The sequence below is a fragment of the Canis lupus genome, chromosome 25 (genome assembly GCF_011100685.1).
Source record: "Canis lupus familiaris isolate Mischka breed German Shepherd chromosome 25, alternate assembly UU_Cfam_GSD_1.0, whole genome shotgun sequence".
In the NCBI taxonomy this organism is placed as follows: Eukaryota; Metazoa; Chordata; class Mammalia; order Carnivora; family Canidae; genus Canis; species Canis lupus.
The window spans coordinates 30,707,073-30,768,848 of record NC_049246.1 but is presented as its reverse complement, the minus strand read 5'-3'; the positions used below and the strand labels follow the sequence as shown (position 1 = coordinate 30,768,848).

The 61,776-nt window shown below is 37.8% G+C and overlaps 1 long non-coding RNA gene and 1 pseudogene across 1 annotated transcript; one reads left to right on the top strand and one right to left on the bottom strand.

Moving 5' to 3' along the window:
* Window positions 1-4,102: 4,102 nt before the first annotated feature.
* Window positions 4,103-29,252, bottom strand: LOC119865849. Its single transcript, XR_005378231.1, has 3 exons — window positions 29,094-29,252; window positions 5,619-5,906; window positions 4,103-5,052 (listed from the first exon to the last, which is right to left on the bottom strand). It is a non-coding gene; the product is annotated as an uncharacterized LOC119865849 (long non-coding RNA).
* A 24,074-nt stretch (window positions 29,253-53,326) lies between these two features.
* On the top strand, window positions 53,327-54,118 carry LOC102154902 (annotated as a pseudogene).
* The last annotated feature ends 7,658 nt before the right edge of the window (window positions 54,119-61,776 follow it).

Here is a 61,776-nt window from a genome sequence, read left to right as displayed (position 1 = left end):
TGTTTTAGAAAGAAAGAGTAATTTGGATCTTTTCTATTTTCAGCTCATCTACCGTGCTTTGTGACTTATTAAGTGTAATTTGAAGCAGACCAGGAATGTTTTCTTCTCTACCTTTTATCGACCCTCCCATCCCACTTTATAACTCTGCTTATTGATTAAGCCATGGCCCTTCTGAGGATCTGGCTAGAAAAGAGAGGGTTAGAGACTCCAAATGTTGGTTTCAGTAGAAAATAACTGCAGGATAAATCTCCCTGCACTAGGATTGCTCTCTGCGTACCTCCAAGTTGAAGAGCCCATATTAGTTAATCCCCATGCTAGTGAGTCTTTTGCATTTGGCAGGAAGTTCCTGCCTAAATGAATACGATGCTCAGGAAAGAAAATCAAGAATGAGTAGAAGGCTTCCAGAGAAGGAGCCAGGGGCTCAGAGGGCAGGTTCTGAAGTCAGTCTCTGGACTGGCCTCCTCCCTCAATTCTTGCCCACTATCAACTGCATTTTGAGTTATTACAGGCACCAGAGGAAATTTCCAGCAAAATTTTGGAAGAAGCACTTTTTATTTCTCCTCTAAAAGATATACTCTTACCCGTTAAGTAGTTCTCCTTGCTGGCATCTGGTTCTCTTTCAGCAACATGAGGTTTTCCCATTACCCAAGCCTCCCTAGCCCTACACCCTCAAAATTTAAGGGTTGGAAGAGAAAAGCTAACCTTTCAAAACCACAGTGGTAATGTTGGCTAAGGACCTCTTAAGTTCTCCAAGCACCTTTGAGCACCTCCTATCATCTGGTGTGTTCCACATCCTGGGAAAGCACCTAGCTCTGTGCCAGACACTGTGGGAAACATGATACCTGCATTATTTTATTCAACCCCCACAACAATTGAAGAACTTTTATTATTGGCCCCATGTCACATGGGGGCTATAGCACAGAGAGGTTAAGTTACTTGCCCAGAGTCACACAGTACTGACCCCCAGAGTCATGTTTTTTTTTTTTTTTTAATTTTTCCCATCCACATACTTTTTTAAATGGGAAAGGGTGGGGTATTTTTTTAATAATAAATTTATTTTTTATTGGTGTTCAATTTGCCAACATACAGACTAACACCCAGTGCTCATCCCGTCAAGTGAAGGGTGGGGTATTTTAAACCAATCCAAGTGAAGTCATGATATCATTTCACCTATTTCTGAATGTATCTCTAACAGATAAGAACTTAAAAAAAAAACCCACAATCCATATCATTTTTAATAATGTTAAGAACAGTTCTTTACTGTCAATTAATGCCTAGTCTATGATTGTTTTTAACAACTGTATAAATCATGTGGATAAACCATAATTTATTTAATGAATTCAAAATTGATAGATATTTAGTTTGTTTCTAATTTAGGGTGACCATAAACAACATTGTTATTATCATCTCTGTGACTAAATCTTGACATATTTCCTTAGCATTTTTCTTACAATAAATTCTGAGAGGCAAAACTACTATTTTAACAGTTACTTCCATTTTAAAGATTTATAGAAAATATATAATTGTGGGAGGCACCTAGGTGGCTCAGCTGGTTGAGCTGCCGGCTCTTGATTTCTCAGGTCATGATCTTAGAGTTGTGGGATCAAGCCCCACATCAGGCTGTGGTCTAGTGGGGAGTCTGCTTGAGGATTCTCTCCCTCTGCCCCTCCATTCACTCACACATGCTATCTCTCTCTCTCTCTCTCTCTGAGACTCTTTCTCAGAAAGGCTCAACTTGCCAAGCCATTACCAGTATGCGGTATCTTCACCAAGACTTTTAGCCTTTATTAGCTATCCTTTGGGCCATTATAACAGGTGAAAATGAGGTTACATGGAGCTTGCATTTCGATGCTAACTGGAGGCAGGGCATTTTCATATGTTTATTGACCATATACATTTTTTCTGTCTTGGTGAATTGCTTGCCTATTACCTTGTGCCTATGTTGAAATTGTGTACTTTTTAAAAATTAAAATATAATTGACATACAATATTTTACTTTCAGGGGTACATCATAGTGATTCAGTATTTTTAAACTTTACAAAATGATCCCCACGTTAAGTCTTGTGACCATAATTCATCTTTTGCTTGAATTTTAAAGGCTCTTTTATATGAAGATGCAAATACTTTGTTTATAGTGTATGTTATAAATATTTCCCTGATTAATTTGTTTCTCTCTCTCTCTCTCTCTCTTTTTTTTTTTTTTTTTGAGAGAGAGAGAGAGAGAGAGGGAGAGAGTGTGTACACATAAGGGGGAAGGGGCATAAAGGGGGAGAGAGAGAGAATCTCAAGTAGACTCCCTGCTGAGCTCAGAGCCCCATGCAGGGCTCAATCTCATAACCCAGATCATGATCTGAGCAAAAATCAGTCGCATAACTGACTGAGTCACCCAGGTACCCCTCTAATTCATTTGTTTCTAAACATTGGTTTTTTTGTTGTTGTTGTTGTTTGAAGACTTTCACAACTACCAATCTTTTCCATTACACTTGCTCTTGGATCATATCACTAACATGATATAAAGTATAACTTACTGATGTAAAGTGTAACTAACATTTACAAACATTTATTAATTTATATATTAACTAATTTTTCCAAGATTTTATATATATAAATTCTCTCTATATATATTCCATATGTATACATGGATATATCAAGATTACACATGTATTTTTTTCTCATGTTTTCTATTGAGATATGGTGTTTCCATTTACTTCTTTAGTATCCATCTAGCGAACAATAATTATTGAGCTCCTACAATATTCCATGCACTGTAATTAATAGGTGCTGAGGGTATCTTTGGGAGCAAAACAGAAAAAGGCCTTTCCAATGTGGAGATGTACTGCAGAAGAGGAGAGGGCAATGAAAAGGAAATGAGTAGATATGCAATGGAATCTGAGTGCTCTGAAAAAACTAAGAGAAAACGAAGGAGTAATATAATGATAAAGACAAGTGTAATTACTTTAAGGAGGTCAAAGAAGGCTTTTCTGAAGAGGCATCATTTGATCAGGATTGTGATTATTTATGGTATTTGCATTCTATTGGTCTTTTAAAAGAATGAGCTCTGGGATTTATTCATCATCTCTGCTGGCTTTCTATTTTCTCTGCATTGACTGTTGTATGTATATTTATTTTGTTCTTATTTTATAGAGTCTAGAGAGGCTTTGAGACATCTTGGACAGCACATAAGAATAAGAGAGAGCTCAGAGCCATCCCTTGGCTGTGCAGGCAGGGATTGTTAATCCCTTGCCTTAGAGAGGACATGCTTTCCTGCAGAGCTCCAGAAGAGAGAAAACAACAGTGGCCATAGACGGCCTTCCCTCCTTTAAAGGACTCTGCCCTTCAACTTGAGTAAGATTTACAGATCATTATTTAAACGGTTACTCTATAGAATTTCTCTTTCCCTGGAAAGAAGAGAAAAGATTTCTTTTTCAGGACAGTTTTGGGGATCCAGCAGTCTGAAGATTGCAGGGAAGAAAAGGAACATTCTTCCCCCCCACCCCTGAAAGGCAGTACTTTTATGTGGTTGGCACTCCTGGAACAGAGGCTGTTGCAGCTTTAAAGCAGGCTGAAGTACGAATCTATCTACAAGAGAGTGCTTTTTCATGCTAATTTGAAATTCAGGATTCATACTACTAAAATGGGATGAAGAAGACTAAGTCGCTGTGAAATAGCATTAGTTGTATTCGAGGCTGGAAAATTCATTGATGTTCTGGCTCCCAGACTAGGCATGTCCATTTATCAATTTGTCTTTCATGTTCACAGAAAACTCATTGGTCCATTTTACTATTCAGGCTGATTTTTAAATTGCATAGCACCTGTTCAAAGGTGAGGGGAAGCATAGACTTTGCATTAGAGATGGGAAGTATCATAAATTACACACAAATGACAGACGGGCCTAAAAATCACCCATCGAAAAGCCACCATGAGCCCAGATAGAGCCAAGTCTGAGGACCAGGTGCCCATGATCACTGTAGAATTGAGTCTTGGGTTATTTTCATCAGTAGGCAGAGAGATTATTCCTTTGCACATGGATAAATAGTTTATTCATTTATGTCAGGATGTGTATTCCTATGTTAATTTGAGATGCAAATGAAAGGTGGGTTTTTTTTCCGGTTCTTGCATTATACTTCTTTATTGATTCATGTACTTTTTTAAAAAATTTATTCATGAGAGACACAGAGAGAGAGAGGCAGAGACACAGGCAGAAGGAGAAGCAGGCTCCATGTAGGGAGCCCGACGTGGGACTCTATTCCAGGACTCCAGGACCACGCCTTGGGCAGAAGGCAGGCACTAAACCACGGAGCCATCCAGGGATCCCCTCATGTACTGTTTTATCTCAAAATTTCTTTCGGGAAGAGAGCTCGCTGGTGAAGGGGGTGGGTAAGGTACCCGCAAAGAGCATTGTCCTGCCCAACCGCCATTTGGCATCAGAAGCCAGCCTCTCTGCTCCTTGAACAAGGTCCAGGCACAAGCTGGGACAGCCCACCACAAACCCCATCCTTCTAAGGGCAACATGGGCTAGGAGACATGGCAAGCCAAGGAGCCCATCCCCCGGGGTCTATGTGCGGCAGTGGTTCAAGTCTGGGTTTTAGTGGGGAGGGCTGGGGTAGGAAGGAGTGGCTGAGTCTCTGGGATTCTCCATCATCCTCATCTCCTCTGCAAGTGGCTGCTGAGGGGGAGGCAGAGGCGGGATGAAGTCTTACGTGCTGGCAAAGGCTCCTCCTGGTCCCTCAGTGGCCCCTGACCCAAGTCCTTTCCCAGAGATGCCTTTGTGTTTCAGACTTGTTGAAGAGCATCAACTGGCTTGAGGTTCTCACTGCCTCCTGCTCCTTGTTTCTTCTTCTGCTTGAGTCCTTTGGAACTGCAGAGCTTGGTCTTGTGGATGTCCCCAGCTCAGGAAAGTCCACGACTCAGTAGCATGGAAAATGACCTAAGGCATTGAGTAGAACCAATGATGGTAGAAGCAGTTTGGAGAAAGATAGAATTGACGGGTTCTCATTTTCTCCAATCCTCTTTGCTGGGATTTCTAACAGTATGCTTTTTGGAAGTCCAAATCTCCAGAGAAAGAAAGATAAAAGAGGGAAGAAAAGAGAAATTTTGAAAACAAAGTTTACTGTCATCTCCTTCTTAGAAAGTCACCACATACATCTTCATAATAAAGACTGGAAACAATCCAATAGTAAAGAGACCTGTCTCATTTTATGTCACCTAGCATTTCCTGTAAAATTTTAAGAGACAAGTATTTCATGAAATACACATTGTAAAACACTGTTCTCTGTCAGCTTCACCTTGCTGAGTGGAAAACATTAATAATCTGTGATATATTCTGTGGCAATTGCACCATTAGCCCCTGTGTCATGAGCTTACCTGGATTCTTAAACTTTTTTTTGGGGGGTGGGGGGATTCTTAAACTTTTAAACCAGCATAGAAAGTAATGCTGTTTTGATCCATTCATCTATTTTCCACTCATCCCCTAATAGCATTCCTGTCACAAATTCTTAAAAACCTTTCCATGCATCTGACACTTCTTCATCTATTTAATAGGTTGTCTAACACTGATTTTCTTATTCTGAGATGGGAATATTTTGGAATTCACAAAAAATGGATTTGGGGTACAGTACCTAAGTCAATTCATGATATAAAATCTAGTTTGAGGAGATTATAAAAATACTTCAAATCTAGTTTAATGAGATGGTGCTTTGAATTGCTCTCTTCTGGGTGTGGTCTTATTAATCACTGGTTCACCAATGTCTGGAGCCAGAGAACTGCAGGCCAACCCATCCAGATGCTGGTGGAGGTGCTAAAGGACCTTTCTGGCTCCCACATCACTCTGAAGTCAGATGTTTCCCACCTGTGGGGTCAGCTTTGCTCCAGGCGGATCCCCTGCCCAGGCTGCACAGACAAATTGCCTGAGAAAAAAAACAAACAAAAAACCCAAATCACTTGAGAAAGTAAAACTATTAGCCATTGGCCCAATCTCCAGCCTCCACCGTCGAGTGACCTCATTAGCATAAAGCCCTGAAAGGGGCTTACGAATAACAAAAGATACTCCTCTCACCCCTATCTCTCAGGAAATTGCAGTGGTTTTAGGAGCTCTGTGTTGGGATTCAGTGAGGAAGACCAAAAATATATATACCAATTTTTTATGTGTTTCTTCGGCATCTGTCAAAGTTTGTTACCATTTTTATTCATTTTCTAGCTTTTTTTTTTAACGTCACTGATTTTTTTTTTTTTTGAGTGGTACTGATGTGGGAAACAAAGGTAGAAGAAACATCATTGCATTTCCTTACTACACCCCATCCACAAGCCCTTGAAACTAGCAGAATGACATTCCTCTAGGGACTCAACTGCCTAGATGTTAATACTTTGCTAAGGGCAAAAGGCAATCTTAGCCCAACCCCTAGGATCCTGTAAATCTACTTTAATATATAAAAATCCCTTTAGGAATTTCCTTTATCTCTAACCACCCCTCTCCCAAGACATGGTTGGCAATCATCCCCCAAACATTTGGCCCACCGATATACCTCTGAAGAGTCTCATGACCAAGGTTTTATTAGAGAGTAATAAATGACCTTTTCCCAACAATAACTAGCCCTCTCAAGGTCCTGGAAACCTTGCTTCCAAAATTCCTTAGAGACCTACACTCTCCCTAACCCCCTCCCAACTTGACAGTACATCATGGGCCATCCCTCAGGAGCTCAGTGCAGCTCTTTCTGGCCACAGATCCTGTCCCAGTGCTTTAAGAAAAATCACCTTTTTTGCACCAAAGAAGTCTCAAGAATTCTTTCTTGGCTGTCAGGTTCGAATCCTAACATCTTTTCCTACATCAGTACCGCACCCCCTCCCCACTCTGTTTTTTCCATAAGGATTTTCATTGCATGATGTTGCACAGCATGGTTATTTTTTGCCATTTTTTGTGAATATCATGTTACAGCAGAACTGACTGTATTTAGAACACTGCCATATTTGTGATAAAATAGCCAGACTAAGGCAGCCCCAGTGGCTCAGGGGTTTAGGGCCGCCTTCAGCCCTGGGCCTGATCCAGGAGACGCAGGATGGAGTCCCATGTCAGGCTCCCTACTTGGAGCCAACTTCTCCCTCTGCCTGTGTCTCTGCCTCTCTCTCTCTCTCTCTCTCTCTCATTCTGTCTCTCATAAATAAACAAAATCTTAAAAAAAACCCAGTCATTATCATGCTAAACAGCACACAGTTTTGAGGAATTGACGGCAATCCCCTGGCCTTTGTGAAACAGGCAAGAAGAAGCTGAGAAGAATGGAGGGGAAGATAGAAGCTGGTTAAAAAGAACCTGGTAAAATCTACTCGGAAATTTGCACTTTATTCCAGAAGTGATGGGAAACCATGGAAAGGTTCTGAAAAGGGAATTCAGGTGATCAAATTTTTCCCCTTGGAAAAGATCATTCTGGTTTTGAGTGAGCAAGGGATTGATGGGGATGAGTCTAGAAGGCAGACCTACTAGCTTTAGGAAGTCCCTGCAGAAATAGGGTCTAGACATGATGTTGCGTAGCCTGGGGCAACGAAAGGGAAGCAAAATCAGATGAATGAACAGGGTTTGGTGGGATGGCAAGAGATGAAGGCTGACTTCTCTCCTTTCGGGTGGGGCAGAGGGAGAAGGTGGTGCCATTGCCTGAGAATAAACTCAGAATGGCAAACGGATTTGGGAAGGGAGATAATGATTTTGAATCCGCTGGGTTTATCCTGGGACCAAGCGCCAAGTAGGCTGGAAAGGTTAGGGCCCAGCAGCACCCCAGGGCTGGGATGGGACAGGGAAACTCACCGGGAGTGAAAACCCAGGGGATGTTTTAATCCAATTATATTTGGCAAAACATGACTTTGTGCTTCTAAGCTGAAAGTGCCTGATGGAATCTGCAGAGTGATTCTGGAATCCAGTGTCTTTTATAAGCAAGAGTGTTTGGTTTTATTTTCGTACATGCAGAGTTATGCTGTGAAAAGTTTTGATGAGCTAAGTGCAAATGAATCTGAAGCTGAGGTAAATGTTTACAGTCACTTAAAAATGAAAAGAAAGAGTGTTTAGAACAAAGTAAACTTGTGAATTTCTCCGAACCCAAAACATTTTCTGGAGGGTATGAAATGTGAAGAAGCAGCCAACTGAGGCCTGTCCATCTCTAACTGTAACAGAGTGACATTAATAGAAACCAAAAGACTTACCCCAAACTGCTTCCTTGGATGGCAATACACCTCCAATGAAAACCCCCGTTTTTCTGCTTTCTACCTTGGTGGGCTTTGCATTCTCAAGGAATGAAAACCATAGCAGTTTCATTTCCTTTTAAAAGCATCATGTTGTTGTGATTATTATTTATTTTCAAACTGGGATAAATTTGTGGAGTAAACTGGTAGACTCTGACTCCACTTAGCTTCGGTTTTCAACTAAGCTTAGCAAATGAGGGAGTGAAGTGCAGCATTGCTATAATTACGGTCTCTAAATGTGTACAGTTCCAGATATACTATGTCATTATACAGTATGTGCAAGGCTGAAATAAACACTGGGCTTTCCGAAAATAATGCTTAGAAAACAACTAATTGCAATTTACCTTTGTTCTACTTGTAGGGTTTGTCCTAAGATATGCCAACTGATTTCTTATGTTACATAAAGATCCTTTCAAAAGGTTTACTTTGTCACATCTGAAAAAGCATAATTGTTAAATAAAGGTATATTTCAGCTAAGTGCATTTAATTTGTTTTTATGAGAGCCTGACATGAAAGTGGAGATTAATTTTTTTTAATAATTACTAACTACTGAACTGAAAGGAACTGGAGATCTATGAATATTAATTTTTTTCTGTCCTTGGAACTTGTTCATATTTGTGGATTTTAAGTAAAGAGAAAAAAATCTATTCTCAATCTGATTTTAAATCCTTTGTGGGTCAAGGCAGCCAGGGATGGCAAATATCAAAAGTCTTTAGAAGGGCAGAGAAGAAGAGTCAGGAGAAGTGGAAGCAAGGTGTGAGCAGAGAGGGGCTCCAGGTGCCACATGTGCACGCGGAGCAGCAGAGATGGGACATAGCCTGTCACATGCTGGATGGACACAGGATGGCTGGGTAATGTGACCCTTCCCATATTTGAATGGTCGGGGGCCCAGTTGTTCCTCAACTGTTAGAGGTCCAGCCTAGGAATGAGAAATTTTTCCTCCTCATCCCTTGTCTAATGATGGAGAGGATGCAAGTAAGTGTGTCAGGTGTGTGTACATACACATGTGGGTGTGCATGGGGTAGGGTATGTGCTGCTGTGAGGCTGATTATAAGAAATGACTAATTTTAGGGGCACCTGGGTGTCTCAGTCAGTTATGTATCTGCCTTGGGCTCAGGTCATGATCCTGGGGTCATGGGATTGATGCTCATGTGGGGCTCTCTGCTCGGTGGGAAGTCTGCTTCTTCCTCTCCTTCTGTTTCTCCTTGCTCCATGCTTGTGCTCACATTCTCTCAAATAAATTAGATCTTAAAAAAAGTGACTAAATTCAAATGCACAGGATATGTAGTAGGAACAGTATATAAGAAGCACTAAGGTAGGTGTTTTCTAGAATGTGACCAGTTGTACCCTGGCTGAAGAAAACCGTGTAGTGTACAGTGATTAAGAACTTGGGGTCTGTAGTCACACTTCCTGGGACACAATCTTGCTTCTGCTCAGTGACCTTGGGCAGGTTACCTCACCTTTCAAAGCCTCAGTGCCAGTGCCTATAAAATGGGAATAATCATAGAACCTACCTCATAAGATTGTTCTGATAATTCAGAGATTGCCTGGGAAAAGCACTTAGCACAGGGCTGGGCATGTAGGAAATGCTTTACAAGTGTTGGTTACCAAAATGACAGCTTGGTTAGAGTCAATATTTTTTTCCTGCTCTTATCCTGCTTTCTTAGAATCCCTTTGTTACTTTTTCTAGTTCCCTGTGCTATCTGCTTGATTTGATCTTTAAATTTTTTCCTTGATGGAAAACCCTTAGAGCTATACATTTGTAACCATTTTCATTTTATTTTGTGGTAATAGCTGTAAGATTTGATGTCATAATTGCCTTGTCCTCAAATAGTCTATAACTACAGTTTTTATTTCCTTTTTGGATTTGGTTTTAGGGATAATTTATTTTTATTTATTTATTCTGGGCATGTTCCTGTGTTTCAGAGAATGTGGCTTGTCTGAATTCTGCTTTTTGGAATTTATCGTGGTTGTGGCCTAGTATTATAATAATAAAAGTTAATATTTATAAAAACTTACTATTTAGAGATATTTTAAGAAGTTCTTTAAATGCAGATCTTATTTAAGTCTCACATTAATCCTAGGTATGATTATTATCCTAATTACACAGAAGAGGACGTGGAGGCTGACAGTGGCTGAATCCTTTATCCTTTATTCAAGATTATACAGTTGCCAGTCAGTCCCTACGTCCAAGTTAAAAGTCAAACTAAGGGGATGGCTGGGTGGCTCAGCAGTTGAGTGTCTGCTTTTGGCTCAGGGTGTGATCTTGGAGTCCTGGGATGGAGTCCCACATTGGGCTCCCCACAGGGAGCCTGCTTCTCCCTCTTCTTATGTCTCTGCCTCTCTTTGTGTCTCTCGTGAATAAATAAATAAAATCTTTTTTAAAAAGCCAAATTAAGGATCATGAAAATAGGCAATGACCCAGGGTACCACATTATAAAGGGTGATGGGTTCCTTTGCTGTTGCAAAGCACTACACACTGGGAAGCTTACATAGGAGGAATGTATTGTCTCAAATTCAGGAGGCTAGAAGTCTGAGATCAAGGTGTTTTCGTGGTTGATTTCTTCTGTGAGATGTTACAGGTTGATCCATTCCATGTTTCTCTCCTACCTTCTGGTGACTTGTGGCCAGTCTCCGGCATTCCTTGGCTTATAGAAGCATCACCCTGATCTCTTCACATGGCGCTCTCCCTGTAGGCATGTCTGTGCCCAGATTTGCCCATTTTATAAGGAACACCAGTCACACTGGATTAGGGCCCACCCTAATGACCTCGTCTTAACTAATCACATTGGCAATGACCTCATTTCTAAATAAGGTCACATTTTGAGGTACTGGGGATTAGGACTTCAAGGTATGAATCTGGGGTGGGAGGGATAATTCAACCCATAACAAGTGATAAATCCCCATTAAAGCAAATTAAAAATAAGTTTCCATGTAATTCAGGTTTCTAAGCAAAGCTTCTTAGGTAACTGCTGACCAGTAAACCGGTACTGCTCTGCAGAAATAGACAGAGCCTTGAGAGGGCAATGAAAACAACATGATAAAATTTTTCTCCAGTGTTGAGCTATTTTCCTTTTTTTTAAAGATTATATTTATTTATTCAAGAGAGACACACAGAAATAGACAGAGACATAAGCAGAGGGAGACGCGGGCTCCCTGTGGGAAGCCCAATGTGCAAATTGATCCCAGGACCTGGGGATCACGCCCTGAGCCAAAAGGAGATGCTCAACTGCTGAGCCACCCAGTGCCCCATGAGCTATCTATTTTCTTCTTTGTGTCAAGCATAGGCAAGTTACTGAATGCAACCTGTGGACAGTGCATCTTTCTCTGAGATTTGCTAGGGGCTTGTGCCTGATGTGGGCAGCAGTATTAGCTGCAATTTTGAAACTAAATACCGTATAGTGCTATTTATTAATAACGACTCATTTTTTTCTATAAAAATTTACATATTTCAATAGCTCTCCCAAAGAATTATCTGGTTCTAGTACCATGTTTAAAAATAAAGGCCATATATATCCCAAGAAATGTACATCTATGCCACCCAAAAGGCATGCCCTGAAAAGTTCGTAACAATATAGCTGCCAACTGGAAACAATCTGAATCCTATCAGCAGAATAATGGATAAACAATCCAATGACTACTGCAAACATAGCTATGAGCAAAAGAGCCTAGACAAATGAATGTATACTGCATGGTCCCACTCATCTAAATTTTTGGTCCCACTCAGAAATAATTTGCTGTTGGATGTCAGGGGGTGTGGTTATCCTCAGAGTTCATCGTCACCTGGAGAGGCTGGTCTAAGGTATTGGTAATATTTTGCTTTTTGATCTGGTTGCTGGTTACATGGTATGGCCAGTTCATGCAGAATCACTGACCTACAGTCTCATGACGTGGACATTCTTTAAACGTATTAGACTTCAATAAAAAGTTAAAAATAAATGAGATTATTGAATCTCTACTTCTTTGTTTTCATAAAAGTGTGGGATCACATTTTATTCTCGAGTATGAAAACTTTATTTTATTTTATTTTTTTCGAGTATGAAAACTTTAAAAAATAGTAGATCATTTCTCTTTATCCCCACAGTGCAAAAGCCAAACAACTATTTAGAGGGAAGAATCAAGCATTTATCCTTGCTCCTCTGTACAAACTGTATGACTGGATAACCAAATGTGAGAAGCAGGAAAGCATCTCTTTGTAAAAACATTTTATCTAAAAAGTGAAAAAAAAATGATGGAATTGAAAAATCACTGTTTTGAACCACTAATGAATGAATGGATCTAGGCGCTGAGGATCAACAGCTGCTCAAACCACAAAGACAGACAGACAGACAGACTCGTGGTAGGAGTATATCGCACCACATAGTCTTGCCAAAAGAGTTGAACCTGAGTCTGATGGAGTCTGGGGTTCAGCTGCCTAATTTCAAGAAAAAGAGGAACTACACTATGACTCCATAGTAAAACAGAATTGAGAATGTGGAATATTTTGCTGGGCAAATGCCCTGGGTTCCTTAATAGGTAAGTTATAGGAAAAAGGAAGGGATGGAAGTGAAATTGGTGGGTTAAAAATGACATAAGTACTAACACCTTTTAAAAAGTAAGATTAAGGGGCACCTGGGTGGCTCAGTCAATTGTCTGCCTTCGGCTCAGGTCATGATCCTAGGATCCTAGAATCAAACCATACATCAGGCTCCCTACTCAGGGGGGGAGCCTGCTTCTCCCTCTCCCTCAGCCTGCTGCTCCTCCTGCTTATGCTCTTTCTGTGTCAAATAAATAAATAAAACCTGTTTTTTTTTTTTTTAAGATTTTATTTATTTATTCTTGAGAGACACAGAAATAGAGAGAGAGAGAGACAGGCAGAGGGAGAAGCGGGCTCCACGTAGGGAGCCTGACGTGTGAGTCGATCCCGGGTGTCCAGGATCACCCCTGGGCTGAAGGCGGCGCTAAACTGCTGAGCCACCCTTAAATTGTTTTTTTTTAAAAAAGGAAGATTAAACTATAATCTCTAGGAATGAACATTTGTGTCATCTCTACAGAAGTCAGTGCAGTATTACTTTAGCAAAGAGTAGGATTGTGATTGAATCATGCCACATGTCTTCACCTGGTTGGTAGCTACAAAAAGGTCTTATAAAAACTCATTAGGCTATATATTTGTTTGGAAGAGTTTTCTATATTTTTGGGTTCTAAAAAAATAAATTCAAAAAAATTTTTTTTTAAGATTCTGTATTTTGAGAGAGCAGGAGATGGGGAGGGGCACAGGGAGAGAAAAAGCAGAGCAGGAATCCTAATGTGGGACTCCTAGGACCTGGAAATCATGACCTGAGCTGAAAACAGATGCTTAACTGACTAAGCCACCCAGGTGCCCCTAAAATAAAATAGTTTTAAAGTCAGTAATATTATACATTAAGTTATTTACTGTTCCTTTACTGTTCTTTGAAAATAAAAACCTCTCTATTTGCCTAAATTTGTCCTTTTCTCATGTAAGCTATTTACATATATAAATTGAACTTTTACTGTTTTCAAAAGAAATTTTTGAATCATACTCTGGTTTCTGAGAAAACTTCATGAATAGCATGCTGATTTTGTAGTTTAGTAGATTGTAACTGACCTAAAATATCTTCCAGGTGTAAATGCCACTTAATTCGGTTGTATTTGGAATATTTTTGTGTATTAATGTTCATCATCAGTCATATCTAAAACTTGCAAATATGAAATTATTCTGGCTATGCAAGAAGGTGGCACCAATTAACAAAACAAAACAAAAAGAACTTTGAACAGTTCTTTTCATGATAGTTTGTGCTTTACTAACACAAAGCAGATGAAGGCATTCCATGTCTCTTACCATGAGATTGCTAGAAAATTCCCTGATGTTATAACTTGTCAGAAGTGCTGATATAAATATCTGATTACACATTTTCCATTCTGAATCCATCCTATATTATTAAAGAATCATTTTCTATTGATACATAATTGACATACTACAAAATTCTCCTTTTTAGAGTACAATTCAGTGGCTATTCATGGATTCACAAAGTTGTGAAACCATCATTACTAATTCCTGTACATTTTCATCACCCTATAAAACCCTGTACTGAGTAGCATTCAATCCCCATTGTTCTCCTCCCTCAGCTTCTGGAAAACACTAATCTACCTTCTATGGATTTGCTTATTCTGAACGTTTCAAGAATGAAATACTATGAGACCATTTCTGTCTGGTTTCTTTCACTTGACATAATGTTTTCATGGCCCATCCATTTTATAGCATGTATCAGTACTTCATTCCTTTTTATGGCTGAGTAATTTTGCATTTTATTTATCCATTTATCTACTGATGGACATTTAGGTTGTTTCTACCTTCTGGATGTTGTGAATAATGAAGTTATGAACATGTGTGTACATGTTTTTGTGTAGACATCTGTTTGCAATTCTCTTTGTAGGAATAGAATGCTTAGTTATACAGAAACTCTATGTTTAAGTTTTTGAGGAAGTGTCAAACTGTTTCTATAGCAGCTGCACCATCTTACATTCCTACCAGCAATGCATGAGGGTCCCAATTTCTTTATATCTTTGCCAATACTTATGATTGTCCATCTTTTGGGCTATAGTCATCATACTAGGTGTGAAGTGATGCTTCATGGTAGCTACTTCTAAAAATACATTCTGAAATCAAAAGGAAACATTGGATTTGAACTACACATTGGACCAGATGGACCTAACAGACACTTACAGAACATTCCATCCAATGGCAGCAGAATATACATTCTTCTCAAGCTCACATGAAACACTCTTCAGCATAGATCATATGTTAGGCCACAAAGCAAAATCTTCATAAATTTAAGAAGACTGAAGTCACATCAAGCATCTTTTACAATCGAGATAGTATGAAACTAAAAATCAGTTACAAGAAGAAAACTGGAACATTTACAAGTACATGGAGATAAAACAACATACTACCAAATGACCAAAGGGTCAAAAAAGTGATAAAGAGATATCTTGAGATAAACAAAAATGGAAATACAATATACCAAAACTTACAGGATGCAACAAAAGCAGTTTAGAGAGGGGAAAAAAAAATAACAACCAAATTAACAACCAAAATTGACACTGCAAGAAGCCAGGGGAAAAAAGAAGAAACTAAGCCCAAAGTTAGTAAAAGGAAGGAAATAACAGATCAGAGTGAAAATAAATGAAATATGACTAAAAAGACAATAGAAAATATTAATAAAATGAAGAGCTTGCTTTTTTTAAAAGATAAATAAAATATATAAACCTTTAGCTTGACTTACCAGGAAAAAAAGGAGAGGGCTCAAATACAGAAAATTAGAAATGAAAGAGGAAACTTTACAACTGACAAAACACAAACACAAAGGATCATAAGAGACTGCTATGAACAATAATATGCCAACAAACTGGACAACCAACCTTGAATAAATGGAAAAATACCTAGAAACATACAACATACCAAGGATGAATCATGAAGAAATGAAAAAATCTAAACAGGCAATTACTAGTAAGGAGATTGAATCAGTAAGCAAAAGCATCTCAACAAAAGAAGTCCAGAACTAGATGACACCACTGATGAATTCTACCAAACAGTTAAAAAAGAATTAATACAAATGCTTCTCAAAAATCTTTCAAAAAACAGAAGATTAAGGAATACTACCAACTCATTTTACAAGGCCAGCATTACCTTCATAATGAAACAGACAAGGACATCACAGGAAAGTTATACACCAATATCCCTGGTATACAGAGATGTAAAAATTCTCAACAAAATGTTAGTAAACTGAATTCAACAGTCCATTAAAATGGAATTTATTCCGGGGAATGCAAGAGTGGTGCAAATTTCATAAAGTAAGCAATGTGATGTACAACATTAACAGAATGAAGTATAAAAATCATATGATAAACCCAATAGATGTAGAAAAGGAATTTGACAAAATTTAGCATCCTCCATTCAACATTCTCCAACTCCCAACAAACTTCACACAGAAGGAACATAACATAATAAAGGCATATATGTCAAGAGCACAGTTAACATCCTACTCTGTGGTGAAAATCTAAAAGCTTTCTCCTCTAAGATCAGGGGTAAGACAAAAATTCTCACTCTTACCATTTTTATTTAACACAGTACTGAAAGTCCTAACCAGAGCAATTTGGCAAGAAAAAGAAATAAAAAGCATCCAAATAAGAAAGGAAGAAGTAAAATCATCTTTATTTGCATATTACATGGTATTATATTTAGAAAATCTTGACTTTACCAAAAACTGTTAGAACTAATCAAGAAATCTAGTAAAGTTTCAGGATACAAAATCAATATTTAAAAATCAGTTGCATTTCTATATTCTAATAACTAATTATCAGAAGGAGAAATTAAAAACGATCTCATGTGTAATCACATCAAAAAGAATAGAATACCTAGGAATAAATTTAACCAACAAGGTGACAGATCTAGCCAATGAAAACTACAAGACTGATGAAAAAACACTGAAGGAGATGCAAATGGAAAGATGTTTTGTGCTCATGGCCTGGAAAAATTAATATTGTTAAAGTGTCCATACTAACCAAAATCACTTACAGATTGAATGCAATCCCTACAAAAAGTTCAATGGCATTTTTTACAGAAATAGAAAAGAATAATCCTAAACTTTTGAACCACAGAAGACCCCAAATAACCAAAGCAACCTTAAGGAAGAACAAAGCTAGAGGCACCACACTTCCTAATTTCAAATTATATCACAAAGCTATAGTCATCAAGATAATATGATTTTGGGACAAAACAGACACATAAATCAATTGAAGAAAATAAAGAGCATTTATAATAATAAATCCAAGCATTTGTCATCAACTAATTTATAACAAAAGAGCCAAGAATATACAATGGTGAAAGGACAATATCTTCAATAAACGGTGTTAGAACACCACTGGAGAGCCATAAGCAAAAGAATGAAACTGAAACCCTCTCTTACACCATGCACAAAAATTAACTCAAAATGGATTAAAGGCTTGGACATAAGACCTGAAATTGTAAAACCCATAGACGAAAACATAGAGGGTAGTAAGCATCTTGACATGGGTCTTGGTGATGATTAAATTAAAAATAGAGCTACAATATGATCCATTTTGGGCTATATATCCAAAAGAAATGAAAACAGGATCTTGATATCTGGACTCCCACGTTCTTTGCAGCATTATTCACAATAGCCAATATATGGAAACAGTCAAGTATGCGTCAGCAGATGAATGCGTAAAGAAGCTGAGGAACATTATTCAGAAGGTGAGAAAGAAGGACATCCTGCCATTTATTACAACATGGATGGGCCTTGAGGGTTTTAGGCTAAATGAGACAAGGCAGAGTAAAAAAGACAAATACTGTATTAGAATCTAACAAAACCATACAACAGTACTCCTAGAAATAGAGGCTAAAATGGTGGTCACCAGGGACTGGGGAGTGGGAGAAAGGGAAGATGTCAGTCACACAGTACAAACCTCCAGTTAGAAGATGAATAAGTTCTGGGTATTTAATGTATAACATGGGGATTATAGTTAGTAATACTGTATTATATACTTGAAAGTTGCTAAGAGAGTAGATCTTCAATGTTTTCACCACAAAAAAAGAAAGGATAGTTACGTGATGTGATGCAGGTGTTAGATAATGCTTTGGTGGTAATGATTTTGCAACATATATCAAATCCATAGGTTGTATACTTCACACTTAACACAATGTCATATGTTAATTACATCTCTGTAAAGGTGGGGAAAAACAACAACAAAAAATACATTCCGAAAAATCCTAGGACATGAAATCAACCTTTAAGGTATTATAGAGTGTACCTCTGAAAGGAAAGGGACATTCCTAGACAACCAACATTCTCATGGGACGACTATTCCCATGGCATGGCCATAAAGCCCAAGATAGGCCAATCAAGTCTACGGTTTTCTAGGAGTAATCTGGAAAGAATTTATTTTTGCATTAGTATAATGAGTTGATTATATCTTTTGAGCTGTGAGAGACAGTTATGCTTGAATTACTTTTTATTCTGGGCATTTTATCATGTGCCCATAAATTCTTTTCTCCCATTCTCTTTCTCTCAACTAGCTTTGAATTTGGTTTCTCTCACTTGAATGAAGTGTTCTGAGCAATATAGCTTTCTGACCAATACAGTTTTCTTCAAAAAGTCTAAAACACTGACTTTCTCATACATTTTGACAAAATGGTTTCTGACACTTTATACATTGTTTGTAAATTGAATACTGTTCTCTTTTAAAAGAAACTGTAACTAATAACAAACACTGGACTTCTACTAGCATCCATCTAGGAGGCTACCAAACTCAACAAATCACTTAAGAGGAAACACAAAAGACAGAAATTTACCAACTTACTAAAACTTAAAGTTCACAGATAATTGCCAAAATATAGGGAAATTTTCATGCAAGGTAGAAGGCAATTGGGGAAAAAATTTCTAAGGCTAATGGCACACTGCTATGTTTCCTGAACATAATAAACCACATAAAAAGAAATGGAAGTTGTACATATTCTGTACCTATTGAGTTTCACCTAAAGCTCTGAGATCCAAACCACTACAGATCTAAGTTCCTTTCTTTTCTACTCCATGAATTGTGTTACAAGGCAAGCAGAATACTATGTATCCATTCTAATGCCCTCCATGCTTTATTTGTAAAATCACAAAAAGAAGCCATTTATATACATGTACAAGGAAAATTCCTGAAAGCTTCTGGGCAGATAAAGTAGGTGATTCACAACAGGCAAAAATCTTTCCCAAGTTTCTGCTTACATAATATGAAATGTCAGAAAGCAACAAAATAATTGCATAAGATTTAAAAAAAAATTGTACAGGATTTTAAGATACCACAGTATGATCTGGTAATTTTATAACAGTACTAGTTCTTTTAAAGAAATTCATGGGCACCTGGGTGGCTCAGTGGTTGAGTGTCTGCCTTTGGTTCAGGGTGTGACCCCAGAGTCCTGGGATCAAGTTCTGCATCAGGCTCCCTGCGAGAAGCCTGCTTCTCCCTCTGCCTATGTCTCTGCCTCTCTCTCTGTGTCTTCTCATGAATAAATAAACAAATATTAAAAAAAAGAAATTTTCAAATAATTATCTTCAGCAATGTAAGAGCTTAAAAAATAGAACCATGAAAATAAATGTTTAGATTTTTTAAACTAAAGTTTTTAGACTCTAGATTTTTGTCTGTATTTCCAGCAATTAGATAAAATTGAGACCTCTCAAGGGGAAAACTATTATATATCAGGAGCAATAATGAGCATTGAAACTAGTCAAAATAGGAATAAATCTAAATATTATTGTCAATCTGGTTATATTGCTCAATACAAATGCCAAAAGTATTTTCAAAAGAAAAAACTATGCAAGTAAAGTATAATTAGATAAGAACAATGATATAGATCTATAATTTCCCGAAATCATATTCTACAGTATATACTGATTTTTCTTCCTGTCTGTCTTTGCCGTTACAGTGTGAACTCCACCAGGGCAGGTCCTCTGGTATGCCTTGTTTGGTGAGGCAGTCTGAGTGTTTGGAATTCCTTAGGGTACATACCATCATCTGAATAAATAATAAAGATCACTATGTAGGGATTTTTGAGAGACATTTTTAAAAGTGTATGAAATTGAGCCTGCTTTTCCCTCTGCCTGTGTCTCTTTCTCTGTTTCTCATGAATAAAAAAAATAAAAATAAAAATAAAAAACTTTTAAAAAAGTATGAAATTACTTGTCACAAAGGATTAAAAATGCATATTTTAACTGATAATTAGATAAAAGTAGGTGGAAGAATGCTTTTGAAAAAGAATTGATCACCAAAGGACATAAAAATAGGATATGATTTTCAAAATATTGAAGGAGATAAAAATAAGACATTGTATTTCATTGTAAAAAAATGAAAACAGTAAGAGAACATAAATATTTTAAAAATTACGGAACACAATGACAGATACAAGATGAAATACAGTGGTTAAATAATAAAGACATTAAAGTATCATTAAAAATATCAAGTAGACAAGCTAATACTAAAAGGAATAAAAAATACATATGATGTGTATGTGTGTGTATGAGAGAGAGAGAGAGCAAGTGACACCTCGGCCTCTATTAGCAGAAAATGCACTTCTTTCCAGTATTATTGCAGTGTATACAAAAACAGATAGTCATTTAGGCCACAAAAATATTTTAATAAACTTCCCCAAATAGAAATCGTATAATCAACAACTTCTTAATGCAATAGAATTAGAACTTTAAAAACCAAATGCTAACCTAAGTAATATAAACACCTAGAAACCACAAAAGCTGCCTTGCTGAGCAGCAACCACTTGGGCAGAAGGAGAGCAAGAGGCAGGAAGAGCTGTGGGGCAGGCTGGGGATGTGGGTCAATCTGTTTGGGACCATCTACTCTAAGTCAGCGGAGAAGAGAAAGTAAACCCCAAATCCTTGCAATTCAAAGTGCCCTCATGGACTAGCAGAATCAAACACACCTAGAGCATGTTAAAAATGAAGAAATTCTAGTCCCACCCAGAGTCGATGAATCCAAGTGTGTATTTTAGCAGGATGCTCCAGGTCCTTGTCTGCACCTCACACCATGTAAAATAACTAAATAACCACACAGAAAACATATGTCCCTCACCATGAGTCATAGAGCTCTCTGTTCACCTCGATTACAATCATCAAATTTACTAGACTAGATCAAGACTATTCGAGCCACTAAAAAGAAATGATATTATATGATGTGATAGAGGTGCTAATCATTGTTACCATGGCAATCATATTACAATATATGAATGTATCAAATCATGTGCTGTACACTTCAAATTTATACAATGCTATATACCAAATATAGTTCAATTAAAAAATGCCACTAAAAATGGGAACAGAAGACTTGGTTCACTAAGGATAAAGAATTCGAGAAAATGGGTTCTAAATTAACATATTGAAATGAAAGTAGGTACTCAGCAGATCACATCTCCCTCCTTCCTAAAATATTCTTCATTAAAAATGAGAAATTATGAGGGAAAAAGAGAAAGAAATTGGTGATGAGTGTGTCTTAATCTGTTCAGCCTGTTGTAATAAAAACACCATAAATTAGGTGGCTTATTAACAGAAGAGATTTGTTACTAACAGTTCTGAAGTCAGAGAAGTCCAAGATCAAAGCACTAGCAGAGACCATATCCCGTGAGATCCTGCCTCCTGGTTCATGGACAGCTGTCTTTTTTTGTTGTTGTTGTTGTTGTTAAGATTTTATTCATTTACTCATGAGAGACACAGAGAGAGAGAGAGGCAGAGACACAGGCAGAGGGAGAAGCAGGCTCCATGCAGGGAACCCAACGTGGGACTCGATCCTGGGTCTCCAGAATCACGCCCTGGACTGAAGGCGGCGCTAAACCGCTGAGTCCCGGGCTGCCGGACAGCTGTCTTTTTACTGTGCCCTCCCATAGCAGAAAAGCAAGGAAGCCCTTTGGGGTTTCTTTTATAAGGACACTAACCCCATTTATGAAGGCTCTGCCCGTGTGACCTTATCATCTATCTCCCAAAGACCCCAACTCCTACTGTCATCATCTTCAGCATTAGGTTCCAACATACAAATTTAGAGGGAACACAAACATACAGTCTATGGCAGTCTCTATACATATACACTATTATTTAAAAAGAAAATAGAAAATCAGAAGGCAAATAAGTAACCCAAAGCAGAAGACAAATTTGACCTCAAAACAGGAGAAAGTTTTTTTTAAATCCATGACTTGAGAGGAATTAAAGAAACATGACTTCTTTGAAATAAGAGTTAGGAGAGAGAGATGATGATGACAAACCTACAAACGGCAATAAAAGAATGAGCTGGAAGACCTGAGGAAGGAAATGGATTAGAAAAATAAAATAACTTATGTAAATTAAAACTACATTTTAGGAAGCGATGTTAGAATAAGAATATGAAGTTCAAAAAACAATAAGATTGAAAAGATTAGATTGCCTAAACTGAAATTTACTCATATCTCAATACTGAAGGGGAGCGTGATGTCCTAGGAAAAATGTAAACACAGCAAGATAAATCTGATCAATATCCTAGTCTTGTTTCTGGACCTCAAGGGTAAAGGATGAAACTGCTAAAAATCTGGTGTAAAGGGCAAGTCATGTTGAAGAATTGAAAATATCAAATTGGCCTCAGACTAAGTCACAGAAGACTCTCAATATCAGAAGACACTTCCAAAACTAAAACATTGGGTGCTTCAGGTCTTGGGATTGAGCCCTGTGTTGGGCTCTGCGCTCAGTATGGAGTCTGCTTGGGACTCTCTCTTCCTCTCCCTCTTCCCCACCCCCTGCCTCCACTGGCATGTGTGCTCTCCTAATAAATGAATAAATGAATAAATAAATAAATAAATAAATAAATAAATAAATAAAACCCTAAAACATTAGAAAGGGGAGAAGAAACTATGACTCAAGAATTTTATGGCAAGCTAAGTTATCCTTCAATAGACTGGCCTTATTCAGGCATACAAGAATTTAAGGAATAGAGCACACATCAATCCTTTTAAGAAAAAAATCTAAACAAACCAATAAAGGAATCAATATTATAAATCCAGATATGGGAAAGCTATGGAAAGAAAGGTGGTTATGTGAATTTAATACATTAAATGTAGAATCAGAACCGAACTTGTGTGGTAATTATGATTGCCAGACAGAATCATGAATGTTGTCTACCTTGACAACATGTAAACAGATCATATGTTCAGACAAAGAGAAGAGGAAGTGGGAAGAGCAGATTCAATAGGGTGCCTCCTCTGCTTGCCTTTTCCAAAGCAGTGCCCTCTACCAGTTCCTATCTGTCCCATTGTCATGTTTTATCTTTGTTACACTGAAAGTACACTTCATGTGTTTAGTACCTGACTCTCCCCACTAAATGGGCAGTTCTGGACCCAGAAGATCTTGTCTACCATTTTCATTACTGTTTCCTCAGAGTCCAGAGCAGAGCACCTAGTGGTAGGTGCTCAATAAAAACTGTGAGATGTATTGATAAACGCAATGAGATATAGGGCAAGGACATGAGCATACAATTCATTAAAAGAAAGGAAATCCAAATAGCTTTAGAAAATATGAAAAGTGGTTTGATTGAACTCATTACTAAAGAAATGCACACTTTAAAATCGCTATACCTTTTTTCACTAGTCAGATTGGCGAAATGAAGAACTTTGAGAAGTTTGAGAGTCATAATGCCACCCAGAATATGGGGAATGCCCATTGTCATGAACTCTTGGTGGTAGCACAATTATTATCTCTTCTGACAGGAATTAAAGTATACACATTTTTGATTCAGCAACTTCATTTCTAGAACTTTTTTATACAGGACCTTACACAATTCTATTATTTTGCATGGAACGTTTACAAACGCAAACCCACTCATGTACAAGGATGTTTACTGCAGCATTACTTGAGATAACAAAAGATCAGAAACAAAATTGATATTATAAATATAAAATTACAGTCATCACTTTGAAAACAGTGTCAGGAAAATACTCTCAGATAGTTTTAATGCAAATATAAATTGATAAACTATTTAGAAAGCAAGAGCTATTAAGTTTTATCTATTTCTCAATTCAGCAATTCCACTTCAAAAAATTTATTGGATAAAATATTTGCATAAAAATATGTATAAGGATGTTCATTGTAGCAATGTAATGGAGAAAAAATTGAAAGCAACTAAATCTTATTCATTATGATTATAATGTTTTTGTATAGCAGGTTTTAATTTTAATGTAATCAAATCTATTAATCTTTTCCCTTACAATGTGCTTTTAATGCTTTAAGAAATCCTAGTGATCTGAGATCACAAAAAGAAGTTTTCTTCTAAGTATTTTAAAGTTTTGCTTTAAAATTTCAGGTCTTTAAGCCACTTGGAGCTCATTTGTGGACATGACATGAGGTGAGGTCTAGTCCCATTCTTTTCTACATAGAAGAACAAAGAGCAAGTACAAAGTATTGAGTAAAATCTGCTTTTTCCTTACTGATTTACAATTCTATCTCAGACACACAAACTGCTTATACATCTATAATTCAGTTCCAGTTTTCTATTTACATGTCCATTTGTCTATCCTTGTACTAATATCTCTCATTTTAATGACAAATAATAAAAGTTTGTTAAAATAATTATTTTCAGACTGACATGTATTTTTCCCTCAATACTTTTAAGACTATTTTTCTATTGTAGTCTAATTGTATTCAGGCATCTATTATTGCTGAACCTACAATCAGGCTCATTATCATTCTCTTGCAGAATCAGCCTTTTCTCTCTGATATTTCTAGAATTTGATCCCCATTCTTGATACTTTTCAATTTTCCTACCCAATTGTCCAGGCATGGATCAATTTTTAAAAATCCTTCTTAATATTTAGAATACTCCTTTGCTTTGACACTATTCCTTCTTCAATTCAGCAAAATCATTAGCTATTATCTCTTCATATATCTTTTTTCTGCTTATTTTCTCTATTCTTCTCTTCTGATACATTCATCAGACATAGGTTGGAGCTTCTAAATTTATCTTCCATATCTTTTATCTGCTAGTTTGCTTTTAAAGTCTTTGCTTCTCTGTTCTGCTTTCTGGGTGAATTCTTTGGTAGTATGTGCCAATTCTTGTATTCTATTTTTGATCTTACCCAGTATAGAGTTTACCCCATTCATGGTTTTTTAAATTTTAATGACAATATTTTAACTTCAGATTTCTAATTGGTTCTGTTTCTTAGCCAATGATTCCTATTCCATTCTGTGTCTTTCTTTATATTGTCTTATTCTTTCTCATGGATGTTCATTTTATGGGGTTTTTTTTTTTTTTAGAAACTAAATGTACTTATTTCAAGCCATTATTCAGTTTGTTACATCATGTATATTTATTCTAAAATGATTTAATCTTCTGCATTTTAAATTTTATTGGTAATTTTTAAATTTTTATATTTATTACTTTTAGTTTGCAAGCTCATTTTGGGTAAAATTCTATATCCTTTCCCTCACTATGCCTCTCTCTCTCTCTCTCTTTTTCCTTCTCTTATGTGTTTATCTTCATCTAACCCCATCCAAAACTATCAAATCTTACATTGGGCAGTGGTCTGGAAGCCCTCCTCATAGTGAGATCCTGCCTCTTGTGGAGTGCTTTTATGATCTGAGCACTGTAAGAGAGGAATTCTGGGCCACTTCTGATTTCCCTGGGACTAAAAGGGTGTAAGACCTACAGACTCCTCCTTGACTAGGCCCACTTCAGAGCCATCAGCAGCTCATCTTTGTGTTTGGGTTTGTCCTTTAGCTTTCTGTTTAACAGTATCTTTCAATGTTATATGCGTGGAGTGTGTTTACAATAGAAGTGTCCCTAATAAAAGATTTTAATTCTGTGGATACTAAGATGTAATATCTACCATTCTTTTGAATTCAAATAATGCAATGGAAACTGACTTTGACAGATTGAAACTTGTTCCATCAGCCAGGAAAGCTCACAAGATTTCCTTTCATTATATAATGGTTATGCATTTCAGTTCTGAGAACAATTATCTTTCTACTAGATCAAAGGATTTTCAAGGTTAAAAACAGTGTTTTGAATTTATCAATACTGAGGCTCTTAGAAAATCTTTGTTCATCATATAATTTTTATGTGATAAGTGGTACTCCATAAAAATATGAGTAGCTCTAAAATAAAGGTAATAAACCGTGCTAGTTTAGTAATGCCAGGGAAAATTGGGTACTTTTTGTTACACCCGGCTACTGCATCATGATTGCATTAGTATTCTTTTCAATATTGAATAAATAAGATCTGTAGGAACATGCTAGAAAATATTAGAGAAAAAATACAGCTTCTTTCCATTAGTTGTGGTTGTCTTATTCTTTGGTTAATTAAAGAAGGAAGTTGTCCCATTAGTGGACAAATATTCCTGCACAGAAATCCTATTGCAGATCAGTCTGTTTTCAATATCATCATCATTATCCAGAACTATATGATTAGTGTTTTAGTCACAGATGAGCTACACCCTATACAATATGTATATGTGTATATATATATATTCTCCATATATATATATATACAAACATATATATATATGGAGAAGTTGGTATAATTTCCAAATCATCCATAAACATTAAAATTCCAGGAGTTGGAATAATTTCTAATTTTTCCCAAGTTTTGAAAACTCATGCCCTTTTTTCTTTCTAAACATTTTTAGATATTTGAATTTTCTTTATTGAAGTATAATTACCATACAGTGCTATATTAGTTTCATATATACAACGTAATTATTAAATAATCCTATACATTACCCAGTGCTCATCACTGTAAGTGCAATCACCATCTGTCACCAAACAACATTATTACAATCATATTGACTAAATTCCCTATGCTGTACTTACTAATTTTATAATTGGAAGTTCATACTTCTTGATCCCCTTCACCCATCCCCCCCACGCCTCCCCTCTCACAATCATGTTTGTTCTCTGTATTTAAGAGTCTGTTTGAAAAAAAAAAAAAAAAGAGTCTGTTTGTTTCTTTGTTTTGTTTTTAGATCCCACATACAAATGAAATCATATGTTCTTTGTCTTTCTCAGCCTGACCTATTTCACCTAGCTTAATGCCCTCTAGGTCCATGTCTGTTATTGTAAATGTCAAGATTACATTCTTTATCATGACTAATATTCCATTGTATTATATATATATCATATCCTCTCTATTCATCTATAGATGGACACCTTGGTTGCTTACATACCTGGGCTATTGTAAATAATGCTGCAATAGACATAGGGGTGCATATATCTTTTCAAATTAGTGTTTTTATTTCCTTTAGGCAAATACCCAGTAGTGGAATTTCTGGATCATATGGTATTTCTATTTTTAATGTTTTGAGGAACTGCCATATTGTTTTCCAATTTACATTCCTAATTTATATTATCACTAACAGTGTACCAGAGTTCCTTTTGCTTCACATCCTCACAGCACCTGTTGCTTCTTGTGTGTTTGACTTTAGCTATTCTGACAGATGTGAGGTGATATCTCATTGTGGTTTTGATTTGCATTTCCCTGATGTTTCATGATGTTGAGCATCTTTTTACATGTCTATTGGCCATCTGGATGTATTGTTTGGAAAAATTCAGGTCCTCTACCCATCTTTAGTCAGACTATTTGTTTGTTTGTTTTGGTATCAAGTTAGATAAATTCCTTATATATTCTGGATATCAGCCCCTAATTGGTTATATCATTTGCAAATATCTGCTTCCAATCATTAGGCTATAAAAGCTTTTTATGTTGATGTAGTCCCAATAGTTTATTTTTGCTTTTGTTTCCCTTGTCTAAGGAGACATACCTAGAAAAATATTGCTATGGCCAATGTCAAAGAAATTATTGCCTGTTTTCTAAGAGTTTTATGGTTTCGGTCTTTAATGCATTTTGAGTTTATTTTTGTATATGGTGTAAGGAAGTGGTCTGGTGTCATTCTTTGGTACATAGCTGTTGAGTTTTCCCAGCACTATTTGTTGAGGAGACTATCTTTTCCCCCATTCTATAATCTTGTCTGCTTTCCTGTAGATTAATTGTGTAAGCTTATTTATGGAATTTCTATTCTCTTCCACTGATCCATGTGTCTATTTTTTGCCAAAACAATACTGTTTTGATCACTACAGATTTGTAGTATATCTTGAAATCTGGGAGTAGGGTACATCCAACTTTGTTCTTCTTTCTCGAGATTGCTTTGGCTGTTTAGGACCTTTTGTGGTTCCATACAAATTTTAATGTTACTTGTTCTAGTGCTGTGAAACCACATTCTTAAATTGAGAGTTTAATAGAAAAATGTGACTTTTTAATGACTTGAAATAATTGGCAGGAATAACCTTCAGTGCCTATTCCTCCCAACCACTCGCCTCACAATCATCATATTCCTTTTCTTCAGATCTCTCTTTCCACCCCATTTGCCTATTTTCTGTTCACCAATGACACATCATTAGAAGACCTACACTTCCTAATCCAATTTTATGTTAACAATACTTGGATCATAATTTTTTCTCTCTCTCAAAACTCCAAGGATGTTGCTTCACTGTCCTGGAATAAAGCTTTGTTGACAAGTTATTCAACCATGATGTTGGTACATATGGTCCTCAATTTTTTTTAAATTAAATTAATTGATTGATTGAAGTGGAAATTTATCTTTCTTGATTCTTTCCACAGCCAATTACCCTCTCTATGATCTCATTCAAAAGGAGTTTGTTTTTCCTTTTTCCTTTAGACACATGATTTCACTAGCTTGGAAAGAAGAAATTAAAGTGTTGCACTTGAGGGACACCTGGGTGGCTCAATTGGTTAAGTGTCTGCCTTTGGCTCAGGTTATGATCCCAAGGTCCTGGGATCAAGCCTCCTATTGGGCTTTCTGCTCAGGGGAGTGTCTGCTTCTCCCTCTTCCTTTATCCCTCCCACTACTCATGCTCTCTTATACTCTCACTCTCTCTCTCTCTCTCTCTCTCATAAATACACAAAATCTGCAATAAAATAAAATGTTGCATTTGAAAGTGAAATGTATGCTTATATTTACTGTGATAGATGATGATATGACTGATATAAACTATTACCTCTGCTCATGTGTATGGGACTGATGTGTGATCAATAGTTCTTTTGAAACTGTCATGAAAACACACACAAACATACACACATTCTGTTTCTAGTCATTCTTTAAAGATGTATGCAGGATGGTAAGGTATATATGAATCCACAATGTTAGGCTGTTACCTGAAAAATGAACTTTATAATATGTTAACACTGTAACAGTTAGATAGAAAAAAGCTCAGAGTTACTTGTTCTACCATGCTCACTACTGGTTAGCTGTATATTTAAGAAAATCATACCTTTCTTCTGACTAGGGAAGCTGAAGGAAGGCAGCTATTCCTCTCATGATCTCTTAGTAGTTGAGCATAGAAATGACCTGAAGGTGACAAACATGTTCTTGAGGCAGTAACACAAGAGCAGAAGGTCAATAGGAATTATTTCTGATGGCTGCAGCTCAGTCAAGAGCCTAGTGGCATTGGCACCACTCTCGGCCACTCCTGTGACAGGAATTTGGCTGCTCTCCTTCCTTCAGACTTGCTCAGGCCTGGTTTTCTAGCCTTATTATGATCAATCTCTTCAAATAAATTCCCTTTTTAATACAGTTTCAGATTTAAGGGCATCTTGGTGGTTCATTCAGTTAAGCATCTGCCTTCAGCTCAAGTCATGATTTCAGGGTCCTGGGATCGAGACCCTCATCAGGCTCTTTGCTCAGCTGGGAGCCTGCTTTTCCCTCTCTCCCTCTGCCTGCCTCTCCCCCTTCTTGTGCTTTCTCTCTGTGTCAAATAAAAAAAAATAAAATCTTTTAAAAAAGTAAAGTTTTAGGTTCAATTTCAGTTCTTTGTAACCAAGGAATCAGGATCAGTTCTGATGAAGCTTATAACTTTATGGCTTTCAACCAAACTTCTTTTGGAAATTTTGGAAAAGTCTTGTCTGTGATGAAGATGTGGGGAGCTTCCTTTTCCCCTAAAGTGGCAAAACCAGATGTCTTACCAAGCACTGCAAGGGCTCCATCTGTGCTGCATATAAAGCTATTACCTTCAGAGAAAGTGATTTGGCAAAAAAACAAAAAACAAAACCTTTTACCATTTCCAAACATTGGCAATCTTTGTAATTTCAAAAGCAGTTCATAAAATAAGAGTTTTTTCTTTGATGGCATTAGCATGTAAATAGTGAGTATAAAAAAGGAGGTGATTACTTTAAAAAATGTCTGTAGTTTTACCCAGTTGCATGCTGAAAGGCAACAAGGAGACTGTCAATTACTTGATGATTTCCTTCAAAATGTTAAAAGCAATATCAACTATTCCAGAACATGTCATTAGACAAGAAAACCACTTCTAGTTTCTCCTGTTTTATTTTACAAACCAGCTTGGCTATTTGCAACACATGGCTTTACTTACACCTCCACAAAGAGTGGAGTTTCTTGTGTTTGACAACTGTCATGGAATGCCTCAAGAAAAGGTTTTTGTGAAACAGTAAATTCAAGATTTAGAGAGGTCCCAGTTTTATTGAGTTGAACTTTCTTCACACTACCTCTTCACCCCAAATACCTTGTTTAGGTCTATTTTTTTTTTTTTTTTGCCATGAGCAGATGAGAAGTCCTTTATCAGTTTGCTGGATACACACTTTCATTGACAAGAACTTTTGGCCCAGAAAACATTATGGCTTTTGTAGTCCATCATCCCACCACATCAAAAATACAAAGTGAAAGCATATTACTAGAATCATTATCTTTCCTTTTCTTTGACATTTCAGCTTTAAATTGAGTCTACAAAAATAAATATATAGTCATCTAGATAATACTGATTCAATTGACATTGTAAAACCCAAATTTATGTATTTCCAATTTAATGGTTTAGCAATAGGTAATTTTAATGCTATCTACGTAAAGTATAGGATATTCAAGATATTTATATAACAAGTCAATAAGATATAGCAGATTTTATAGTTTATGCAAAATTTTAATTCATTTAATGACTTTTAATCCTAATGTTGGCATGCAGATTAAAACACTAATTCAGAGTCTGTGTCCTTGAAATTCAACCACTGACATAGAATTGCTTGTTTTTGTGTTTTTGTTTTTTGCCTTCCTAAAATAGTGGGTTTTATTTCTGAATAGCTTTCACACTTTTCTTGCAGAGATATATCTTTAATGTATGGTATTTTCATGGAGTAATAACATATGAATATCACTGCGTCTTATATTGAATATGGATGTCATTACTATATATATCTCAGAGAATAAACTAAAAAGAATTTTTTTAAAAAACAAGACATTTCTAAGAGATGTTTTAATACTCTTACAGCATATTACACAGGGCATGGCCTATATCCATTGAGCAATCTGTTATCAATCAGAAAATTTTTTTTATTTCATATATTTTATTGTCCACAAGTTTAATATTTTTTCAACTTTATTGAGGTATTATTGACATATAAAATTGTGACTTTTTAAAAAAGATTTTTAATTTATTTATTCATGAGAGGCACACAGAGAGAAAGGCAGAGACACAGGCAGAGGGAGAAGCAGGCTCCATGCAGGGAGCCCGACATGGGACTCAATCCCGGGACTCCAAGGATCACGCCCTGGGCGGAAGGTGGCGCTAAACCACTGAGCCACCCTGGCTGCCCAAATTGTGACATATTTAAAGTGTACATGGTGGGGACCCCTGGGAGCTCAGTGATTGAGAGTCTATCTTCGGCTTAGGGCTTGATCCCGGGGTCCTGGGATGGAGTCCCGCATCAGGCTCTCTGCATGGAGCCTGCTTCTCCCTCTGCCTGTGTCTCTACCTCCCTCTCTGTGTATCTCTCATGAATAAATAAATAAAATCTTTTTTTTTTTTTTAAGTGTACATCACGGTGATTTGATATATGTCAAATTCTGGAAGATTTCTCCCATCTAGTTAATCAACACATTGGTCATCTCACATATTTATCTCTTTTTGTTTGCTACTAACATTTAAGTTTTGCTCTCAGCAAATTTCAACTATACATCGTCATCTACTAAAGTTACAAGTTTTTACATTATATTCTCAGAACTTATTCATCTTATAACTGAAAATTTTGTATTTTTACCAACCTCTTCTTATGCTCCCCCCACTTCCTCCATCAGCCGCTGGCAACCACTTTTCTACTCTCTGTTTATGTGAGTTTGACTTTGTATAACGATCTACCTATAAGTGATCCTATGCAGTATTTGTCTTCTTCAGTCTGATTGATAGCATAATGCCCTCAAGGTCCATCCGTGTCACCACAAATGGCAGGATATTCTTCTTTCTCATGACTGAATAGTATATATATATATATATATATATAGCTATAGCTTTACATAGATGTATATCTCATATCTTCTTTACCCATCAATCCATTGATGGACACTCAGGTTGTTTCCCTATCTTGGCTGTTATGAATAATGCTGCAAAAAACATAGGAATGCAAATATTTCATTGAGATTCTACTTTCCTTTCCTTTTTTAAAAAAATATTTTATTTATTTATTCATGAAAGACACACAGAGAGAGGCAGAGACATAGGCAGAAGGAGAAGCAGGCTCCATGCAAGGAGCCCGATGCAGGACTCGATCCTGGGGCTCCAGGATCACAACCTGAGCCAAAGGTAGACGCTCAACCACTGAGCTACCCAGGCGTCCCTCCTTTCCTTTGACTATAACCCCAGAACAAAATTCCTGGATCGTATAGTAGTTCTATTTTTAATCTTTTGAGAAACCTCCACATTGTTTTTCATAGTAGCTGCACCAATTTGCACTCTCTCCAATAGTACACCTTTTTTCCACATCCTCACTAGCAATTAGTTTTTGTCTTTTTGATGATAGACATTTTGACAAGTGTAAGGCAACATCTCATTATCATTTTGATTTGCATTTTCCTGATGATCAGTGATGTCAAGCACCTTTTTTATCTTCCTGTTTGCTATCTGTATGTCTTCTTTGGGAAATGTCTATCCAGGTCCTCTGATCATTTTTTAACCAGATTGTCTATTTCTTTTTTTTGCTATTGAGTTGTATGAGTTCTTTATGTACTTTGGATATTAATCTCTTACCAGATACATAATTTGCAAATATTTTGTCCCATTCTATAGGTTGCCTTTTCATTTTATTGATGGTTTCCTTTCCCTTGCAGAAGCATTTTAGTTTGATGTGGTTCCACTGTTTATTTTTGCTTTTGTTGTCTTTGTTTTTGGTGTCAAATCCAAAAAATCATTGCCAAGATTGATGTCAAGGAGCTTACTCCCTAAGTTTTCTTCTAGGAATTTTATGGTTTGAGGTCCTACATTCAAGTCTTTAATCCATTTTGAGTTGATTTTTGTGTATGGTGTAAGATAATAGGGATCCAGCTTCATTCTTTTGCATTGGCCGTCTGGTTTCCCCAGCACCATTTAATGGGGAGACTATCCTTTCACCATTGATATTGATGGCTCCTTTGTAGTAAATTAATTGATTAAATATATGTATATATTTCTGTCCTACTGATCTACATATTATTGTTTAAATTACTATAGCTTTGTAATATAGTTTGAAATCAGCAAGTGTGGCATCTCCAGCTTTATTCTTCTTTCTCAAAATTGCCTTGGCTATTCAGGTCTTTTGTGGTTCTATACAAATTTCAGGATTGTTTTCTCTATGCCTGTGAAAAATACCATTGGAATTTTGATAGGAGTTGCATTAAGTTTACAGATTGCTTTAGATGGCATGGATATTTTAACAGTATTCATCCTTCTAATCCATGAACATAGAATATCTTTCCATTTATTTGTGCCTTCTTCAATTTCTTTCATCAAAGTCTTATAGTTTTCAGCACACAGATCTTTGGTTAAGTTTGTTCTTCAGTATTTATTATTTTTGATGCAATTGTAAACTGGATTTTTCCCTAATTTCTCTTTCTGATAGTTCATGATGAGTGTATAGCAAGTTCTTTGTATACTAATTTTGCATCCTGCAACTTTAATTTATTAGTTTTGACAATTTTTTTGACGAAGCCTTTAGGATTTTCTAAATGTAATATTGTTTCATCTGCAAATAGAGATAGTCTTAATTCTTCCTTTCTGATTTAGATGCTTTTAATTTTTTTTCTTACCTAATTGCTCTGGCCAGTACTTCTAGTATTATGTTGAATGAAAGTGGTGAGAGTTTTTTTATGTTAGAGGAAAAGCTGAATGCTTTTCAACCTTGAGTTTGATGTTAGCTGTGAACTTGTCATATATAACTTTTATTATAGTCCCTCTATACACAATTTATTGAAAGTTTTTATCATTAAAGGATGTTGAATTTTGTCAGATGATTTTCTGCATCTATTGAGATGATTGTATAATTTTTATTCTTTGTTATTCTGATAGATTGCATTGATTGATTTGTAGATGTTGAACCATCCTTGCATCTCTAAAATGATCCCACTTGATGGTGTATGATCCTTTTAATGTATTGTTGAATCTAGTTTTCTAATATTTCTTGAGAATGTTTATATCTATATTTATCATGGATATTGGCCTATAATTTTCTTTTCTTGTAGTGTCCTTAACTGGTTATTATATAAAAGTATTACTGTCCTCATCATATGAGTTTGGAAGTATTCCCTCTTTTCTACTCTTTTGCAAAGGGTTAGCATTAGCACTTTAAATGTTTGGTAAAATTCACTTCTGATCATATAGTTCTACACTTTTTTGCTGTTGTTGGGCAATTTTTGATGATTGATTCAATCTCCTTACCAGTAATTCATCTATTCGGATTTTCATTTCTTGATGGTTCAGTCTTGGTAGATTGTATGTTTCTAAGAAATTTATTTCTTTTAGGTTGTCTAATTTATTGATATATAATTATTCATTGTAATCTCTTATGATCCTTTTTATTGTAAATGGAAATTGTAGGTTATTTTAAATGATCACTTAACATTTATTTCAACTATGAGATATTTAAGCTTATTTGGTCTACATTCTCATGGAGCTAGTCACTTATTTGGCAACTTATTTCTATAAATAAGAAAAAATAAAAGTCAACACAGATGGCTGGGTCACCAATAGGGAAACAAGTCATCTCAGGATTTGGAGGTGAATGGCCAGTTGACCCAGACCCAGAGTTGGCCAACTGGTCAAACAAGGGTCAGCAGGGGGAAGAAATATGAATATGTATGATCTAACAGCAGTTCTAGTCATGATATTCTGAAATAGTGATGAGTATAAATGTATTGCAAGATACATGCAACAACTATTACATGAGATTAAAATATTTATGATTTGTATGGGTGACATAATTCACTGGTCTTCAAGAGGACAAGTTTTAAAGTATTTATTTGAACTAATGATAGAAGCTTTGTGTTTGCTAAAAGATGAGGAAAACACATTCTTAGAACACTTTGAAATAAAGGAATTTATACCTAGATTAACTTACCTGGCAGACATATTTAATTATATGAATAAGCTTTTGAATTCAAGGTTCTAAAGTTTCCTTTATGAATACAAATGAAAAAAAAAAAAAAGACAAACTTTCTTAGCCAAGCTGTTAATATGGAAGAATAGAGTATATTCCAACACCCTTGCAAAATTTCAAATACTGAATGACATACATTTCCAAAATGGACTTGAAATAGAAAATTCTCCACCAATAGACTTGAATATGAAATCTGTGAAACCCCTAGAAACATTTCAAAACCATTTCAAATGCTACCCCCACCTCCATTTTGATGGTATAAAATACACACTTATGTTTAAACATTTAATAACTTTTTCAATATACTTGGTTGCTTTTGTAACTATATGTATTTATTTTCATTATTTAAAATTTTTCTGAATGTAAAAATATTAAATATAAAACTATTATATGATCTAGCAATTCCACTTCTGGAAATATCCAACCAAATGAATTGAAAGCATAGTCTCAAACAGATATTTGCATATTCACATTTAGAGAAACATTACTGACAATAGCTAAATGGTAGAAACAATACTCTTCATCATTGACAGACAAATACATAAACAAGATGTGGTATATGTATATAATAGACTATTATTCAGCCTTAAAAAATGAATTCTGGGGCAGCCCAGGTGGCTCAGCAGTTTAGCGCTGCCTTCAGCCCAGGACATGATCCTGGAGACCCGGGATCGAGTCCCACGTCAGGCTCCCTCCATGGAGCCTGCTTCTCCTTCTGCCTGTGTCTTTGCCTCTCTCTCACTCTCTCTCCTCGCTGTGTATTCTCATGAATAAATAAAGGAAATCTTTAAAAAAAATAAATAAATTCTGGATGAATTTGAGGACATTATGCTGAGTGAAATAAGCTGTCACAAAAAGACAAATATTTTATGATTCCACTTATATGAAGTTCCTAGATTAGTCCAATTCATGGGCACAGAAGTGTGGGAAATGGTGCTGTCCAGGGATGGAGAAAAGAAAGAATGTGGAGGTAGTGTTTAATGGGTATACAGTTTCATTTGGGATGATTTACAAAGTTCTGTGGGTGGATGGTGGTGATGATTGCACAATAATGTGAATGTAATGCCAGTAAATAGTAAACTTAACAATGGATAGGATGATTAATTTTATGCTGTAACCACATGCTCTTACCAAATAAAAAATATTCTGACAAGAATAAGTTTTATTAGACTGCCAAAGGTATTGTTGCCACAAAAGTTTAAGAACTAGGCGTAGGAGTTGAACACTTTTACTGCTGCTCCTGGAAGCCAGATGTCTTTTTAGTAGACTGGATTCTGTGCACCTTGCTCCTGACATGTCATTCACTTTTTCTTTTCTTTTTCTCTTTTGATTTTTAAAGTATTATTTCACACTATAAAATTCACCAATTTAAAATATATAATTTAATGAATTGTGGTGCACATAATTATGTAAATAATGCCACAAAGTATATAATTTAATGAATTTTGGTGCACATAAACAATTATGTAAATAATGCCACAAAGTATAAAACAACATGGAACCTTAAAACATTTCTTTGCTCTTTATCCCTTATGTGCACCTTGGCCATCAGCAATCACTGATCGGTTTTCTGTCACTATAGAATTTCAGTAGAATTTCACATAAACAGGATCAATGGCATGCATGCCTTTGTATGTCACTTCTTTCATTTACCATAATGTTTTGATAATTCTTCAATTCTCAATGTTGTTTATGCATTAAATTCCTTATAGGGATATACTAAAGTTTTTCATTCATTCACCAGTTTGGTGAATGGACATTTGAGTTGCTTCCAGTTTGGGACCACTATGAATAATGCTTCTATGAACATTTATGTTTATATTATGGTATGGACATATGTTTTTATTTCTCATACTTATGAGTGGAAATGTTGTATCATATGGTAAATATATATTTAATTTTATAAAGTACTGTTACATAGTTTTCTGTGTACTGGTTTCTATTTCTATGAGAGCTCCAGTTATTCCACATCATCACCAACACAGTATTGTTAAGTCTTTTTAACTTTAGCTATTGCAATGAATGTGTGGTGGTATTTCATTGTGGTTTTAACCAGCAGTTCTCTGATGACCAGTGATATTGAACTGCTTTTCTCATCCTTTTTTGGTGATTCATATATCTTCTGTGAGAAATGCATCCTCAAATCTTTTGTCTATTTATTATTATTTTTTTTGTCTTTTATTATTGAGTTGTAGAAGTTCTTTACATATTATGGACATATGCTCTTTGTTGGATATATATTTTTCAAAAATTTCTTTCAGTCTATGACTTTTTATTACCTTAACTATGCCTTTCAAAGAGGAAAATTTTTTAACCTTGATGAAACACATTTTATCATGTTTTTCCTTTTATAGTTTGTATTTTTTGTGTCCTCTTTATGGAATCTTTGACCAACCCAATTTCACTAAGATCTTCTCCTGCATTTTTTTCTAAAAGCACAATAGTTTTAGTTTTTACATTTAGATCTACAATTCATTTTGAGTTAACTTTTATGTATAATGTAAGGTAGATAGGGGTCAAGGTTCATTTTTTTTTTCTATAGAAATATACGATTCTTACAACATCACTTTGAAAAGACTATCTTTTCTCCTAATCACCATGGCACTTAAGTTGATGATCAATGGACTTTAAAATATGGGTCTATTTCTGGACTGCCTTTTCTCTTTCATTATAGGTCTAGCCTTTCCCTAAAACCAATCTATCGTAATTACTATAGCTTTGCAGTAACTATGTAAATCAGCACAGTTTTTTCAATTTTGTTTCCCTTTTACTAAATTGTATTAGCTATTCCAGGTCTTTTGCCTGTTTATAAAAATTCTAAAGTCAGTTTGTCAATTTATACATTTTAAAAATTATGTTAGAATTTTGGTTGTGATTGCACAAATCTATAGAGGAAAGGTTGCCATTTTATTTTATTTTATTTAAGATTTATTTATTTATTCATGAGAGACACAGACTGAGAGAGAGAGGCAGAGACACAGGCAGAGGGAGAAGCAAACTCCTCACAGTGAGCCTGATGCGGGACTCGATCCTGTATTCCGGGATCACAACCTGAGACGAAGGCAGGTGCTTAACCGCTGAGCCACCCAGGCATCCCAGGGAAGATTGCCATTTTAACAACATTATGACCCAGGCACATTTTATGTATCTCCATTTACTTATATATTTTAAATTTCTTTTTAAATTGCTTTGCAGTTTATAGGATACAGGGACTTACATATCCTTTATTAAGTCTATCTAAATATTTTGCTGTTTCTTTTTTATGTGATAGTAAATAGTGTTTAAAATTTCAGTTTTTAAAGTTTAATGCTACTATAAAGAAGTACAATTGATCTTTTAAAAATATTACACTTATATCCTACAATCCCACTAAATGCATTTATTAGTCCTACTAGTTTTCCTGAAAATTCTCAGGATTTTTTACTTACATGATCATTATTTCAAATAAGAAGGGATCCCCGGGTGGCTCAGTGGTTTAGCACCTGCCTTTGGCCCAGGGCATGATCCTGGAGTCCCGGGATCGAGTCCCACATCAGGCACCCTGTGTGGAGCCTGATTCTCTCTCTGCCTCTCTCTCTCTCTCTCTCTCTGTGTCACTCATGAATAAATAAATAAAATCTTAAAAAGAAAAATTTTGTTCTTATCATTCTGTTACAATCTTCATGCCTTTTATTTGTTTTTTTCTCACCTCTGGCTCTGGCTAGGACCTTCAGTACTGTAATGTTAAACACCAGTGATGAAAGTGGATATCTTTGCCTTGTTTCTAATCTTAGATAAAAAGCATTGAGCATTTCACCACTGTGTATGATATTGCCTATAGGTCTTTCAAAGATGCTGTTGATCTGGGTGAGGAGATTCCCTTCTGTTCTTAGCTTGCTGATATTTTTACATATCATGAAAGCGTGCCCAATGTTTTATGCTGGGGCATTCCATGGCCCCAGGTCTAGTGGTGCTGGGTGCCAAATATGGGGGCATGTGGCAGCACCAGGTCTGAAGGCATGATGTCTCTTTGGCTCAGGCCACTGGGGTTCACAGCATGAACAACTTGTGTGGTCCCTAGTGCGTGCTGCAGGGTGTCTGCAGTGGCAGGAAGTGCGGTTGGGGTCCTCAGTGGCACCTCCACATCCAGTGGCTAGAGACCAGAGCAGGCAGTGACTGATGGTGGCCAGAGCATGTGATGTGCACACACACAGCTGCAGGACCACCTTGACGAGCCTAACTCACAATCACAGAGGCTGGGACTGGCTTCCTGGCGGAGGTGGTGGGACGGGACAGGGAGAAGAAAGCAGGCAGGGAGACAGAAGGCTGGTAGGATCTTTGTGCAGGGCCCCAAAGGCTGGGGAAGCTGCTTTCTCACCCTCCTCTTCCTCTCCCTGTGAGGAAAACTCTAGCTAGGGGGTTTCTTCTTGGTGCCCAGCAGTGCTACTGTGGGGAATGGGATGATGCAGGCAGAATGAAACTGTCTCCCTTCCCTTTTTGTGCAGTTAGTCTCAGGTTTTTTGTTCCACTGACTAGCTGATGTTTCTTAAGTGGCCCCCAGAGCTCTCCCAGAGCTGTTTATGTTCATGGATAATTGTCTAATTATTTATCTTTCGAGCAGGATGGAAGCTGGGGTTTCCTGCATTGCTATTTTGGTGATGCCCTCTCTCACTCTGAATTTTGGCAACCCACAGGCTCAAACCTTGACTTTGATTTTTTACTACTTGAGTCCTTTGTCTGTAACAAAGATAAGTTCTTTTAGTACTTCCTTAGAAATCAGAGAAACTCCCTGGCTTTCTGATTATGCCTTATTCTGGGAAAATAAAGGCTTTGAACTCGATTTCTTTCTATAAGCTTTTCAGCTCTGAGGCAGCCAGGCTACCCCACTGTCCTTGTATTCTACTTCCTTGAAGACCTGTTGACTACAGACACTCCTAGAATCAATTACTGCTTCGGTTGACATTCTAAGAAGTAAGTGACAACACAGGGATTTGAACTCAGAGCCTGTACATATAATCACTACGTGATGTCACCTATATATGCTTGAACTTTCCCAGCTCCCAAAGCCTCAGCACCTTCTTTCATATCATTCCCTCCCATCCATCCTGAATGTTCTTTGTCTGATTTTTAGCTCTGTTTTTCTGCTGGACACCACCATTCTTCATTGACCACATTAATTACTATCTCCTCCATGAAGTTCCTTTTAATTAACCCCTAAAACATGTTATTGCTCTATTGTTATTCTTCATAACACTTTGTGTCTGTATTATGGGCTTAGTACATTCTTCCTTGTTTTCAATTAATTTTCACATCCGCCTTATTTTATGAGTACCTAAAGATGACAGTCGACACATTTATTTTGTTTGGTTCAGTTATATTTATGAAGCCCCTGTTTTGTGCCAGGCACTATGCACAATACAAGGATAATAAGACAGGGCTCTGCCCTTGGGGGATGTAGAGCCTAGTAAATGTAACTTCATATTCCTTGCAGTACCTATAACAATGCCTTACATGTATTAGTATCCAATGTGGGTTGGTTGAAGTTAATTGAAAATTGACTTACTCAGAAGAAGAAAAATTAAAGAGGATGCAAATGAGAACAGATTGTTTTACAAAACAGCACTAGCCTCTGAGGCAGGAGACATTTACTCCCATGGGGCGAGCTGGGTTTGCAGTGCATGAGAGGGGACCCACCGCCAGCACCAGTGGCCCTTTGGCAAGTGCATCTGCAGCCTGCATACCAATGCCTGGGATGCCACTGTCAGACACAATAATAACCCAGAGGTCTCCTGTGAAATGAATGTGTAACAGAGGCTTTTAGTAGACACACTTGAGTCAGGATTTGCTCAATTAACCTATGTGGGCTGAACACTCATATATCGGAGCATGAAGCCTCCACACCAAGACAAGCAGCAGGGGCTGAAGCCAAGAACATGTCTGGTCATCACACATCCCATGAGACTCAACCTCGCTCTCCAGGGTCACTTCAGGATGCATGATTGCTTTAGACAGACTTTTGAGATAACTGTGAAAGACCCATTCCGTCATATCTGCTGGGGCGGAGGGGGATGGTGGTGGTGCAGGGAGCATGGGTGGCTCAGTCAGTTAAGCCTCTGCCTTCAACCCAGGTTATGATCCCAGAATCCTGGGATGGAGCCCTGATTTGGGCTCCCTGCTCAGCAGGAAATCTGCTTCTCCCTTTCCCTCTGTGTGCTCTCTCTCTCTCTCTCAAAAAAAAAAAAAAAAAAAAATCTGCTGGGAAGTCACCAATCTTCGGTATTCAGGTGGGAGGGTGGCTGAGGAGGTCAAAGGATAGAAAATGCTTCTTTGATTCTTCTATTTGGTCTTGTTTTGTATTTTATTTTAAAAGCCTAGACATTATGAGTCCAATTATAACAGACTGAATCTACTGTAATAGAATCTGTCGCACACAAGGAGAATATTGCATTCCCAATTATTTGATGAGAATTATAAGATTTTATTAATGGCTCCTATCTAGCCTAGGATCATTGCAAAACAGATTAGAAACACTCTTGAAATGGTTGGAAATGGAAAAGATAGAATAGCTAAGGGTCAATTTAAGTCCAAATATTCTGCATGTTTGGACCTGAAAAGGAGAAAGAGAAGTGGGGTAGGAAGGAAGATACCATTATTATTACCATTTTGCGAGTGAGAAAATTGGGGCACAGAGGAGCATAAGTAATTGGGGAGGAAGGAAGAGGAAGTAGGGGAGGCCTGATAACTCCTTCTTGTGATCCCTCCTCCCACCGGCAAATTCTCCCACATTCTCAGGATTCCCTGAGGTTTCTGCTTTTCAGAAACTTGACATTAAAGACTACACCTTCTCTCTCTCCTTAATTGGATCCTTCTTCTATTTTTTTTTTAAGATTTTATCCATTTATTCATGAGAAACCACAGAGAGAGGCAGAGACATAGGCAGAGAGAGAGGCAGGCTCCCTGCAGGGAGCCCATTTGCAGGACTGGATCCCAGGACCCCGGAACCATGACCTGAGCCAAAGCAGATGCTCAACCATTGAGCCACACAGGTGCACTCTTTCCTGTCTTTAAAACATGCTCCTTCCCTCACATCTGTTTCATGGGATCCTAACTCCATTTCCAGATGATGAGAAGCTTTGGGAAAAACTCTAGAGAGGGAGGAGGGCTGACTGGCACGGAGGAAGAGAGGGTGGGCGAGCAGGTGGTGGAGGGAGCATCCACTGTGTTCTGACAAGATTATTCATGTAATCACACCCTGCAGAGAATGCAGAATTTGGGTACTGCGTTCTTAAAGCACAGTAACCATCACACACAGGAGGCAATGGCGGTGGGGTGCAAAGAACAATCTCAAGCTGCGCCCATCCAGATGCTGCCTCAGATCACTGCACCTGAAACACTTTGTTGTTGTTTGTGTTTCAAGCAACCAATAATTAGGGACTCCTGATGGAAGAATTATCTGCTAAAAAAAGGGCAGAATGAAATAATTGCTGAACCCTTAATTTTTAAGGCTTATTGATGGTATCTTTAAAAAGAAATTGATAAAAGTAGTACATTCACCCAGTTGATTTCTTGTCACCTTTGAGTATTGCCCTGTGACCTCAGTCTAACAGCATCAGAGCCTTCAGAGGCTGGAGAGTTTGTTCATTTTTCAATCTCACTCAAAATCCTACAGCTGATCCTCAGAAGGTACATGGTGTCTGCTACAGGAAAGCCTGGAGCATCTCCAAACACTTAAGAGCTGGCAGCTTTTTTTCATGAGCAGCTCTCACACACTGTGCCCCCTGCCCCACCCTCCATGATTGATTTCATATTCTCCATTCCCCATGTGCTTGGTCTTGTCTTCAGAGACCTGGGATCTCACAAAATTTTTGTTTCCCTGGAGAGGCTATTCCATAGACATTTAGACCTGAATTCACTATACATATGGACCTCTAGTTCCCTATACATGGCAGTCATTTCTTTAGATTAATTAGATGGAGGAAGAGACATGAGAAATTATCTGTCCCCATTATTCTCAGCTCAGGCCGCTATAACAAAATACCATAGACCAATGGCTTCAACAGAAAACACTTATTTCTCATCATTCTTGAGGCTGGAAAGTCCAAAAATCAAGGTGCTGGTGGATTTGTTGTCTGTGAGAGCCCTCCTTGTGGTTTGCAGATGACCACTTTCTTGCTGTGTCCTCAGATGGTAGGGAGAGAGGACAGCAGTCTCGTGTCTCTTATAATCCCTTCATGAAGGCTCCACCTTCACAAACTAATTACCTCCCAAATATCATTACATTGGGAACTTGGGCTTTGACACATGGATAAGGGTGGGAGCATACATTGGGTCTGCAGCACTCATTATGGACCTAACCACCAGAAGTGCTCATACCTGGTCTGCTTTACATAGTCAGGTCATCTGCTTGCTCCTATGGACATTTAAATCTGAGATCCCAGATCTATTCAATTTTGACTCCTAAAATATCTGATACCATGGATGTTGCATTATCTTTCCTCATGCAAAAATGCAAATCATGAGCACAAACCAGCGGATACCCACCAGCCTCTAACACTAGGAACAACATCCTAAGCATGCATTTTCTGTTTGTTTGTATCCTGCTCCTAGAAAGTGCTATGGGTCGGGGGAATTGCTACTGTTTGGTGAGCGGATGGCTATACTCTCTTTCTTTATGCATTGCTGACATCGTTTCATCTATTTTCTAGCCTCCTAACCATGCTGCAGTATAAGCAATGGAGGCCAAGTTCTTATGCTACAGAGGACTGATGTGAAGCTGGCTGAGCTGGCTTCCCTGTGCAACTCTTCAGCTCCAAAGAAAGCCAGGCTATTTGTGTTTTTTCATTTCCTTTCCTAAACATGAGCTTGTTGCTTGCTGCAGTGTAACAGGCTATGAATTCAAAACAGGATAGAACAGTTCAGTGGGTTACATTTTAGATGCATGCTCAGTGTGGACCAGTGACCCTAGAAGCTCTCAAGCCACAAAATGAGGGAAGGGTATGCATAAAGAAGAAAATAGGTTCCCGTAGAACTTGCAGGTTTCCTTGTGCCTAATACGGTCAGAAGTTCTAAGAGTAATCATCTTTCTGGGGGCAAATCAACCCTCTTTTCAAGGTAAATGAAAGGGATGCTTGTTACAATATATGCAAATGCAGCGAGCAACAGTTTTAAAGTGAAAAGAATGTGAACATGTTTCTTATTTTCCAAGTCCTAGATTTCTTTTTTTATTCTTGGCAAATGGCACACAACAAATAACCTTCCTTTGTCTGAATTGATTTGTAGCGAAGGTACAATTCCAACTTTAGTGAGACTGCTCTTTTGTTCTGGGGGAAAAGTTTTCCCTTTGTTCCTGTCATTTAGCTCTTCCAATAGTCTTAGTGCCACACCCTCTCCAGTGCGAGAGTGTTTGCCAAAGTCTGAAGAAATAAGGCATCAGCCAGAGAAGATATTTTTGTGTCTTGGCTAACATTGCTTTTTCTTGCCGTGTTTATGAAGCTGGAGAGGGTAACATGACCATCATCTCAAAGTGAGGTAATTATTGAGCACTTATATACATTGTCTACCAGGTGCTTTACACACTTGCTATCTCATTTTATCCTCCAACAATCTAATGAAGACTGTGTGTAACTGTGGGAAGATAAATATTATCCCAAGATCCCTGACCTTAAGTGGCAGACCCAAGACTCATACTCAGACCTCTTTATCCACTCATTCAGTTTTCTTCCTTTCCTACCTTTTTTCCTTCTCCTCTCTCTCTCTCTTTCTTTCATTTCACAAGCAGATCTTGTGAACACGTAACACAAGATGTGCTCTCTTAACACACTTTTAAGTGTACCATACATTAATTGTTGGCTGCAGGTATAATGTTGTACAGCAGATTTCCAGAGCTTATTCATCTTGTTTGTCACTCATATTGTCACATTTAATAAATACTAACTTGAGGTCTAACTCCTTTGTTCCTTACTCTGAGCTATTCTTCCTTTTAAATATTTCTTTAGAGAGTCAAACTACATCAGAATAATGAGTTAGCTCCTACACAACCTGGTGCTACGTGAGAGCTGATGGAGGCGTTGTGGCCAAAAATTATCTACTGGGAAGCAGTCTTAACAAGTCAGGCTAGGAAAATTCTCTTCAGCCCAGACCTTTAGTCTATCTGTTGGGGATGAGAGATCACCTGTAATATTAAAAATCACTCTTCTAGGGACGCCTGGGAGTCTCAGCGGTTGAGTGTCTGCCTTCAGCTCAGGCGTGATCCTGGAGTCCCGGGATCAAGTCCCACATCAGGCTTGTGTCTCTCATGAATAAATAAAATTTAAAAATCTTAAAGAAAAAAAAAATCACTCGGGCAACCCAAGTGGCTCAGCGGTTTAGCGCCGCCATCAGCCCAGGGCCTGATCCTGGGGACCCGGGATTGAGTCCCATGTCGGGTTCCCTGGATGGAGCCTGCTTCTCCCTCTGCCTGTGTCTCTGCCTCTCTCTCTCTCATGAATAAATAAATAAAATCTTTAAAAAAAAAATCACTCTTCTACCTCCTACTGGGCAATGCCTGCTTTTCCTATGGAGTCATTTAGTCCATTTTCAGATTATGAAAGGGTAAGCAAGGCCAGCAAAAAGAGACAAGATGTTCATGGATTCCATACTGATGGCTGGTGGATTTTGTTTGGATCTATTTTGGTTTTCTCTAGGTTGTCTTCCTACTTTCATGCAGAGAAATCCAACATAAAATTAAAAGTGAGTGAAAACTTGTGGCTCTTAAGCTAATATAAATCAAAATGACATTTTTTTCACTAATAAGATAGAGCTATATTGGCCTGTAGCCCATTCACTTTCTTTAGCAACAAGAACATTTGGGACACTTAGGGCACAATCAATTTTTTCTTTATTCCTGTGTTGCAATCTTAATACTGTATAGTCATGGATATTTCTTTGTATTTTTAGAGGAATAACTTTTTTTATCTTAAGATCAAATTAAAAATCAGTGTTCTGGAGGTAAGCGAAAGCAGATCATCTTACAGAAGAAGATCTACCTGATAAAATAAGTTGATGCACACTTTAATGTGATAATGACAGTGACACTTCTCCTCCCTAGGTGTGGAAGCAATAATGTGCAAAAGTGTCTGGATCCTTCTTACGTTACAGGGACAATGGAAAAAATGGACAAAAGAATAGTCTTCCATGAGAACACAGTACCATCAGAGAAGGCTCTGAACATTATGTATGCGTGTGCCAAGCAGAAAGAAAGCAGTGTTAATTCCTGTGAGAATTCATTTCTGATTTTCTGGCAAGTCTTAAATGCAGATGTTAAGTCCCACAGCCACACCATGTTTCAGACAACATATCAAATGGCACGTCCAATTTGAGAATTAAAAACAAATCCAGGGCAGCCCAGGTGGCTCAGCGATTTAGTGCCGCCTTCAGCCCAGAGTGTGATCCTGGAGACCTAGGATCGAGTCCCATGTCAGGCTCCCTGCATGCAGCCTGCTTCTCCCTCTGCCTCTCTCTCTCTCTGTCTCTGTCTCTCATGAATAAATAAAATCTTAAAAAAAAAAAAAAGCAAATCCACAGTTATTATGACTTTGTTGTGCTTGAAGCAATGTGCAGAAGGTGGAACAGAATCTCTTTGCCGGCAAAGAAGATGATTTCCATTACTTCATGTTTGTATTCCCCACCCTTACCTTGGAAGATGAAAGGGTGGTGAGGATAAAACAAGATGGAGATAGAATAGGAAACTAACAAAGAAGTACATAGTTGTTATAAAACGTTTTGAAAATCAAGAGAAATTTTTTTTAATTGCTAAAAATTCAAAGACAGCTACAATTTCCATGTTGGTTCTTTCCCACCAGTCTCTTTACATTGTTCTTCACATTTTCAAAAGATTTTTATAAAATTACTTTCATCTTTGTGTTTATTTTCAAAACTTACATGTAAATCATGAAGAATTTGTAGAAAACAAAACAACAAAATGAAAACAGTCCATTGTCCAACCACATAGGAGCACTCGCAGTTGACTTCTGGGGGTGCATCAATTTTTCCATACCATATATTGGGTGCTTATGTGCTACACACCACTATTCTAAACACTAGTGTGTACTATCTCATTTAAAGTGTACAGTTTTTACAGTAAGGTACGTCTGGTTCTTTCCATTTTGAACAAAAGAAATTGAGGTTAAAATAGAACAGACTTGGAAATAAGCAAAGTTGGTGAGATTGTGAAGTCTTTGTCCTTAACTGGCAATATCTGTCCGTGTTACACGGTGCACCCTTCAGCTCTTAAAAAAATCAACCAAATACATATTATTTATCGAGATGGAATTACTTCTGTTACTATTTGTAAATTCTGCTTTAATATAAAAATACACAATGACTATTTTGTGCCATTAAGTATTATTTTACAAATTCATTTTAATGATTGTGGTGTTTCTACTTATTGATATACCATCATTTATTCAGTGATTCCCTATTATTGGATATGTTGGTCAGTTCTAATTATGCTAACAAACAATGCTAGAAAGGGATCTTTGTAATTAAATCATAAGAATGTTACATTTGTAATTTATAGAGCTGTAATTCATAGATGTGAAATGTCAGCATGAGAAAACATACACAGTTTGTAGAATTTTGGCAATATATTGTAAGTCATTTTCCAAGGAGGCTAAACCAACTTGAATTTGAAATCAGTGATACTGATTCAAATCAGAGTGTCCACTCTTCCACTAAAATGGAGTATTAGCATTAATGTTTTCAATGCACTTCTTGTGTTTATTTTGTAACACAAAATAAATTAGGTTGTTTATTATTATTTTGTGTTTGTGTCCTCTGCTAATACTTCCATTGGGCTCCTGTGGTTTCAAGAGCTTATTTAATCTGCCAAAAGGGAAGAATCGCAGTGAAGATGGAAGTTACGAGAGAAAAGTGACTAACCCAAGATCCCAGAGCTATAAGTGGCAGAATTGGACTCTAACTCAGACTCTAATTCATTCATTCATTCACTCATTCATTCATTTCATTACCTTCAACAAATACTGATGTTTTCACATTATTAATTGAGTTGTTGCAGCATTAATTATATAACTCATCTTTCCCCCACCTCTTTGAACTTCCAGAAAGATTTTGCAATAAATCCTTACATATAGATGTATCTGTTTCTAAAGGTTCTAATCAGGCCCATTAAACTGCCTGTCTGTTTCTTTCTATGCCAGTACACAGGAGACAATGAATATGTGCCAATATCCTTTCCTTTGGGGCATCATCCTCTCCCATTACATGTGGTCAGTCACATGCTCTGTCCCCAAGTAACACATGAGAGACAAGGTCCTACTTGTGGCAATCACAGCTCCATACAACTCTGATCTCAGAGAATGGCTAAAACTTGGCATGTCACCCAAGCTGGCCTCCTGGCTTTTTCAACTGGAGCAAATGAAAAAGATTAGCCCTGGCATTTTTGTACTGTGGGTGCTGGGAGGAAGTGGTATTGAGGCTGCTTGTACTTGCCTACTGAGCCAAGTAGAGGAAGCCCACCTGTAGAGGGAGGGAAAGACAGACACACACAGGGCAGGGCTGAGGTAGAGGAAGCGAGAAACATCAGCAAGGTGGGAGCTGAGTCTGTCTGCATTTGATCATCCTGGTTTCCTCATTATGGGAATCAGTTCATTCCCTTCTGTTTGGATGAACCTGGTTTGAATTTCTGCCTTAGCGAGTTATCTCTAAATGCTTCATAAATGGTAAAGGGACCATAAAAATTTGAGGCAACAAAAACATCTGGGAAGAAGCATCATCACTTCTACTATTAGTCTTCTCAAAATTCTCAGTCCAAATTTCTCTGCCTCTAAAGTGGAGATCCTAACCCTCACTCTACCTATTTTATAGGATTATATATAGATAAATGAATAAATATATATGAAACCTAAAGAGCACCATAAAGATGTAAAGCATTCTTTTAGGCAATGACATATTTATATTTCTTAACTTTGTGGCTCTTATTTGAGCAAAATTACTTCCAAATCTTTTGTCTGTGCTACAGCCTCCTAATAGATTCATCAAGGTTCATACATGTATTTTATAATTAAATTTCTATAAGGTCAACCGTATTCGGAAGTATTAGAAAAAGGACTAAACTGTATTATCTCTTTCTATTCATGTAAAATTAACCACAAGAAGAAAAATGATTGCTTTACTTTTTTTTTCCACTGAAAAATGCCCAGTCCAAGAATTACCAATATAGAAATGCCTCAGCTAAATGGTAATTTCAACTGTCACATCAAACCAGATGACAACAAAGTGTCAGTGTACTCGAAGGCGTCTGGGTGTTCAACGTATTCAAAGACGGCCTTCCTCCCTAAATTAGCTCTTTAGTGCTTCACGCCCCTTAGTTTTTAAGGAACAGCACAGATAATTGGAAATGGTTGTTACATTTTTAATTCTCTACATCTTGGAATAATTAATGTGTATGGGAAGATATTCTCTGAGCTGATTGAAACACAGGCAGGAGAATGATGGGGTTTTTTTGGTCTATCATTTCGTTTTAATGCCACCAGATATGCTGGTTCTGTTTTAGTCTCATGAAAAAGATTTTTGCCTGAGTCATAGCATTTAACATAACAGGAATGCCTATCTTTAAATCTCTCAAATTAATTTTATCCTCCCTGAGGAAAGACGGTGAAAATGGCTGGGATCCAGACTCTCAAGTTCAAGATAAGACTTACAACAGAGTGTCCAACCCAACCCCCTTCCCCACCCCAAGCCTTGCCACCGGCTCTCAATGTTTAACTGTTTGCTCATTTGTTTTCAAACTGAAATTATATATTCTTATATATAATCCCTTTTAAATCTTGAAATTGTATTTCAAGGGAGAAAATAAGGTTTCTATTGTCATGTTTGATGGGAAAAATAAAAAACAAAAAACAATTTCTGCTTCTTTTCATCCCCTCTGTGGTTGGTCATTACGGTGGTGTAATTAGTCAATATCTGTGACTAGCCTGCTTTACTCAGATGGAACAAATCTCTCTCATTTTTTTTTTTTCTGGAACAACTATTATGTGTCTAGCACCATGTTCTCACTTATTTTATCTCAATCTTGACAGCGACTTTATGAGCTGAGTATTCTTATAGTTATTTGAAGTTTAAAAAGTTGAGGTATAGAAATTTATCCAAATAGCCCCAAGATTACATCATTTGTGCAAAGTCACGCAACAAAGAAGAATCAGAATTTCAGCTCAGGTCTTTCAAATCTATGCTGTTTGCCCTTTTGACTCTATTTCCTCTGATCTCTAAAATTCAGAATAATTGAAAGTATCACAGATGACATGTATAACAATGTGGATGAATCTCAAAGACGTTACGTTAAACAAAAAAAATCTAGACACAAAACAATATACGAATCGTGTGTATGAAATCCAAATTCAGGTTTACTCACCTTTACTTCCTGTATATATCTCTTTGTATCTTCTGGATGCATTTTCTTTTGCCAGAATACTTCCTCCAATAGTAGTTTCAAAGACAGTCTTTGTGTTAATCCTTCTGACACAATAATGTGCTTGAGTATATCTTTATTGCACTTAAACAAAAACTCAACTGGAGGAAAACATTCTATTCATTCTAAACATTCTACATTTATTTTTTCCTTCAACATTTTCAAAATATTAGCCTTGTTCTCATCTAATATCATTGCTGAAAAATCTAGTATCAATTTTTCCTGTGTTTCTTTGTGTGAGGAATCTTTGACTTTGATGATCTTAACAAAGTGTGGGCTTTTCTTATCTCTCTGATTGACATTTCCTAAAAACCTATAATCTGTGATCTTCCTTCTTTCTTTATAGGAAATTTTAGGTCATTATTTCTTCAAATATTTTCTCCCCTCCATTGATTGTATTCTCTACTTTTGAAGCTTCTCCCATCCTCCTCCACTCTTAACATTTCTTTTATAGTTTCTTCTTTTATGTCATACTTATTATCTTCCAGGAAAATTCCTTTACATTTTGTTTTTCCAGTTTAGTAGCTTGTTCTTTAGCTATATCCATTCTGAATTGGATCCTTTTTACAGTGTTTCTTATTGCAATGATAACTTGTAATTGCCTCTTCCTCATAACCCTTTGTTCCTACTTCAAATTACCAATATCCTCTTGAAAAGTACTTTTTGTTTATTTTTATAAAAATTGAAATAGAGTCATGTCAATGCAATGTTATGTTAGTTTCAGGGGTACAACATAGTGACTCAGCACTTCTATACATTACTTAACCACTCTAAGTGAGGTTGCCAACTGTCACCATATGATGGTATTTCAATATTATTGACTATATTCCCTATGCTGTACTTTTCATCTCCATGACTTACTCATCTTAGAACTTGAAATTTGTACCTCTTAATCTCCTTCACCCATCCTTCCACCCCTCCCCTCTGGTAACCTTGTTTGTTCTTTGTAGTTGTGTTGGTTGACAATCCTCTTTGGAGCTTCCCTGGTGTAATCTGAAACTGGCTGCCAGTAGGGCAGGGGAGACTGAAGATTACTCCAGGTTGGTAGGTGGCAGTTTCAATACGCAAAAGAAACTTACATAGAATGCTTGTCTGGAGCAGCAGCAAGACAAATGGATCCCCAAACCTCTCCACCAAATCCTAACAGTAAAGAGGCCTTCACTGAGTTTAGTTATGTAATTGGTGCAAGTGTGCTCCACTCCACCTCACTAGCTCAAGCCCATGTCCTAGAAGCAGCCTCTGGGAGCAGGAAAGTACAACTCACATTCCAAGGACAAGGGAGGGGTGAGAAGGGTGAGGAGCCTCCGAGTGCCCAAGGGTCCATCTCACAGGTCAAGTGTCTGTCATGTCTTTTTGATGACCTCCGTCAACAATTTATGAGTCTGTTTCTTTATTTCTTCATTTACTTTGGTTCTTTAGATTCTTCATAGAAGTGAAATCAATTCATTGTGCTTTGCCCCACATTGATTCTGCAGCTAAATTTTGGATGCTCATCATATTTCTCTGTGATCTCATGTTACCAGAGGCTTGTCACTTCCCTTGGGAGGTCACCAGGACTTGTTGCAACCTGTTGTCCTGTACCTCCTGGGCTCTGGCTCCACTTAGACTCTACCCGTCCCTGGCTCCAGCACCAGGTTGTCACTCAGATTTTCTTCCTGCGTGTGGTGACTTGGGCTGAGTGGCTTGGGCTAACCTGCAGAGAGAAGAAAGAACAGTTAAGAGATCTTCTAGCCACCGACTTGCTGTGGCTTCCGGTCCTCCTGCAGTCGGGCATTCAGTTCCCACGCACGCCAACCCACTTGAGATGTCCCAGGGGGTTTGTGACAGTCTTTCAGTTAATTAGTCGGGTCCATCAATTTCATTTTCACTCTGGAGCATTTCCAGATTGGGTTCTGGGAGTGAGCCACTAAGCATATTTGCTTGCAATTTTGCAAATATCACTTTGTGTACTGCATTTGAATGTGACAAATTTTAAAGCTAAATTACAACCACCAGCCCATTTCTTTTTTTTTTTTTTTTTTTCTTTTCTGGGAGGTCTCCGGGGTCCTAGGGTTGGTGTCACTCCCATGTGTGTTTTGTACCTTTGCTTCCTATGAACACTTCTACAAGCATTACTTAGTATCATTTTGTGTTTTTATTTTTTACAGTGTCATACGGTAATTAAAAAATAAATTTAACTTTTTATATATTGTTATTAAATTCAACTCATTTCCAAAAATAAAAACAAACAAGGCATTTAAAAAAAATTTTTTTAGATTATATTTATTTATCCGAGAGAGAGAGACAGAGAATATGGAGACAGGGAGGAGGGCAGGGGGAGAGGGGAGGGGCAGAGGGAGAAGCAGACTCCCTGCTGAGCAGGGAGCCCAACTTGGGGGGTGGGAGTGGATCCTGGGGCCCCAGATCATGACCTGAGCTGAAGGCAGAAACTTAACTGACGGCCACTCAGGCGCCCCAAGGCATTTTTAAACCAAAGAAAACGCTCTATAAAAGAAAAATCATGAAATCACAACAACAACAAAAAAGGAAACGGCAGGCACACTAGGGTAAAGGGTGAGAATAGTTGCTATGTTTGAGAGTTAGGCAGTGCTCTGACTCAAAGATCATGGAATCTTTTTATTTTTGGCTCTCGCTCTCTTTTAGCCATCCAAGATGCTGAAAGGAAAGAAGGTGAAGGAGAAGGAGGTAGCCCCAGCCCCTGCTGTCATGAAGTAGGCCAAGAGGGTGATCAGTCCTTTGCTTGAGAAAATGCCCAAGAAATTTGACATCGAGCAGGTCATTGAGCTCAAAAAGGACTTCATCCTCCATCAAATGGCCCAGCTACATTGGGCTGCAATGGCACAGGGCTGTTTTGCATAAACATCTAAAAGTATCTTCATGATTAATCAGTTCATTCAGGTCTTGGGCCGCCAAGCAGCTTCTCGAAGGCTGAAGCTGGCCCACAGATACAGACCAGAGACAAAGCAAGAGAAGAAGCAGAGGCTGTTGGCCCCAGGCTGAAAAGAAAGCTGTGGGCAAAGGGGACATCCCCACTAAGAGGTCACCTGTCCTTCAAGTGGCAGTTAATACTATTACCACCTTAATGGAAAACTGGAAGGCTCAACTGGTAGTGACTGCACATGATGTGGATCCCACTGAGCTGGCTGTCCTCCTGCCTGCTCTATGTCATGAGATGGGGGTTCCCTACCACATTATCAAGGGGAAGGCCAGACTGGGGTGTCTGGTCCACAGGAAAACCTGTACCACTGTCATCTTCACATAGGTTAACTCAGAAGACAAAGGAGCTGAAGTGAAGCTGGTGGAAGCTGTCAGAAACAATAACAATGACAGATTCGATGAGACCTGCCATCCCTGGAAGGCAGCATCCTGGATCTAAAGTCCATAGTTGGCATAGTCAAACTGGAAGAGGCAAAATCTAAACAACTGGTCACCAAACTGGGCTAAGTGTTCACTGTTGAGTTTTCTGTAACTAAAAGTAATAAAAAGTTCTCTTTCCCAAAAAAATCTTTTGATTTTTGAAAAAAGATCAGAGTCTTTGAGAGAATCACATTTTGATCCACCAAAGGTCACTTGGCATGTTATCTACTTAAAAGCAAAGTAAATCAATTGACCTTCCATTGATCGTAGTAGTCATAAGGAGTACCCAAGCTGTGTGGCCCAGAGCCTTTTAAGGCTTGAAATAGGAGCCGGGAGCAAAAGAAAACGAAAAATATCCTGAAGCTGATCTAATGCACTTTGTTTTGAGAATTAGCTTAAGGCCCCCTGTGTCTTTTTAGTAATACATTTGCAGAATAACTTGGTTGTCCACACAACCATGAAATGATTTTAAAATTTGTAGCTGTGATTTTAAGTAGGAAGAGGAATTGCTTTCTTGTTTATTGGGCAAAGTAACTGGCATTGAGGCGACTAGAATGTTTAAGTGACTTAATGAGACGATTGCTAATATTTCAGGTTTCCATTGGAAGCTTGCAATTGTTCCTATTGGCTTAAAGAGGGAAATTGTCTGGTGTGGAACACAGCATAAATAATATTATTCTACAAGGAAACATTGCTTTTTAAATCTATGGCTAGGCTTTTTACAAATCACTTAGAGAATTATGTATCTATTGTGGGAAAGATACTTTTTCAAGGCCCTTTATTTTGCCATATAGCAAAATGAACTCAAAGAAAATTCAACTTCAGATACAGTTCAGGACATTTTAAATTATTAAATTCATTTTTCAGTTTTTGAGAAGAGCTTGTCTATAAGCTCATGTTAGGGATAAAATGAGAGTGGGCAGCTTTCTTGGTGAATCACACAACAGATTCTCCACCACCTACTTCACTTTATATATGTGTGTATGTGTGTGTGTGTGTGTGTGTGTGTGGACCACCTACTATGCGCTAGGCACTGTGTTAGCAGTGACTGAGTTCCAAATTGAGTCAGGCCTGCTAAGTCCTCAAGGCTCCAGGCTTGGGCTCTGTCCCGGGGAAATAAAAATCCTACTGGGTTGGTGTAAAACTCTGACCAAAGTCCTCATCTCCATGCCTTTGATACTTATTACCTTGATCTGCCTTCAGCAAGAACCTTGTTGAGCTGATCTAGCAATAGTTCCTCAGCTCTGATATTTCCTCTTAAATGATGCTCTTCATCCACTACCCCCCTTCCTGCTGTTTGGCTGTAAATCCCCACCTGCACTCATGTTCAGAGTTGAGTTTGATGTCTCCTCTACTATAAAACCCCATTGTACTAGCACCCCTGAAAAAGGTCAGCTTTACCATCTTTAACAAATATCATAAATACAATTTTTAAATTTTTTTTGTTTAAAATATTTTATTTATTTATTTGAGAAAGAGAAAAAAAATTGAGTGTAGAGAGAGAGAGCGTGAGCAGAGGGGAATGGCAGGTAGAGGGAGAAGCTGACTCCCCACTGAGCAGGGAGCCCAATGCAAGGCTCGATCCCCCAATACTGGTATCAGTACCTCAGCCAAAGGCAGATGCTTAGTCTATAAGGCACCCAGACACTCCTACAATTATTATTATTTTTTAAAACAGGAGCTGAGAACACATGGTAAAAGGAAAGAATGAATCCTTGCACTCATGGGGTTTATAATCTAAATAATAAATAAACGATCACATAATAAATCAATGACCTAAGTGCCATAAAATAAAAGTTCTGGGTGGAGAAACACCATATAGGGGAGACACCTAACTTAGTGGAGTATGAGGATGGGCGTTCCTGAGGAAGAGCCACACCTCTGGAGATACACAGGTACATAGGAGTCACTGAGGAGAGAAGGGCACGCATGGGAAGGTGTGCTGCAGGTAGAGGATACAGAGAATGCAGTCTTAGGTGGGAAGTGACTCGGTATGTTTGAGAGCTAAAAAGGCAAAATTGCTGGGGCTTAGGAAACAGGGAGACAAGTGAAGCATATTAAGTTCTAGAAGGAGGTGAGGGGGAAAAAATCACACACCCTTGTTGGTCATATGAAGTATTTTGGATTTTCTCCTAAGTTCTCCAGAAGAGTGATATGATCAGATTTGCTTTTGAGAAAGATCATCTCACCTCTCAGTATAGAAAGAATCAGGCAGGACAGCTGGAGGCCAAATGAGTCACTTGGCTAGAAGGGCAATTACCAGAGGACCAAGGCTCACAGCAGGGGAGAGTGAGATAAGTGGGTAGATTCAAATTTTAATTAGGGTGCAGGTATCTCACCTCTTTGATTGGGCTTATTCCTATGTATCTTATGGTTTTTGATGCAACTGTAAATGGGATTGATTTCTTAATTTCTCTTTCTGGTGTTTCGTTATTGCTGTATAGAAATGCAACTGATTCCTATACATTGATTTTGTATCCTAGGACTTACACTTATCCTACACTGCATTTGTGTATCAGTTCTAGCAGTTTTTTGGTAGAGTTTTTAGGGTTCTCTATATAGAGTATCATGTGGTCTGCAAATAGTGAGACATTTACTTCTTCCTTGACAATTTGGATGCCTTTTATTTCTTTTTGTTGTCTGTGCTGAGGCTAGGATTTTCAGTATCATTTTGAATAAAAGTGGTGAGAGTGGGCATCCTTGTCTTGTTCCTGCCCATAAAGGAAAGTTTCTGTTTTTCCTCATTGAGGATAATATTACCTGTGGGTTTTTCATACATGACATTTATTATACTGAAATATGTTTACTCTAAATCTACTTTGTTGAGGATTTTATATCATGAATGGATATTGTACTTTGTCAAATGATTTTTATCCTTTCTTTTATTAATGTGGTATATCACATTGATTTGCTAATATTGAACCACCCTTGCAACCCAGGAATAAATCCCACTTGACCCTGGTGAATGATCATTTTAATGTATTGTTGGATTCAGTTTGCTAGTATTTTATTGAGAATTTTTGCATTCATGTTCATCAGGGATATTGGCTTGTAGTTCTCTTTTATAGTGGAGTCTTTATTGGGTTTGGTATCACGGTAATGCTGGCCTCACAGAATGAGTTTGGAAGTTTTCCTTACTTTGCTATTTTTTGGACTAGTTTAAGACCATAAAAAAATCTTAGAGGAGAACATAGGCAGTAACCTCTTTGACATCAGCTGTAGCAACTTCTTCCTAGATATGTCTCCTGAAGCAAGGGAAACAAAATCAAAAATGAACTATTGTGACTTCATCAAAATAAAAAGCTTCTGCACAGCAAAGGAAACTAACAACAAAACTAAAAGGCAACCCACAGAATGGGAGAAGATATTTGGAAATGACATATCTGGTAGGGTTAGTATCCAAAATATATAAGGAATTTATAGAACTCAACACCCCAAAAAATGAATAATCCAATTTAAAAATGGGCAGAAGACATGAATAGACATTTTTTCCAAAGACATACAGAAGGCCAAGAGACACATGAAAAAATGATCAACATCACTGCTCATAAGGGAAATACAAATCAAAACTACAATGAGGTATCACCTCACACCTGTCTAAATGGCCAAAATTAACAACACAGGAAACAACAGACATTGGAAAGGATATAGAAAAAGGAGAACCCTCTAGCACTGTTGGTGGGAATGCAAACTGGTACAGCCACTGTGGAAAACAGTATGAATGTTCCTTAAAAAGTTAAAAATAGAAGTATCCTAGGATTTAGCAATTGCACTACTGAATATTTACCCAAAGAAAACAAAAATACTAATTCAAAGGGATATATGCACCTTAATGTTAATAGTTGCATTATCTACAATAGCCAAATTATGGAAGCAGACTAAGTGTTCACTAATAAATGAATGGATAAAGATATATATATATATAAAGAGAGAGAGAGAGAGCATACACACACACACACACACACACACACACACACAATGGAGTATTACTCAGCCATACAAAAGAATGAAATTTTGGCACTTGCAACATGGATGGAGATAGAGAGGATTATGCTAAATGAAGTTAAGTTAGTTAGAGAAAGACAAATACCATATGATTTCACTCAAATGTGGAATTTAAGAAACAAAAAAAGCAAAGGGGAAAAAAGAGGTAGGCAAATCAAGAAACAGACTCTTAACTATAGAGAACAAACTGATGGTCATCACAGGGGAGGAGATGGGGGGATGGTTGAAATAGGTGATAAGGACCTAGGAGGGCATTTGTCATGAGCACCAGGTGTTGTATGGAAGTGTTGAATCACTATGTGATACCCCTGAAACTAATATTACACTGTATGTTAACTAACTGGAATGTAAATAAAAACTTTAAAAAAATTTGTGATTGGGGGTGCTGCACATAGTTGTACTGCCCAGAGTCTAGACCATGTAACTGGTCACAGGCTTTACAAGGACATGAGGGGACAGGCAGATTTGGAGGAAGATGGACAGTGAACCTATTGGAATTCTATCAAGGCTAGAAGCGAAACCCAGAAGTTGTGGCAGGGCCGATATCCTATGCTATTGGCTTGTGGCCACAGGTTATGAGCAGTGGCCGCAGGGAGTAAACACAAGCCAGAAGTCCTTCTCAGGATGCCAGAGATGTGATCCTGGGCTGTGCTGGGCCTGGAGCCACGACCTTCCCCTCAGTGACCTCACAGTGGGCCAACGACTGGTACTTTTCTCTCGCAGCATGTATTTCATGGGTCTGATTTGGTGATAGACAGATGCTGCTGGGTCTCACCCACTTTTGAGTTTGAAGGTGGAAATCCTAAAATGTGCCACAAAAGTAGGGGCAACTAGAGAGCTAAAGAAGGCCTGGGGGTGATAAGAATTGGAAGACAGAGAGAGATTATGAGGGGACCACCATAGAACCTTTTTTCCAGAAGCTACCTTTTTCAAATTTAAATTCTTTGGGGGAAAAATAGTTATTTGTTCAGTAGCTCAGGGGAAGAAAAAAACCCTAAATCAAATAAAACATCAGAGTCTGATTCCACTCCTGGGTGTCAAATCATGGCCCACTGTCACTTCTTCGACTTTCCAGTCACTGCGCCTCAGCAACACTGGTCTCCAGCACGCTCCTGCCTCAGGGCCTTGGCATTTACTGTCCGTTTGCCTAGAGCTCTTTCCCCCTCCACAGTCACATGGCACCCGTTTACCTCCCGTAGGTCTTCGCTCAAACGTCTCCTTTTCAGTGAGGCTTTCTTGATCTTCGATGACACGCACATGCCCACCCTGCCCCACTTCTGCAGCTCTGTCCTTCTTTCCTACTTTTTCTCCAATACTATTATCACCATCTCACATGATTGCTTTCATTTAATTGGTTTCTTGTCTCTTTCCACCAAGAAAAAGGAAATGGTTTTAATTTTCTGTGTCTCAGCTCTCAGAACAGGGACTTTCACAGAACGAACCCATAATAAATTCTTATGGAATAAATGGACCTTTTAAGGCACAGGACTTTGATGCAGTAGCTTCCAAACCGAAGCTGGCTGGAGCTGTGCTATGCCAACTAGACAATCCAGAATCAGCAGTAGACAGACACTCTTTGCTGGTTACCAGAGGGAGATACCATGTTGTTCTCAGCCCTGCTGGCCATTTGAACTTTAAGCCACAAATGATGAAGGAGAGTATATGGGTAGTCTCTATCTCTTCAGTATTTGCATTACTGAGGACCACCAGTGATGTGGATCATCGAAAGAAGTGGATGTTTAAAATCATTTCTGTTTACCGCAGGCAAGTATTTGACACATACACGTGCAAATGTGTGCTTGTGTACATATACATATTCATGTATGTATATGAAAATATGCTGGGCAATGTATACCAGACTTACTTTACAAATCTAGGTTCCCTGGCATTGCTATTAAAAGGGGTTTGTGGGGCACCTAAGTGGCTTAGTCAGATAAGCGTCTGCCTTTGGCTCTGGTAGTGATCCCAGGGTTCTGGGATTGAGCTCTGAGTTGGGCTTTCTGCTCAGCAGGGGGCCTGCTTCTCCCTCTGTCCTCATGTTCTCTCTCTCAAATAAATTAATATTTTTAAAAGGGAGGGTTGCTTTTCCCCTATAGAATCCTCTGATGATATCTGTTGGATGCCTGAATGCAGTTAGATGCCATGGGTAATCAATAGGAAAATACATAAGTCATGTCAGATGCAGCCGACCTGTAGTTCTATATCCCCATGGAGCCCCTTATTCCTGAGCTGGACCTCTGCAAGCTGCACAGAGAGGCCCCTCCAGGTAAATGTCTTATTACTTATCAGCCTTTTACTCATTACATTCCTTATTACTACTTAGGCTCCTACATGAACTTCAGGTCTCTTGCTCTGGGGAATTGAACTAAATAGCAGGAAAGTCTCAGCTCCTGGTATTCTTTGGATCAAGGAAGGTCTACACAAATGTCCTCTGGCTCTTCCTCATCAAAGATAATGACAATTGAGAAGGGTTGGAGAAGCCTTGAATGGAGCCGGTTGAGTCCATTTCCCCAGGCTTCCATCCCGAGTCTGACCGTAGGATCCCTTGACCATCAAAGTATAAAGGAAAGTCCCAAAGGACACTCAGAGCTCCATGTGATCACATCTGCCTTATCGGAAAAACAAAACAAAACAAAACAAAACAAAACAAAATAGAAATAAACAAAAAAACAGAGCATATAGAGAATAAATTGGAAAGCTAAAAGAATCATATTCTTTGCTTCTTTTTTTTAAGATTTTGTTTATTCATTTATTTATTTGAAAGAAAAAGAAAACATGAGTGAGAGAGAGAGCAGGAACATGGGCAGAGGGAGAGGAAGAAGCAGACTTCCAGCGGAGCAGGGACCCCGACGCGGGGCTCAATACTGGGACCCTGGGATTATGACCCTCATGAGGCAAAGTCAAGATGCTTAACCGACAAGCCACCCAGGTGTCCCCATAATCTCTGCTTCTGCACTGAAATTACACTGCCTTCTGCTGCCTGGGTCTTGTTATTTATCTTCAAGATTTCTAATGTGGTCTGGTCCTTATGAGGGTCCCTCCTGGTAACCAGAGTGAGGAGTTAAGCTTCCCCTGGAATAGTGACTCTTAACTCATTTTTGACCTGGGACCCATTTGAGAATCTGATGACAACCACGGACTTCTTCCCCCCCGAAAAAAGAAGATACAAAATTTTCACACAGTTTTAGAGGTTTCGCAATTTTCCTGAAAATCATCCATGGGCATTCTAATACTCACGCTGTAGTCAGGGAACACATGTTAGGGTCCTGATCCTGACATTGGCTAGCTGTAATTGGCAAGTCATTTAATCTTTCTTGATTTGATCTGGGGACCTGTCAAATGTACAGGGATGGTTTTCTTCCTTTTTAGTGTCTGTAGTTATGTAATTATTTTGGTATCAAGGAGATTATTGCTTTTTTAAAAGATTTTATTTATTTATTTATGAGAGACACAGAGACAGAGGCAGAGACACAGGCAGAGGGAGAAGCAGGCTTCCTGCAGGGAGCCTGACTCGGGACTTGATCCCAGGACCCGGGATCATGACCTGAGCCCAAGTCAGACGCTCAACCACTGAGCCACCCAGGCGCCCCAAGATTATTGTTTTAAAAGGGAAGCAGAGAGGTCTCTTTCTTCTATCATTTTGGAGCAAATGGGTTAGAATCAATCAGAGCAGCCTGTGCTCTCAGCTAATACTGGATGAAGATGCAGTGGCCAGATGGGTATTTTTGGGTAGCTTCTAG